Source organism: Bidens hawaiensis, unplaced genomic scaffold (genome assembly GCF_021521415.1).
Source record: "Bidens hawaiensis isolate Kalapana, Puna unplaced genomic scaffold, B.hawaiensis_p1.1 tig00044152_1, whole genome shotgun sequence".
Classification (NCBI taxonomy): Eukaryota; Viridiplantae; Streptophyta; class Magnoliopsida; order Asterales; family Asteraceae; genus Bidens; species Bidens hawaiensis.
Genome location: NW_027497836.1, coordinates 1 through 72089, shown reverse-complemented (window position 1 = coordinate 72089; position 72089 = coordinate 1). Strand labels below are relative to the sequence as shown.

General features: G+C 36.4%; 2 protein-coding genes and 1 pseudogene across 2 annotated transcripts; all 3 read right to left on the bottom strand.

Annotated features, from left to right (window-relative positions):
- Nucleotides 1–8361: 8361 nt before the first annotated feature.
- Nucleotides 8362–9289, bottom strand: LOC143594744 (phospholipase A1-IIdelta pseudogene; annotated as a pseudogene).
- Nucleotides 9290–14235: 4946 nt separating this feature from the next.
- On the bottom strand, nt 14236–24098 carry LOC143594743 (uncharacterized). Its single transcript, XM_077073984.1, has 8 exons — nt 23828–24098; nt 22609–23255; nt 20122–21146; nt 18836–18930; nt 18218–18740; nt 17590–17671; nt 14733–14780; nt 14236–14643 (listed from the first exon to the last, which is right to left on the bottom strand). The coding sequence occupies exons 1-8, from the start codon at nt 24096–24098 to the stop codon at nt 14440–14442; spliced, it is 2895 nt and encodes a 964-aa protein (XP_076930099.1). The 3' UTR covers nt 14236–14439.
- A 35017-nt stretch (nt 24099–59115) lies between these two features.
- LOC143594742 (uncharacterized) lies at nt 59116–60480 on the bottom strand. Its single transcript, XM_077073983.1, has 4 exons — nt 60001–60480; nt 59673–59870; nt 59404–59535; nt 59116–59214 (listed from the first exon to the last, which is right to left on the bottom strand). Exons 1-4 carry the CDS (start codon nt 60478–60480, stop codon nt 59116–59118), a joined length of 909 nt encoding a protein of 302 aa, XP_076930098.1.
- Nucleotides 60481–72089: the final 11609 nt, after the last annotated feature.

Here is a 72089-nt window from a genome sequence, read left to right as displayed (position 1 = left end):
ATCAAGATGACTCGTTTATCCTACGAGACGTTCTAACGGGGTTCGGGTCACCTAAAGCCTCAACCTCATCAAACTAAATCACAACAGCCCCCAAGGTCTCACATTCACCAAAACGACCCCTAGACACTCCCGGGAATAAAGAATTCCCAAATTACCCCCGGAAGCACTAGGTGATACCAATACGCGCGTTTAAGAGTCGTTTAGGCCATTAACATCCAACTCAGCTCCGTGTGGACCCAACATGATGAAATCACAGCCAAAAAGTCCACACAACACTACACGAGTCAAATGGGTCGGTAATTCGCAAGTACAACGCACCAACTACTCAATAAACGCAATTGCGCGTTGTACCGACCCGTTGGAGTAACCGACAACCAATTCAGCCCCATAACTTATAAAAAATGATTTTTCAACAGCCCGTACATCAAACCAAGTGTCCCCGAGCTGAATTGGTCGTTAATCACTTCAACCCTCGCGTTAAACGCATCAAACTACAATTCTAGTCAACCGAACACAATCTTTCAAACTATAACTAGTTGACCAATCTAACGAACCCCAATGAATATGGTTTTTAAGTATGATATACTACACATAACTAGGAGGATTTTAGTGCAAAAACCTCACTCAAAACAGTCCCCGAAATGCTCAATTGGACAGCCACCAGGTTAGCCTACAACAAGCCATTAATCGATCAATACGCGTGTTATAACGACCAATTATGGTGTAAAAGACTTGGGGAATCGTAGTACTAAACTTTAATTGATGTTTTACGCTCACGAATTGGATGGAAAAAGGAAAATCACGGGGGGGGGGGGGGGGGGCTGTTTGTTGCGCCGATCGGACAGGGTGAAAGGGGGGGGGGTTAGGGTTTTTTGTTTATGTTATAATATAAAAAGTTTCACCCTAGCCCCTCCAATTTGAAAGTATTTGGCATTTTGGAAGTAAGGTTAAATGCTTTTACGTACCGGGATGACGAGAAGGCTTCCGAGAAATGTCGGTTAAATCCCGAGAATTATACATACTTTACAACTTTAAATCTTTAAGCCGTAAATTAACGGGCGTTACATTAATCCTTGTAAAAGGAACACTTTTTGTATTCACACCCTTTCTTTAACCGTCTTAGTTTCCTAGCTTACCGGTTTTTCCTTCTTACTCTCAACTTGCAGTTACCGAGTGGTGTTCATGAGTGTTAGCTGTTCAAGGTAACTTGTTCATGAAGCCCTCGATGATATGCCTCTTGTCCTGACTTAACAAGTCTCGTCTCGTCTTTTTAGTGACATTGTATTATACTATTCTAACACTACCGTTTACTTAGCTTATACGCTCATGAATCACATGGTTGTCGTTCACAAAGATTCATTCATATCATAATTCAATCCATAAACATCACATTCAAACGTGAGTCTAAATTTTAAATTTAAACAGTAAGCACGAAATCTTTAAAGTCATACATAACATAAAACTTAAACAAAATAACTCGTTCCACTTGAATGCTCCTCCCTTTAGCTTCTTTCATTGACAGGTAACTCTAAGTCTACGCCTTCTTTCCCGTTTCTCCCCCTCCTGCTTTGGGCTACTTGCATTTATAAGCCTTGTGACCAGCGTCCCCACAATTGAAACACTTGTTGTCCTTCTTATATTCCCAATAGAAGTGCCCTATTTTCGCGCATCTGTAACATGCGTTCGACCCCAACCTACACTCTCCCGAGTGTTTCTTTCCGCAGTTGTTACAAACAGCAAGCTCATTCGTTTTTGTGTTTTTCTTGGGTGGCTCATCACTTTCAGTATATGTCTTCTTGGAGATTGGCTTCTTTCCTTTCTTCTCAACCTCATCCTCATATCTCAGCTAATTCCATAGCTGAATCAAATGTCGCGGGTTTACTAGCCTTAACCAATGTTCGGACATTTTGTGGTAGTTCTCTTATGTAGCACTTGATTCTATTTGCTTCAGTATTAACCATGTCGGGAACCAACCTGGACATACAATTGAACTCAGTGGTGTACTCGCGGTGGGTTTTCTTTCCTTCCTTAAGGTTTAGGAATTTCAGCTCTGCCCTTTCAACCTCCACGTCAGCACAAAAACGCTTCATCACCATCTCTTTCAAATTTTTCCACCTCATATCCTTAATCTCATTTGGTGTCTTTCTCTGCTCAACATTTTCCCACCAGAACATAGCTTCTTCTCCAAACAACTGAGTCGTTAAATCTTTAGCTTGGTCGGGACGGCACTCGCTAATTCAGATAACCTTGTCCATTGTGGTTATCCATTGGAGTGTAGCGATTGTGTCACCCACACCAGTCAGCTTCAGTGGGTCACAACCTTTGAATGACCTGTAACTGCACCCACCTCGGCCTCTCTTCTCATCATTGACTTTCACAAAACGAACCTCACTCGACACTTCCTTCTCAGTCTCACCATCCTTCTCACCAACCTTTTCACACCGGACTTCGCTCGTGTCTGTCCTTTCAGCTTCATTATCCTCCTCTGTATCTTCCCCGGTCTGTTTGGTAGCTTTGGTGTTATCTTCGCTTGACTTCCTAGTACTCTTACTGTTACTCTCCGCATATTTTCGAGATGTATGTCTTTTACTACATTAGCTACAGCTTGGGCAATGGCAGCTTGAATAGCAAGGTCAAGTTAATAACCCTCATTGTTACTCTGGTCTTGCCCAGACACATCATCTTCCTCTCTTGTGTTAGTCACCATTTCAACGGAAGGTAACGGGTTAACACGTGGCCTACCACGGTGTCCCGTGTGACTTCCCTGTTCAATAACTCTCCTTGCGCTAGCCATTCGTATTTTATAAGAAAACGCAAACGTCATCATTCTAGGAACCATTTAGTACAAGGACAGTAAGGCAGCAGTTAATAACAGTGGCCAGTTGTGATTAACTAATCACGTTACTTTTAGTGTCCTATACACTTCCCTTCGTGATTCCACTTGTGCTAGGTTCTACTTTTAAATGGTTAGTCAATCAATCAAACATTCCATGTAGTCACATATAATTCCCATACTTCTATCTCTAGCAATCAGATATAAATTACTTATTAAAAACAGGTCCTAAGGGTGTGGAAATCCGTATATTTAATTTGATATTTTTATAATTTAGTCAATGTCTTAAAAATATAAATAAGCAATACCACGTACATTCTGCACTTTTATGCTCTTAGTAAACATAAGCGACTTCGTATTAAGGTTGGTGGGTAATGGTGTAAAACATGTTTAAGAAAAAATTATATGTATTTAAACATTTCTTTTACTAATGTTAATACACTATAAATTAATTAATCAAGAGGTCCTAACTTCCAAGGATGTTGAAATACCTATATTTAATTTCGAATGTTATGTAACTTTAATTATACAACGAGGTGTTGTTATGTCCGTGCGTTACGGTAAGTCAAACAACTTAACCCAATAACCCAAAGCAAGAGAAATTAGTTAGCATATATATATATATATATTAGTAGAAGTGCTGTCATTCGTTTTTTGGAGCTAAACTATATACATTATTTAGTCATCGTTCCTTCATCAAATAAAACTGTAGTTGCGGAGCTGGTATCGTCAGTAATTGTTGCTACAAATTTAGGGTAGTTAAAACTACTCACAAATCATTGAAAATTACCCCTTAGTTTACCCTCTTCTTTCAGTAACCAGAAGCCAATAACCAAACATAAGTTTATATCTCTTCTTCCATCTCAATAGAATTCCAATAGACACCATATGGACACAGACCATGGCAGCACCATCCACACGACGCACGGCGACACCGCCTGGAGAAGCCAACCACTCAGCGCACGGCGACACCGTCTGGACGACGACACCATCTGGAACACCACAGCGCACGGCGACGCCAACCGTAGGTTTTGTAGTCTTCTAGGTTTTCTTCTATTATCTCAATTAGAAACTTGGTCTCTATGTGATTGTTATGTAACTATATATGTGATTGGTTGTTGGGCTTGGTTCCTACCCATTTTGGTGTGAACGAAGAAGTGTAACAATGAGAGGAGGGTTAGGTTTTAGTTTTAGACCATGGATTAATTTGGGTTGTTGTCCAGGTCAACAAGGATGGCCAAACCCTGCTTCCAAAACCAAGGGTTTTAGTTTTAAGTTTTAGTTTTAGACATGGATTAATTTGGGTTGTTGTCCAGGTCAACAAGGATGGCCAAACCCCAAGGGTTTTAGTTTTAAGTTTTAGTTTTAGACATGGATTAATTTGGGTTGTTGTCCAGGTCAACAAGGATGGCCAAACCCTGCTTCCAAAACCAAGGGTTTTAGTTTTAGACATGGATTAATTTGGGTTGTTGTCCAGGTCAACAAGGATGGCCAAACCCTGCTTCCAAACCCAAGGGTTTTAGTTTTAAGTTTTAGTTTTAGACATGGATTAATTTGGGTTGTTTTCCAGGTCAACAACGATGGCCAAACCCTGGTTCCAAAACCAAACCAGATACCTTGGGCCCGGTATAGTTAAACTTATTTCTTTTGAGTTTTAAGGTAGAAACCGGTTCTTGGTTCCGGTTTTACCACTACCTTTTTTAAATGGAATCGAAGCATGTTTCTTTAGCATCCGTATACATTTATTTATACATATGATGTTTCTAAAAAAGACTTAGAAACATGAAAAAGAAGAAAAAGAAAAAAAGAACGCTTTATTAAGGTTGAAAAGGGTATCATATTTTTCAATCATAATAATTACTTTACGTGTGATATTGTTTTTTGTTTTTTCATTCATATGATCAATTAAACTATTTTTTACATTTGGTTGTTTCATGATGGAAGATGAAAATATGGATGTTATGGAAATTTGCTCACCAACTTGGGAGAATATGGATCAACCACCGTCACTCAAGAATGTTATTGTTCAAGAATTTTCTAAGTATAAGATAAAATTAAGATACGGAGGCTACTTTCGGTTAGCCAAGAACTTATCTACAAAACGTTATTGTTTTGGCTCTCAAAAGTGCATATACATTGACACTAGCGTATACAACTTTGATGATTTGATTGAAGAGGTTGTCACTCATTATCCTTCGGATAGGGAGCTCATTTTCTCACTTTGGTTCAGTGGGAAAACCACCAATGACCAATCATTTATTAAGGTTGATTCTCAAGAAAATTTTCAAGTGATGCTTAGTACGTATGAGATTGAGAAAGAATTAAGCGTTATGTGACGACTAATAATGTTGACACAAGTTCGATACAACAAAGGTAAACATTTGTTTTGATAAAATTTGAAGTATCTTCTTCAAGTAGTTTTTTTTATGAGGATTATATACATTTTACAGGGATAGAGGTGATGTTCATGATGAAGAATCAGAGTATCAATTAAGTGATGAAAACTATCATAGCTATTATAGTTCAGATGATGAAGTCGATGAGTAGAATTCCCAAATGGATATGGAATATTTTGACAATGACAACTCTACCAATCACCTTCCCCCATCCCCGGCTATAAATAATTGAATCATCTTAATGGGGTATTCATTCACTCCCATTGAATTAGAGCAATTACTTGTACTCCGTACTCTTTCATTCACAATACAGTACTTATTCTCACGCCGGAGGGTGGTTACGGGAAGACCCCATATCTTGTCCTTCCCGTAGCGAGTCTCACAGTGTCTGTTTTATTGGAACTTAGTTGGAATCTGATCTCGTCTGAAGTTTAGTATATTCGTACTTGTGGAAACATGGATCTGAACTATCCAGTTTGGATCCGTGCTTCTTCATTGGCGCCATCCGTTTTTAAGGCTAGATTTCATGGTTTTTGGTGTTTTTTTTAATTTTTTACGATGAGTAAGAACCAACAGCTTCCGACTGTCACTCCAATGAGAGTCGCACGGATTGAAGGTTCCGGTGGCCCTGTCTTGGAAGATGTTAGCCAGGTCATTACGGAATCCCGTCGAAACGCTCGTACACTAGTTTTGGAAGACAGAATCGGAGACTTCCCCAGATTCGAGGGTGATAAAACACGAGTTTGTCACCAGTATAGATATGGAAAAGGCAGTTTGACCCCGGAAGAGTGGTACCAAAAAGAACAATAGAAATTGAAGGATGAATACAACAGATTGGTTAGAAATGATCAGCTCTAAGCGAGAACTTTAGTTGATGATGATTCGCCACCTCCTTCACCTCCACCGGTCATATGACGAAGCCAGCTCACTCCAGAAATGGAGATTCCGGAACAGTCAGGCGACCACCAGCATGGTGGAAGTCATGACAGAGATCGTCTATTCTAGCGGAGCTTATCCTGCAAGACCGTGTATGATCAGAGTCACGCTTCCCAAAAACAAAGAGATCTCACGTATCATGATGAAGGATACGTAAGTGATGACAGTCACACGTATGGTAAAGAAGGGACCAGCAGAATGCGGACGGTAGTGAAGCATACTGAGTACTCCAGTGATGCTGAGGAAGATTTCAGAAAACCTTACCGCCCGGCCGCGTTTGTAGAAAAATCAAAGTTCATCCCGCGAATTGCCACTGCTCCTTTCCCAATGAACGTGAAAATTCCGAGCAACCTTGGTAAATACACGGATGACTGATCCAAATGAACACCTGTTGAATTTTACCGGGGTGGGTGGAGTCAATGGCTGAACCTTGCCATATTGGTGTCAAATGTTCGCTCTGACCTTAATGGAGCAGCACGCGAGTGATTTGAGAAACTTCCGGATCGGCAAATTAAAAGCTGGGATGACTTAGTTGCAAAATTTTCACAATATTTTAGCCAACAACGCAAACATATGCGCGATCCTTCAGAAATTTTGAACGTAGTCCGCAGCGACAATGAGTCTATTGAAAATTTTATCACTCGCTTTAACAATGAAAGCCTGAATATTAGAGGAATTAGCGAGTATATATTAAGGGGCGCATTCAGGAAAACGTTAGAAGCAATGATCTTCCGTTGCTTAAGTGAGCGGGATGGAATGCCCAAAACTTGGGATGCAATTATGACCGCGTCCAAGGTATTGCAGCTACTAAAAAGCTTCTAGGACGAGAGACTCCGAAACAACCCGCTAAATTAGACTTTAAGAGCGCCCGTCCTAAGAAAGAAGAAAGAGGCTCGATATGGTCGAGGATTCAGCCACCCGAGGAGTCTTCCAAACAGTTCGATGCCAGATCATTGATCGGCAAAAACAAAAAGATCGTGGACATGGAAAGCAGGGCCAAAAATGGATTCCTTTGAGAAAAACTCCAACCGAAATCCTCACATTAGAAAATGTCGAGTTCAAAATGCGACAGGCAATGACTCGGAGAGTTCATTTGAACCCGAACAAACATTGTTTGTTTCATGAGGATATGACACAATATTGATGATTGCGTAAGTTTGAGAAATGAAATAGAGGCTGCAATTAAATCAGGGAAGTTCGAACACCTGCTGAAAAATGTTCGTCAGGGCGCACGGAAGCAATCTTCTCAAGTTTAGTATATCCGTACTTGTGGAAACGTATATCCGAACTATCCAGTTTGGATCCGTGCTTCTTCAGTTGCCGTTAGGTAGCATCTATCAACAAAGAATAAGAGGATAACAATTTAGCAACGTGAACATAGTGTCCATTAAATCTTGGTTTAAGTTCTCTTATGATGGATTAAAATAATAAACTATACTGCTATGAGCTAAGACATTCGTTATCTATAACTTTTCTAAAAAATGCATTGCTAAATTTTAAGGATATTTTCTTGCTTTACGGTTTATTTAATTAGTGCTAAAAACTGAACCCTTTAGAAAATAAAAGTGTATTGTTTTTTTTTAAAATTGTTGTATATTGTTTCTTGAAAACACTAATGTACAACAAATGTGTATTAACAGCGTTTGATAGGTATGTTGTTTATTGTGTATCGATTATTTATTAAATTTGTATTTTTCTTGAATTATCCATGTAGTACACGAGATTCAAATTAGTATATACTATATTACCTGATGCGATAATAGCTTGCATAGTGTAAGGTAAAATATTATTGGGAATTTGTGTGGAAATCATTTGTTTTACTGCTATCTTTGAATTAAACATCAAAAATGTGTGAGCATGAAAACTATTTTTGTCTAATATCTTTAACTAGCAGAGTAACTTAAAGACATACCTGGGCAAAGGGCAAACACTAAGAATTACATAATAAAATTATGTGTAATATGAATACTTGAACACACCACAAAGTTTATAGGCACTAGAAGCTATACTAGTAAGTCATGGTCATGAGGATCTATTGGTGATAAAACCCAATCACCATGGTCATTAAGTACCATTACTTTGTTCTTTTCAGCCCACCAGTACACTGGTATTTGGAACTCTTTTCTCAGCATATCAGTTGACATGTTCACCCACCCTAAACTCCTTTTCACTAAGCCCCAATCAAACTCCTTTTCACTAAGCCGTTACATTTATGTTTGGTGTAACACCATTCCTAGCAAGGTCGAATGCGGATAAAGCAGCTAGACACGCACCTAGACTGTGTCCTGTGCATGTTATGCTTACTTTTTCCTTTCTGTACTTTACCAGTAATTCTTTGATTCGTTCCAAGAGCTGTGTTTGGGCACTTGATGGATTGAACTCAGAGTTCGGGTCTTTTGTGTTGTACATTGTAAGCCATCCTCCCATGACTTGTGCTTTATCTGTACCTGTTGCAAAATTAACAAATTAACTATTGATTTAATTATGCCTTGAAAATGAAGCGTAAATCCAAATAAAGTTTTGCGCTTAAAATATGTTCATAGTTATAAACATGAATCCACATTTTGTTATGTTCTTACCATCCAACCAGGTGAAATTTTATTGACAACACAGTTTTTTGGATCATACCTGTTGGGTTACTACTAGGGAGTAGTGGCTCAGCTGTTACAGGTTGTGCACCCGCTATATTGTCTATCCACTCGTACGCCCTGTTTGTCCCACGCCACACCACGCATATTTCACGACAACCGATGAACCTAGTGTACTCATCACTTGAAACGGCAACATAACCCATCCAGTTTGTATCGAACTTGCTACCTTCACGAGACATGCTAGGGTAGAGTAAAGGAAGAATAAAGTCGACATGAGCGGCAGCGTAGATGAAGGAAGTAACTTGGTATTTAGAATCAGCCCAAGGGAGCATGACTCCTTTGAAAAATGAGCACTTGCCGTAGTGGCTGTAACCTTCGTATCAAGAGCCCTCATCCTTAGTTAATGCGTGTTCTGCAGCCGATGAAAGGTCACCATAGCCGAGAAGGAGGTTGCGTAGGTCGAGGTCCAAGGGGTCAAGAAGGCCAGTCCAATTGTTGCTTCCATGAAGCTCATTGTATCTTTGTGCATCCATGAACCTTATTTGATTTATTTAATTAAAAGGGATGACGGCTACTGTATTCTACATCAAAGAGAAAAAAAACTGATGTGTTCATTATTTGCATTATATTTCTTGTTGAAAGACAGCATTGTATGTATTCTGACTATCATACATACTAGTGGTTGTAGTTATGGTTTAGTCATCTACTTTTCCTGTTTGGAACATGCATCGTGTATTTTATAGACCAAAATTTTTAATTTTAGTTTTTTAATTAAACAAATAATGAATTTTAAAAAAAAGGTATTATTGATTTTTTTTTTCTGATAGTGGTGAAATTGTAATTTGGCCGCTTGTAATTGACGTGTGAAGCTTGGAATTTAGTAGCATTGAAATTTGATTATTTTGGTTGTTAATCTACCTATATATTAAACCAACACAATTTTTTCACATGTCATTCAATTAGATCATTCGTATAAATAGGCGGGAACTTTGATTATTTTGGTTGTTAATCTACTTATATATTAAAGCAACATAATAACTATATATTAAAGTAACATGATTTTTTTCACATAGGGCTTTGGTTGTTAATCTAATTTAACTATATATTAAAATAACACAATTTTTTCACATGTCATTCAATTAAATCCTTCACATACTGCCAAGTGTACAAATTTCTATTTTTACAATTTCCCCTTCATAAATGATAAAATGAAAAATATGTTGTTGTTGAGATTTGAACTCACTACCTTGTTTTTAAAATGTTTATGACTTATCAACTCAACTAGGATGAATTGATGTTAGTCTAGCTTCTCTTTTTCTTAATTGATATAGATTCAACCTTCCATTTTATTTCTTTTAAAATGCAAATACAAATTATTCTTCCTAATCTATGTATTTTAGAAAATTATTTATATCTTATGAATCATAAGATAAGTTAAAATGTATATTATTAAATTTAACTTTTTTATTTTATTGTTTAACCACCCGTGTATCATACGAGCTCTATCCTGGTTTGCAATAATTTAGTCACTTTTTTTCAAAATTGTACTAAGTTTGAGCCCTCGCTATGGGTGTTTGTTTTATTTTTTTAATATAGTTTTGTTTTAATTTAATATGTATATATTAGTTTGATAAGTTTATTATATTTTTTTTAACGTTTGGGCTCTTTCAATTGAGACGTTGAGATTTTTTTAGATTTTTAAAGAACGAACATAAATGAACACGAACATGTGTTGAGTTTTTTTTATACGAACAAACATGAAAATACATATTTGTCTTATGAAAAATGGGCGTTTGATGTAGGCGACGATGGTTGTTGATGCATGAGAGGGAGGTTGACAATGGTGGATGGTATCGGAAGTTAACTGATGATGGAAATGATAGATTGGTGACATGGAATATATAAAGAAGAAAATTTTTAAATAGGGTTTGTTATGAAAAAGTTTCACGAGTAAATGAGATATTATAACCCTTTTAAGGGTTATCCGGGTTTGGTGAGACTCTTGACCCGCGAAATATTGTTTGACGATTAATGTGTTAATCATAAATAAATGATATATCATAACCCGTTTAAGGGCTATCCGGGTTTGATAAGACCCATGAGCCATGAAATATTGTTTGATGATTAAGAGGTTATTTCATAAATAAATGAGATGTTATAACTTATTATAACATAAATAGATAAACAGTTTCAAAGCGGGTTAAATCAATGTGGTGGCTCGTGGGGTGTTGGGGGGGGGGGGGATCAGAGATCGTCAGTAGGCAACTATATATATGAGAGGATAGATTTTGGGTTTGGACGTTGCCGCTCTAAAGCTTGAATTGTTATTCGTTTCATAAAATTGTATTCTTGTTATAAAAATCAAACAGTTTCAAAGCGGGTTAAATCAATGTGGTGGCTCGTGGGGTGTTGGGGGGGGGGGGGGGATCAGAGATCGTCAGTAGGCAACTATATATATGAGAGGATAGATTTTGGGTTTGGACGTTGCCGCTCTAAAGCTTGAATTGTTATTCGTTTCATAAAATTGTATTCTTGTTATAAAAATCAAGTTTCTAGTAGTTAAAAAATATTTAAAATTAAATATATTTTTGCTGAATTTGAATCGAACTAAATTATCTCGAATTTGAATTTCTAACTCAAATCGGAAGCAAAATTTGAATCAAAGGTTATCATATCTAATTCGAACATGAATCAATTTTTGTTTTTTAGTTCAAGTATTATAACGAACGTAATGAAAACCGTCCAAATTTACATAGACTTATAGCGCTTCAACGCCCGGAACTGACAATGGGGTCGTCAGTAGGGGGCAGATCACTGCAACCTCCGCGTCTTGTTTTTTATGCCTTGCTTGCTAACAGGCAGGCACTGCAACCTAGCTTGTGCGTTCGGCGACTACTTCGCCACTTACTCGCACAGGTAGGGTCGCCGGTCGTTGCTCGGTGGCTCATACGTGATGCAGATTATGCTCAGTTTGGGCTACGGGCCGCGACTTCCTGATCTACCCATTCAGCTGTCGATTTACCCACGCGAGCTGGACCGTGCGCATGCACAAAGCATGCACATCGTCCGGAGGATTAACAGGCATTATCGCCTGGTCACTGGTGTGGGAGCTCCCACTTACGCTGCGGCCCCACTTGTCGAGCCTTTGCCATTCGAGGAGCCGGAGGTGCATATTTGATGTAGGCTGTCGCGGTCTACTCAAACAATTGATTTTAATATCTTAAATACCTATAACTAGTACGTGTAAGTAAGGTCATCTCCACAGGGACTCAAGGAAAGTGCAGGTTTATAATTTTTAACTGCTTAATTAATCTAGGCGGACAAACGATGTCAAGCGGTTTTTGAAAATATTAATTAGACTAAAACGGTTACTTTTTAAGGATTTGTAAACAATATTAATAAAAGGTATTCACTCTAGGTTTAGGTAATGTGATATTCAACTTAATCCCAGATTCACTTGTCTTGATTGCACAGTAATTACTAGACCTAGTAGTTTGATTGTGATGACAAACGATAACTTAACCGGATTGTTGACACAATTGAACTCAATCTACCCAATTACCAATTTATGTTTTAAGTGACAATAGTTGATTATTATTAGTTCAATGACAGAAGAACCTAACCCTAAGTGTTGATGAACAAAACCAAACAAGTGATGTATTAATCAATAATCGAAAACACAAATTGTTTAAACAACCAAGCAATATTTAAGCAAGACTAAATCATAAAACTCAATCAAGCTATTAATCTTTAAGTATAATGAATTTAGTCTTAAGAAAAATTACACAAAACCTAGAATGAACACAAACATTTAGCCAAGCATTGACATATTATTCAAATAACTTATCTTGATGAACATGAAAACCCGAGACGAACCGGAAGCTTCGGAATGGTCAAAAGTCGACCTAGGATGCCTCTTTAGCTTCTGGAATTAGTGATATCACGAATGGGGGTTTAGATGGGTTTATATAGTGATTAACCCTAATTTTTCTGGTTTTATGTCGGTTCGCGTCGCGCGAAGCATTTTTCACCCCTAGTTCGCGTTGCGCGAACCAAACTAACCTCATATTCAGATTTATCTCGTTGAGAAACCCGAAATTCATATATTATGGATTCAGTAACTCATTTTATAGGCCGAGATATGCCCGTTTTACTAAAAGACACTTTCCTGGTAATCTGTCTTGTTCAGTTTTCGCATCGGCTTCAGGTTTCTCATCCAAACCTTTCTCGAATCCTTCTTAACCATCCATATGTGTTTCCCATGCTTCCGTCTTCTCGAGACTTGCTTAATCTTCATTTGGATGGCTCTGAATTAGCTCGTTTAAGCTCCAAACACCTGTTATCATAAAAGAACTTAAAGTAATTAAGCTAACGTACAACAACGAGCATCTACAGATTCTGGAGTCCGGTACAAAAACATATGCAACATGCTAAGAAGGAAAGCTTTTTGAAGACATAGGGAAGCTTCAATTCCATTATTATTATTTTCTTTTTCTTTTTCTTTTTTTTTTTACGAATTTGGGTTTAAATTTGTCATATCAGGATCATGTAACTATTATTTATATTTATATTGATTAAATGCAAAAGATGTTGAATCCTGGCTTCAGAAATAGGCCAATTACTAAAGTTGTATTGAACCATGGTTTCTTAAAAGATGTTCTTTTTTAAGTCGCTTTTTAGTAATGCGAGTTATCAGGTTATAAACTAATATGGAAAAACATTTTGATTACCTCTAATGACATTTTAGACGAAAATGTTGTTACATTTGTGAGTGTAATCGACAAAAATCCGCATTGTTCATATTAAGAACAATTAAGTTGGTTAAATATTTATTTGATTTTTAAAATTTCACATTATATTTATTACTGTGTTTGAAAAATAATTTTTTCAATCCGTGTATCACACGAGTATATAAACTAGTATACCATTAACACATTTATAATTCAACAAAAAGTTAAGTCGGTTGATTAGGGTCAAATCGTATCCCCATACAGACGCCTTTTAACGCATACGGTCCCATTCACGCGAAACTAATTTGCTTCTATTTCTACTTTCAGTAAGCAGGCCTGGGCTTATTTCAGTCTGGGAAAAAGTAAACAGAAGCCGCTCCTGTCAAAGCCAGGTTTCGATCGTGGGACCTGTGGGTTACGGGCCCACGACGCTTCCGCTGTGTCACTCTGATTGTTGAGTTTCATTTCCTATCATATAATTGGCATCTCATAATGTAAATTTTAACTTTTATTTCACTCATAGTTATGATCAACTTATAATCCAATACCTAATTCAAACACCAGTTATAACTAATGCATATAAGATAAAACTGATTCAAAGTCAAACAAGATTATGAGTTCAGCAAACTGAACCATAGAAACAAGATGAACCGATTCATAATCCAATACCTAACTCAAACATAACCGTGCTTTCACTGATATTCTATTTACACGGATTTGATCCTCTAACCGGTTAGATACTCAGCAAAAATGAGACCAAAGCTAATATTTATGTTATCGTAAAGGAAACTGAAGCCTAAGACATATTACTACCTACATTTTCTGTGTATAAAAAGTCATATATACAACACACTAACATCCATTCGGTGGTTGTAAATGGTAACTACTATTTAACCCAAAACACAATCTTCAGAAGCAAGAATCCATCTTCAGAAATGAGGCTTTTTTGGAAATTATACCCATTCAAAACTCGTCTCTTTAGGCAACACAAGCGCGATTAAACAGTCTACTGTATCGGGAGTGACGGAGAGACTAGAACACATCTCCTGGGAGTGCGGGAGGATGAATAAAAGGCGTGACCAGATGGTTTTTGTAGCCGGAATCTTGATCACTCCTGCACACTCTCGCTGCTTCAAGTATGATATAAAATCCTGAAACTGAACAAAAGGATATTAACGGATATGTATGGTGCGACATCATTATGCTGACATGGAATGATTTTAATAATATAGAGAAGATAACTTACGCCTTTATGGTCACCAGCAGAAGCCGGGAGCAACTGACATACCTCTCTCTGCATCACATGAAACAATAATAGTTTAGGTTACGTGAAAGAGCGCAATAAGGTATAGAATTTCCAAAAAGACTGAAAAAATCCAATAATATTTGCTAAATATGACTACAAATAATCAAGACAGTAATTGTCCACAAGAATTTACACTGTTGGCATAGTAGTTAACATGCGTGTGTGCCAAGTACATGATGTTTCCTGTGCGAGTTCGAAACTCTTGGGCGTCATATTTTTTAAACCTGATTCTGATTGGAGTGGCTTCCGGTAAATTAGCAACTAAAATCATCTAATGTAACGAGGTGAATACTAATTAACTCTACAAAATAAAAGAATGATTGGGTGAATAAAGCCCAAAGAGTTCAAACAAGAATAGGAAAAAGCCCAAACAAAAAGAAAAAAGGAGCCCAATAAACGAAGAAAAGCCCAACAAAGAGCTTCTCGCGTTAGGTGAGCCATCATGACCTGTTATTTAGAAAATGGGTTGATTTGGGCAAAAACAAATGGTATATGGGTTCATCTGGGGCGTCTCAAACTAGTCAACGGATCAATTTGGGTCTATCTATTCCGATGAATAACATCTTTGGTACAAAATCACTTGCACATCACAAATCAATCTTGCAAATACTGTAGATGGTTGTTCTAAGCATATCCATTTCGTAATCATTAGAATGCATCCTCCTCAAAACCATATGAAACGAAGCACACATAACCAATACACTTATGTTCTCTTTTATCTACACAAGATATGTGGCTTTTCTTGATTATTTTGTCGCCTCAATGTGGTGCTCACTTTTTTCATAGAGGCATTGTCACCACAAATTTTGGTTTTAAAAGCGAGAAGCTCAGCCAAGGCTCAAAAAGCACCGATTTGCGTAAGCAAGACGCATGGTGTGTACGCTAGGCAAATTTATTAAGTAAAATAAACTTTTTAGCATCACCTACCCAAAATTTAGCTACATATAAACTTTATATATCAATTAACATATAAATACCTATGTGTACAACCTAAAAGGATGTGTGTACAACACTTTGATGCGCAAAAACTTGGCATGTACAAGAAGCGCACGCCTTGAGCCGCTCCTATGAAAAAATTGCGACTCAACTGCGCCTTTTGTACAACTCGCGCCTTATGCAGTAAAAAGTATAGACCCTCGTCACAAGCCGCTTTTGTGAAAAAGTTGCACCTTTACTACAGCTCACGTGCTATGTAGTGAAAAGTGTAGAACCTCGCTCGCTTGAAGTTGTGCATCGTTCCTTGGGCCTAAGAGCACATGAGCAAACCAAGCGTGCTTTTTTTAAACCAGATCACAAACCGAAGTTCCCTTTAAGGAATTTGATTAACTTGCCCCTCTAAATCTACAAAATTAATGCACGTATTCATTTGTAGAACTAGATCGTTTAAACATTAAAAGAATCCATTTGTTTCCGATGACCACCTTCCAAATGGTGATAACCGTACAAAGGCAATAGGGTCTAAAACAGAGGTGCAAAGCACAAAACCGCATCGCTTTCCGTACGTGAGATGCAATTTATTTATAAATTTGTTATTAATTCTAATAGGCTTCTAGCATCAGTTCCCAAAACTACATAAATAAGCACTATACGTACAACCTAATGCGTTTTGTGTACAATATCCTAATACACAAAGCCTTCCCTTGTACGAAAGGGGTGTCTCTAGAGTGCACCTTATGTCAATATTTTGCGTGGCCTTCGCACCTAAAGGGCACCTTCTATACGCCCCTCAATTTTTAAGTTGTTGCCTTGCGCCTAGGCACGCTTTTTAAACCAAAATTTTGATTTGCCGTCCAACACTCAAGCAACCACTATACATGCAGAAGCCCAAGAGCGCAGCCACCTTGACAAGATTTTCCAAGTGAACTCATGAGAAACAGGACTATGGTCCTACGCTCCTAGCCCATATGGCTATTTTAGCTGAATTTTCACTTACAAATACATCCCATGTATAATATATGGAATTATAAAAAGAGATACTAGTGCGGCCAAGGACGTAGGAACTTATGTGCGATATCTTGATTTTCATCGCATCTACTTTTCTTGTAACTATGTTTTGCTGCCACGTGTGATTATGCGTCCCCTACGAATTTTCCATGCTTCTTGACACCTCCCAAGCAAAATTTACTACCCAGTATTTAAACGCCACCAATAGAAATGATCCCATCCTTTTGGTTCCATTGTTTGCCAAACTAGTTGATTCACAAACCATTTAGGAATATAATCTGTAATCTAATCCAATAATACATAGCATTCACTAAATAAAACTAGGCTATTTCCATGCTTCTTTCATTGTACTAAAACTCGCATTATATGATCTATGAACACTACTGGTTACAAGAATGTAGCAAACATCATTCTACATGTACTACAAGCAAAAAGAAAAAAAAGTTAAAGGTAAAAATACCGAAACTAGTCAGACAAAAGTAATCACACAAAATAAACAAAATATTAACTTTGTTAAGTTTATCATTCTGATTCGCATACACCTTTCTATTTACTATACTTCAATAGAAAAGCGGCTTACATTCGATATTCCAAAAGATTTTTGTCGATGCATGAAAACATAATTATATATTATTTAGATTTTTCAGTAACGTTCATCCATATTCCAATAGTTGGCGGCCCCTTCTCTTGCTCCATACTAACCATCAAATATAGACCAAGATTTCACATGACATAATATGCTAATTATCTATTTTATTCAGAAAATATAGTTGGGATAGCAAACATAGCAAACACTGACTAAGAACAAGAATAGTGCATAAAATTAATGAAGTAATAGAAGATAGAAACTCACTTTATGCTGTGGGGTGCTAGAAAATGTTGACATCACATGCTTAAAATCAGTCCGCTTTGTTATGTCTAGTTTAATAGGCCATCTGCAAAAGCACACAACATATATCGATATATCGATAACTAGTGGGCGGTAGTAGCCTGTAAATGAACCGTACATTCAGTGAACCATGATGGAACAGTCTAGCAAAAAGTTTGTTTATGTACGGTTATTAATTAAGAATGAACATAAACAAAAAAAGTTTTGTTCATTTATTTACACAAACGAACAGTTTCATGAACGTTTGTGCATTTAAATTTGTTTAATGTAAAATATATTAATTTAAATAAAGTAGACCAATTACACTTCAGTGCTGTTTTAATAACTTTTTAGGCCCAACGCATTGTTCACTTTTACTTTAATTGGTTATGTTCATTCATCTATGATCTATGTACAGATACGTTCGTGAAGCACTCGTTTAGACCGTTAATAAACGAACACGAAAAAGAATACCCAGTTCGTTTAACTGTTTGGGTTCAATCGTTTGCTCGGTTAAAGTCAAACCAACACAAATACGCTTTGTTCTGGTTCGTTTACAGGCCTAAGCGCTAGTATGCTAAAAACGAGCTTAATACTAAAAAGAGATCAATACTCTGCAGGCTCTGAGAAATTCTCTCCATAATTGCAGGCATCCGAATGCAGCCTATGCGCGTTTATCGCAGAATAGTGAACTCCACTTTTACTCAATGTCCCCTGCCAGTTTCCACCACTTACTGATGATTCTGTAGGCAGTGGTGGTGGAGGTTGATACTCAGGAAAAGGAGGCGGACATGGCGGTAATGGTGGCGGTAATGAAGGCGGCAAGGGTGGCATGTTCATGTGAGGAGGTATTGGCGGTGCCATGTTAGCCTGAGGAGTAGGTATGGTAGCCATAGGTGGCGGGCCCGATGGCACATAAAACATGTGATCATGATGTGGCAATGGGTTCCCTTGTATTTGAGCCAATGGGGTCACAGAAGCAGGTATAAAAGGAGGACCTGCAACATTATTATGATGAATCATACCATGTGCATCCCATGAACTATTTGGAGGGTAATAAACGGGCCGATGGTATGAAGATAGGGGCATTGGTTGTGAGGGTGCATAATTATGTGTCCAGTTTTGTTCAGGGGCACCTATGAATTTATAAAAAAAAATAAACACGAAAATGAGATAATAAGTTTATTAAATAGATAATTTTATAAGTTGGGTTGCTGGTTATTAAGAAAACCTGGTTGAAATGGGTACCCAGCTCCTTGATTTGCCATATTCATTCTTGGAGATGTTAGCTCCATGGTGTTGGTGTTGTGAGGTCCATAATGACTGCTGAAATATATGGCCAAAACACTGTCAGAGATGCTTCATGAAAATAATAGTAAAACAAGAAATAGTCAAGATAATGATTTAAAGATTCTAATACATAAATATATTAGATAATATGTTTTGCAATCACTATAAACCCACACAAATTAAATTATTTGTTGATTCAAGTAACTGAATAACTGAATTTGTAGTAGCGTGCAACAAATTTATGGTCCTACAGACTACAAAATCATTAACAAATAGACAGAGAAAACTAAAGCTCCTATTACTAGTCTCCTGTTATTAGACCTGTAAATGAACCAAGCCTTCAGTGAACTGTTCAGCGAGAAGTTCGTTTATGTTTGTTTACTTAATAAACGAACGAACATGAACAAAAATTTTTGTTTATTTAGTTAAACGAACAACATGCATAGATGTCCCGTTCGTTCATTTATATTAACAAACGTTCGTTCATGTTTGTTCATTTACATTTGTTAAATATTTTCATTTTAGTTTTTTAGGCTTATTACATTTTAGTCTAGTTTTAGTAAGTTTTTAGGCCCACTATATTGTTGTTCATATTAAATGAACAAACATGCACGCAAGTCCCGTTCGTTCATTTATATTAATGAGCGTCCATTTATGTTTGTTCCTTTACATCTGTTAGTATATTCATTTTAATTTTTCAGACCTATTACTATTTAGTATACTTCTAATAACTTTTTAGGGATATAAGGATATTGGTGTTCATAATTAATTTAATCGGTTTAGCTCACTTATGCTCGTTCATCTATGTTTGTTTGTTTACGTTCATGAACAGTATTGTTAATGAACAAACATAATTGAATAAGAACAAATTCATTTTCTTAACAAAAAAAAAAAAAACTGTCCGTTTAAATGTTCGTGTTCGAATGTTTGTTTGGTCTAAGTTTATAAACAAGAAAAACTTGTTCATTTAATGGTTCGTGTTCGATCATTTGTTTGGTCCAAGTTAAAGAACGAACACAAACATGCTTCATTCGTGTCATTCACTTCGTTTACAAGCCTAACTAGGGCATTAGTTTAATCATCTTGTGAAAAAATTAATAATAAAAAAACAAAAAAGACCAGCATAATGAAATCAGCAAATAGAAAATCAAAAACTTTTTTACATTCTTTTACGATAACAAGTTAATCTTCTTTTTTATAACTTCAAGAAAAAAAATAATCTCATACCTGAATCCAACAGCATGAGGTGAACTAGCAACACCATTTCCATTAATATTATTTCTCATATCACCCGATGACGAATAAAAATCGCGTTTTTCCTTACGATATTGTCTGATAACCGCCATTACAGTAGCAGCTTCTTCAGGAGTCCCAAATTCCATCAATAGCGCACCTTCATTCACAAGATCAGTAACTCCAAGCGGGCCGTTAAAAACATGTTTCCTTAACTCAAACATTATCTCATCCTTATCAGATTGACTATAAATGCTTCCAACATAAACATAACAACACGAACCAACCGCCACACCATTAATATCACCACGTGTACCTAACCCAATATCCAAAAACTTAATAATAAGACACGCACCCCATATCGATCGCCCCCTCATAAGTTCCCGAGCCTTTACTGCATCCATAACGTTTCTATACTCGATAACTGCAAACCCTTTAAACGGAACATATAACAGTTTATTAATCGGACCAAACCGCTCGAACTGATACCTTATGAGCGGCTCAGACGCCTCTGGACCCACAGAGCCAAGCCAAAGATGACTCGAAGCGGAATAAACATCCATTGCAGCTCGATCCCCGTCACCGTACCAGCTTGGAAAATATTGTTTAGGTGATTCGAAATTACTTTTTTGCCCTCCACTAGGTGCATCATTTTCATGTCTTGAAGCATGGTTCTCTGTATTGGGTGTCGATGAGCTAGCATGAACAGTAGTGGGGGTTGATGAGCTGGCACGAGATGACTCTTTATGATCCATCGGATCCAGATCCATAGATTTTGTGCCTCCACTGTTATTAGAGCTTGTGGTTTCTCGTATATCAGTTTCAGATGCTATGGGGCCCAAATCGTCTACATTGTTGTCTACTTGTTTATCCTGTGCATTCACCTGTTCTGTAAATGACTTAAATACCCTCTCAAAGGTTGAGGTGATTGCAGATACAACATTAGGAGAAGCTGATTTGATAATACTTTTTACCCTTAAGAATATCCATTGTTTCATATGTGGGTCCTTATCAAGAATCTGTTGAAATGATTAAACAAGATAACTGATAAAAATTATGGGCATGAGATGTTAACGGCCAAATAAAATCGTTCTCTTTTATTAGGCCTGTAAACGAACAAGACGTTCAGTGAACAGTTCCTGAACCGTTAAGCGGTAAGTTCCTTTATGTTCATTTTTTTAATAAACGAAGCAAAAAAGTTTGTTTAGTTAAACAAACAAACACTAACACATGTCTCCTTCCTTCATTTATGTTCGTGAATGTTCATTTTAATAAACGAACAAACATGAACACACATCTCGTTTGTTCAGTTAAATTTGTTTTTGTTCGTTTATATTCAGCAAACAAATTGTCCATTTAGTTAAACAGACGAACATGAACACATATCTCATTCGTACATTTAAATTCATTTTCGTTCTAAGTTAATTTGTTAACGTTCGTTACTATATTAATTTACAATCTTTTGGCCCATTACAAATTGGTTTAGCTTTATTAACTTTCTAGGCGCAGCACATTTTTTCACATTACTTTTAACTGGTATGTCTGTTTATCTATATTCAGTTATGTACATTCATTTTTGCTCGGAAACCATTTGTTATCGTCATAGTTGTCAATAGCGAGAATAGCGTTCACTATAGCGCGCTATGAAGCGTACAGGTCTTTTCCCGCCATTTGATGTTTAGCGCCTTAATAGCGTGTATAGCCCTAATTAGGGGGGTTTTTTTTATATATATCAAAAGGCCTGGTTTTTAGACATTAAAATCGATTAAACAGCTCCAAAGTCAACCAGTTCTACCGTGAAAACTCTATTTTGTTAATGAAACCCCTGTTTTAATTAAAAAATAAATTCTAACACCTTATCGCTAAATATTAAATAGCGCCCGCTATTTCATCGCTACCGCTGCTTAACATATAGGTTGGTCGTCGCTATTGACCGCTATTCGCTATTGACAACTATGGTTATCGTTAACAACCAGACATGAACAGCTCATTTACTTAACGAACGAACACAAACAAGAAAACCCCCCAGGGTTCAACTGTCCGTGTTCAATCATTTAAGACTATTTTTAACCATATATTTAGTCAAGCAAACATGAACACATGTCTTGTTTGTTCTATGTTCGTTATAAGTTCATTTGTTAACGTTCATTTATATATTCATTTAAAATCTTTTGGCACATCACAGCTTAATTTAGTTTAATTAACTTTCTAGGCCAAACACATTTTTTCCACATTACTTTTAACTGGTATGTTCGTTCATCTATATTCAGCTATGTTCGTTCGTTTATGTTTGGAAACCATTCATTTATATTGTTAACGAGCGAACATGAACATGTTCATTTTCTTAGCGAACAAACACAAACAAGAAACCCCCAGTAACTGTCAGTGTTCAAGCGTTTGTGCGGATAAAAGTTAAACAAACAAACATGGATAATTAGATTCATTTATAAACCTATTTTTAAACATAAATTTTAATCTTACCAGACCCAATAAGCAGCTTTTAGCCTCCTCATCAAAAAGATTATTGTTTATCAAAACTAGCCCATTACACGTATCAAATCCAACTGTCAACTGATCAAGAAAATACCGTCCTCCATTAAAACCATCATCCGTTGAACTAGAACCACAGAGCTCAAAGCAAGCAGCAAGTGTATTTCTAGGGCACTTAAACAAAATCCAAAGAATGCAAATGACATGAATTTCAGATAACTTGACAGGATTCACCACATGATCATCATCGAAAAACTTCCTTCTGAGCTCAAAAACAGTCTTTGTACAATCATACATCTTTAAAACATCTTTATTCACAATCTTAAATATATCTTGTCCTTCTAAAGAAGAAACAAAGAACTTAAGCACATTCAAGAACACTCCTGAACATATGCCTTGAACAACAGAAGATGCCGGTGACTCTGATGAAGCAACCTGACAGATATTAGCCAGACCAAATAAACAGATTTTGGCAGTTACAAATAAAAAATTATCAGCGTTGTCGCCTGTTTCTGTAACTGCTATGCTCCCGTTATGTATATTGATACAAACTTTTGCTGCTGCTTCAAGAGCAGTTGGACAATATGATGCATATTTGGGGACGAATTCTGCTACAAGACGTTGAACACTCGTACATCCTGCACCACAAATTCTAATCATACTCAATTTCATATAAACTGCATCAGCGTTAGTAACGGTCCTGTTTGGTTATTCGGTCTTGGTTTTCGATAATAAATAAACGGCACTATGTCTCGGGATTTTAACAAGCCCAGCCCAAGCTCAACTAAGCTCGGCTCGTTTCGAGCTTTTTTGCGAAAGCTCGAGCTTTGGTTTTTTAAGCTCAATATCGACCCGTTAATTACTTATTAATTAATTTATATATGTTTTTAGTTATTTTTATATAATTTTAGAAAAATTTTAAACAAGCCTAAGTTTGGCTTGAGCATGTGTAACACCTTAAACGAGCCAAATCTCTGTTCAAACTCAGTTCTGCAGTGTGAGGTAAAACTTAAAACGCAAAGGCTTGTTAAGGGTCGACGAGCCTGACATACAAGGCTCAAGCTCAAGGTCGATAACTAAACAAGCTTTATATCGCGGGCAGCTAGTACTAATGGTTATTTGAGTTAAATTACACATAGCCCCAATTAAATTAAGAATCAGGTAATGTGGTGAATTGAATAATGGAAACCCTAATTAATATATGAAGTACCTTTAGAAGCGGTGATTAGGGCTAAATAAGGGTGTTCAAGTTGGGGCATTTGGTGAGAGATGCAATGCTTGAGCTGCTTGTAGGAGTCGTAACAGGTTTTGATATCTTCTTGGTTCCTCCGCTTTTGTTCCGGAGTTAGGGTTGTTGAAGGAGCAGGTGCAATGGTGGATATAGACTCCGATTGTGGTTGGGAGGGATCGTACGGTCGACGACGCTTCTTCGGAGGGTGTTCCGTTGAAGCCATGGCGGTGGTGGTGCCTGACGACGACATATGTATGCTTCTGAAAGGAAATGAAGCGAAATGCTTTGGGTTAGTGGAAGAAATAAATGGATTTGGTGTGATTTTTACAGCTTTTAACTCATTGTCATTTATTGATATTTCGTCTCGGTCGAATAAAATTTGTTGAAAATTTTAATTTTGGATTGCGTGAGATGTGCTGGCTCATTTTTGTATCCGAAACAAAATCGGTCATGGCTTGGCTTGTTGGATTAATTTTAGGCTCGTTTAACTTCAAAATCAAGTTCAAGCCTAGCTGAGCTACCTTATTTTATTTAGAGCTCGGGCTCCAGACCACCCTGGCTCGACTCATGAACAATCCTAGTGGGTATTTGGCGTTCTGAGGGTGTGGAATGGGCCAAAACATGGGGCACTGGCTAAGCTTGGATGAGAACATCGGGGGCGGGGGCGGGGGCGGGGGCGGGGGGGGGGGGGGGGCGAAGTCAAATGTATTTTAAAATATCAAAAACGAGGGGGGCGGCTCAATTGTTGGTCAGAAACGGGTAAGTTTACATTACGTGGAAAAATTTTGAGCGAAAAACGGGTAAGTTTACACTACTGCACAAAAAATCATGGAGGCCCAGGCCACCCCTGGCCATAAAAAAGCTTCGCCTCTGACGCGTAGGAACACCACCCCCGGGCATTTTAGGCGGAGTTTTGGCGTCCAACGTTTTGTACACAACGCGGTGGGTTGGCTCAGTTTTCAAAAGTCGTTGTCAACGGCTATAATCATAAAAAAATTAAAATGATGTATTACATTAAAACTAAAACTATATTTAAACTCAGGGTTGACTGTTGAATTATTCTACAAATGCTCACAAAAATGAGAATTGTGAGAAACCAAAATTAATTGACATGTGAGTGGGGACTAAAGTAATATGGGCATAAAAGTAATATATATTTTCTCTTTTCACATGTTAATTCATCCATCATTTTACAACGTCTATAACTTTTTCATATGATAATTTAAAAAAATCACCATAATAATGGGTGTTTTTTTATTTTTAATATAAGCATGACTTTGTAATATAAAAATTAAAACAAAAATTACGTTATTGTGTCTTTTTGCTTGTCATTGTGTCATTTTTCGTCATTGTATCTTTTTATTCGTCATTGTGTGTGTGTGTGTTTTAATACTAATAGCACCGTTATGTAATCCTAATATGTAAATATAATTATAAATAACAACAAATTATCAAATACATAAAGCATAACGATGAATTCATATTATACAATAACATAAAGCACAATAGTAAATACATATTCCACAATGACCTAAACGCAAAACACAATGAAAAATATATATTACACAATGACCTAAATGTAATACACAATGAACATAATACACAATGACAAAAACACAATGATGAGCAGAAAAACACAACGGCGAACAGAAAAATGAAGCGCAGAAAAACACAATGGCGAACAAAAAGACATAATAACGTAATTTTTGTTTTATCTTTAATATGAGTACCAATTAAAAAACACTATGACCAGAAACATATAACATCATGAATAAAAAACTCAATGGCCAACCAATAACACAATGTATAAAAACCCACTAATTATATATATATATATATATATATAACAATATGTTGCTCATAATAAAGATAAAAACGCTTGCTATTATGGTGATTTTTTTTAAATTGTTGTATGAAAAGGTTATGGAAGTTTTAAATGATAAGGAAATTGACACATGTCTTGTATGTGGAGAGAGAAAGTTAACAAATGTGGTTACTCCTTCAATTCCCCTTTTCATTATTTTTTCCTATTAAATTAATCGCAACTATTCAAATATAAGATCAATGTACTGTATTATTTCTCACACTTCTCATATTTATGGGCCTTTGTATTTTAACCTTATCCTTTAAACTCAATCCATCTCATCTCATTATTATATATATTACCCCTCACATATTTACTACTAGCTTTTGAACCCGTGTAATACACGGGATTTGTCAAATGATAAAAATAAATAAGGTTTGTTATTTCAATTAATGTGATTATCAAATACTTATGAATTAAGGTACTAAAGTTGTGTAGTTGGTCAAATTTTGGGTATGAAAATGACACATAACTCAATAATGAATAAAATTCACACTATGTTATAACCCAATTGACAAAATAATTTTGACCCATGACTCATGGATAGCTAGAATAATTGAGATAAGAGATTATGAATTAGGAGAAATGTAGGCTTGGCACCTAAGTGTTAACATTTCTTTTATTAGTATAGTAAAATAAGATTTGTTAAAATTGTTTTGACTCATTACCCATTGATAACTATAATGAATGAGATGAGAGATTAGAAAATTAGAAAGGAAGTTGTAACCCATTTGTTAAATTTGTTTTGACCCATGACCCATGGATATGTAGGATAAATAAGATGAGGAATTAGAGAATTATAAAGGAAATTATAACCTTTTCGCCAAAATTATTTTGACCCATGGCCCATGGATAGATAGGATGAATGAGATGAAAGATTAGAAAGGAAATTATAACTCATTTAACAAAATGGTTTTGCCTATAACCCATGGATATGTAGAATGAATGAGAAGAAAGATTAGACCAAGAATAAATATGGAATTGTCACATCGTCCTTATTATTTTCTTTTATTAGTAAAGTTAGAAGTTAGATTCATTTTACTTTTTTTAAATCAATGCTTTTTACATACATTGCGTTTTAATTTATTGCTTAGTTTTATTTTATTATTTGTAATTTATATATGTTTAATAACTTTTAAAAATACAGTATATATCGGTATATTATTAGATGGTTTTTATTCCTTTTATTTTAATTTTTATTTCAATTAATTATAATAGGGGATTTCTTTCCCCTCACATATATACTATTCATTTTACTTTTTTTTAGGTCAATGCTTTTTACATACATTGCGTTTTAATTTATAGCTTAGTTTATTTTATTATTTGTAATTTATATATGTTTTAACTTTTAAAAATACAATATAGATCGGTACATTATTAGATGGTTTTTATTCCCTTTATTTTACCTTTTATTTCAACTAATTATTATATTTAACAAACCATATTTCTAAACCTTAATTTTGGGCAAATATCGGCTATACATGTTTTATTTGTCAGTTAAAATTTTCTTAAACTTTGCTTTCGTATTTGTTATGGTTGGTCTTTAAAATAACTAAAACTTTTTTCATGACTTCAAATTGTCTCACCATCACATGTTTTTATATCCACGTTTTAATGTTTGATACCACACGTTTAAAATATAATATTTTTTGGCTTACTAATTGATGTTTAACAATTTGTGTTGGTACTTCCGATACTAATCGAATTTGCATCGGTTCGCAACTACAGTGTGCTGATTTTTTTTAAGTCAATGCTTTTTACATACATTGCGTTTTAATTTATTGCTTAGTTTTATTTTATTATTTGTAATTTATATATGTTTTAACTTTTAAAAATACAGTATAGATAGGTACACTATTAGATGGTTTTTATTTCCTTTATTTTACTTTTTATTTCAACTAATTATAATATTTAACAAACTATATTCCTAAACCTTAAACTTGGGCAAATATCGGCTGTATATGTTTTATATGTTGGTTAAAATTTTCTTAAACTTTGCTTTCGTATTTGTTATGGTTGGTCTTTAAAATAACCAAAACTTTTTTCATGACTTCAAATTGTCTCACCATCACATGTTTTTATATCCGTGTTTTAATGTTTGATACCACGCTTCTAAAATATAATTTTTTTTGGCTTACTAATTGATGTTTACCAATTTGTGTTGGTACTTCCGATACTAATCGAATTTGCATCGGTTCGCAACTATAGCGTGCTGATTTTTTTTGTTCCATATATGATAATTTGTTGTATTCAGGTATTGACAGGTTTATTTCCTTTGTTTAGTTTTGATGTCGTAACCCGATACAAGTTGATTTCGCATCGACTCACAGCGCGTTCGTGGTTTAACGTTTTTACGTATGTTTTTTTTGTTTGGTTTAATGGTCCCGTCGCGAAGCGTGGGGTCCCAAATCCTAGTTTTTTTTAAATAAGATAACAAATCTTTCTCATTCTCTTCAACATTTCTTCACAAAGTTTAACAAAAAAAAACCTATCCAACATGAATCCATTCAACCCCTCAGGATTTGGTTTTGGCATATTTGCATCCCAATAAACCGAATCAACTGATCCATGCCCAAACACCACCCAACCGATCCCAGCTACCTGGTTGGTGTTAATTTCAACCCGAGCATGATCATCTACATACACATGTTATGGATGCCAAACAACCGAGCTAGTGTTTATAACCCGGACATGATGGTCGATTCTCAACTTGAGCAAAACAAGACAGTGCTAGAGACACAAGCTGAGCGGGTGACACAACCGGGGTCGAGCCAACGTGGAAAAGCCAGACATGGGCGGTCATACAAGAAAAAGGACACGGACACCTGAGACTAAAAAGAGCATTATACCCTGGATATAACCCGAGTATGAGGCACTTGCATGGTCGTGCTTGCGATCTCGGAATATCCCGAATTTGATAAGTGTTTAATATTATTTTTCTATTACTAGTTTTACTTGTAATTAATTTTAAATTTTTAGTAAGATTTTTCCAACTTTTTTAACCCAATTGTCAAGATGTTTTTTGAAAAAAAGTTTAGGAATTTCTTTTTCAAATAATGGGCAAATGGGAAGATTTTTGGGAAAAAGATTCTAAATCATCAAAATAGACAGATATAAATTACAAATGCCGACTTTTTTACGGTGCTTTTACAACGAGTGAAAACCAGGAGGGGTAGAATGTCAATGATGCGGACATCATTGAAAAGGCGTTGATAGAGTTTTAAAGTACCAAAGGAGTCTTCCTTAACATGAACGTTGTGTTTCCGAGTTTACTTAACGAAGGAATGGAAAGGAAAAGAAACCATTTCTATTCCTTTCTTTTCTCTCCTCTTTCCTTTCTTATCTTCATTTTTTTACCTTTCTTTTCCATCCAAAATCTTAATCGCCGGACGCCCTTCGTCTCATCTACATTAATTGGTGACAAAGATGCCCCTCCAAACAAAATACTCTCCACTAGTCTACACATCAACCAACATTCAGAAGAAATTTCGTGTGTTAGACGAGAAAATTGTCACACCCCAACCCAACTGCGGAACATGCCGATGCGCGACAATATTTGTATCATAGCCCAAAGACACTAAAACAATATAAAGCTTCAATACCTAAATTTATTCATTCATAATTAAAGTACACCAATGATCAAATTAAAAGAAAATACAATAATTGTTCTATCTTTATTTATTATCCTAAAGTCCAAACTAAATTCTCCACTTCGAGTCACTTGATATAACAACATGCATTATACGTAAAATTAATTTGTCAACAAAACATGTTGAGCGAGTAATTCACAGTTTGGTATAATAATAATAATAATGAGAAATAAAATAATTCCTTGTGTTAGTGAACAACATCAATTAACATAAACAAATATATGTGTCTTTTCAACATGCCACTAGATTTGGACATATTTACTTGGATAAGTTAGCAACCAATAAGTGTGTCTTTTTGAACATGCCACTAGATTCGGGCATGTCTACTCGGACGACGTATGATCGTACTATGAGGATGAGATACTAACCAACCATAAAAGTAGTAAACAGATAAATTATATAGCAATCAACAATTAATCGAGCAATATCATAACCATGTAAATTTATGGAATTGTGTTTTGAACATAATTATATATTAGTAGTTAACTTAGTATGCATAGTGCCACCAAAATAATTATATGAAAAAGGAGTTGTGATTACTCACCTTAAAAAAATTAACGACGGCAACGAGAAGACGGGTAAAGCAACTAGCTAGTTCCACGAGAAGCTTCGATGATATGCCCTAATTTTTAAGGGCGTAACTAAAATAATTATTCTAACGATATAAACTAATAAAACATGGCATCATGGGTTTATAACAGATTTGGGAAAAGTGTTAAACATATATATATATATATATATATATATATACACACACACGCACGCACACTACTTTTATAAAGATTGAGTTAAAAGCATGAATGATATAAAGATTCACACAAGTTACTTACAGATTTTCTAAACAATAAATCGTTAATTTATTATTATATATGCATCATATAATTATATATATATATATATATATATATATATTTCTAAACAATAAAACGAAAAACTTATTTTGATGATCAGTTCGAGTGAATATTATTTTTAGTTTATTGGTAAATACATTAGCTTAAATTAAGAAGATATATCTACTTATAAACATAATGTTTAATATATATATATATATAGGAGATGGTTCAGGCGAGAAATCATCTTAGTGTGAGAAGTGATTAATAATCTTTGATTAAGATTGATCAATTACCTACATTGGTTATGACATTTTTGTAAATATTGGAAACTGGTTTTAATGGATTTTAATCAAAAAGGGCATTCTTGTAATTTTCTTGGTATGTTAAATTAAGAAACAGGGTTATGTCAATGATGATCCCTTCTAATCAGTTACCAAAACTCTCAAAAGAACATAACCAACATTCAGATATTGAACGTGGATTCGTACAATCGCCGTTGAGTTTGTTGAAGATTCATCAATTTTTATATAAAAGGCTCGTTTCATGATTAAGCCCTAATTTGTGTTCGAAGTTCGCGTATAGTTGGTGATGGCTGTGAAGGTTAGTTTTATGTTCTTTATCGATTCATCTAATTTCAATAGTTTAATTTAGGTCTCAATATCTACATCATGTCATTGATGGTTTAATTAGGTCTCGAAACCTAATTAGAGGTCTAAAAACCTAAATTATATTCTTGATCAATTCATTTAATTTTGATGGTTTAATTGAAGGTTAGTTTTACAATATAAACTAACTGCATCTTTTTTTTTTGTTAAAAATATGATTTGGGTGTTGTGTGTAATGCTCATACAGGTAAATAAAATTAATGTTTGTTACTACCGACGTTATAATTTTGTGTGTTGTGTGTAGGTGTAGCCTGCAGGTCAAAAATGTGAGCTCAAAGAATATATGAGTTTGTCAATTGATTAGAATTTTTTATATTTTTATTATAAGGTATGTTTGGCTTTTATTTATTTATTTTTATTTTGTACAGTATGATTGTGTACTGATAATATTTGGCATTGTAGGATTTGTGTGTTTGTGTATTGTTGTTGTATGACAATAAATGACATTTATGTATGGTTATCTTTTGTGTAATGTATGTAGGATGTGTATGTTATTGTATTATCTGTAGTGTAGGCTATGCAGGATGTTAAAAGAATATGGTAATGTATGTTATCTGCAGTGTAGGTTGTGTAGGATGCCAAAAGAAGATGACAATGCATGTAATATGCAGTGTAAGCTGTGTAGGATGCCAAAAGAAGATTTCAATGTATGTTATATGCGGTGTAGCAGTGTAGGATGCCAAAAGAATATGGTAATCTATGTTATGGGCAATGGATGATGCCAAAAGAAGATGGTAATATATGTTATGTGTAGTGTAAGATGTCAAAAGAATAGGTATGTATGTTATGTGTGTAATATTTCGGATCTTTCGTATTCTAACGTATTCAGGAATGTAATTTGGATCTTAGTTATTAATAAAATCATGCATTTTTAAGTACTTGAATGTGTATTTTCATTTCATACCCTATATGTTACTTAAGCTTGTCATTTATTGCTTAAAATCTCTAAGAAAAGGCCAAAAAGGACGTTTTGGGAACTCCAGGGACCAAAATTATCCAAAACAAAAGTTGCTGGACCACCCTCCACGCCGCGACATGCGAGGAGGACGGCCTAACCTGGTCGTGTTGCGCGACCGGGTCTGCAGATCATATCAGACTTGTTTGTTTGGTCAAACTTCGTGTTTAATGCTAAATCGCTTATTTTTCGATCGAATCTAGTGTTTTTAGCTCCAAGAAAGCCCTCCTAGACCTGGTACATGTCCATATGCGTTTGCTCCCTCCTCAAGAACGAATATTGGCTTTTATTTCGTTTGATTTGGTAATTAAACGAGATATTCTTGCTTAAACGGGTCTTTTGACCAAAATTAGTGTTATTCTACCTTTCTTATATAATCAAAGCCATAAAAACCTGCATCTCTCTTCTCCAAACCCATTATTGTAGTTCAGTCGTCGCCCTCAAAACTCACGAAATCCCTTATTTCTTTATTATTTTCTTCAAGATTGATCGAGTTCAAGGTTGACTTTGGTGTTCAAGACATCTTTGACCACGAACTTCTCATCATTCTCTTCATCTCTAGGGTAAGTTGTCCTCTTCAATATTGTAGATTTTCATCTGTATACCAAATGTCCTCAATCAATTTTGCAGGTTGAGGGAGTCTCGGAGGTCAATTTCTTTTTATCTCTAAACTCGCCTAAGTAATTAGGTGAGAGATCATTCCCCTCAATTTTTACTATTTTCAAATGATTTTGGGGGCGTATGCGTATTTATTCATATTTTATATACTATATATGCACATCTAGCAAACTTGAATATTGTGTGTTGATCGGTTAAATGCTAATTGCTTACTTACTTACTTACTTGTTTATGCTAAATGCAACCGTGATTCCTACGAAAGTGAGTTAGGTCTTTAACGCGTTCACTCATTTAAGAAAACAAATTATGAATTGATTTGACCAAGTTTGGCAATTGATTTTTAAAATTTAAGTAACCACATTGCAAAGTTCTTAAAAACTTAAGGCATACAATATTTGTTAGAAGCTTGCTTCTACACGTTCTAAGAATTTGTAGATTAATTTAAGTCTTTGGAGAAGACGAATATTCCAAACCAGCAAAGGAATTTAACCGCTTCATATTAGGTGCTCTCATTTCCATACTTTATTTTGTCATTTTAGTTTTGGTGTTAGAGGTGTAAATTTGGTTATGACCATTAAATCCTGGTTTTAAAATTGATAAACAAAAACTCAATTTTCATCCTTGTTCTCCTAAATGTTTTTTTAAAGATAAAATCCTTAATATTGAGGACAATGTTAACCTAAAGTGTGGGGATGGGGTAAAATTGAAAATTTTTATTGCCTTAGAGTAGCTTGAGTGTGCACAAAAAAACCAAAGTTGTAAATTGTTGATTACTATTATTAATGTCAAGTTAGAGGTCTTTGGTCATGGCCAATTTTTTAGCTTCTTGAAAGTTTACTCATCAAATGTTTTTCATAAAGGAAGATAAAAATGGGATCGTTTAGATGGGGATAACGAGTCAAGGGGACGAATATACATGTTTCATATCGGCAACCCATTTCCTTCCGTGCTTGTTAGATAGCCCTTTATTTAATACACATATTACATATAGATATATAAACATGTCATATGAGTGTTTGAGTGCAACCAATATTTTTACAATATCTAGAACTTGTTTGTTATATGCATGTTGATATTTTAATACCACCGCCTGCATGGAGAATTAGGACCATAGAAACCCACATATGTAGCCTTTACTAAAATAATACTCTCTACCCTACATTATCCATTAGGTGCCAATCTTGAGCTATTTTCCTTTTGTTTGATTAAACCCTAGTTTACCAGCCTTGTCAGCCTAAGCCTTTTATTTAAACTCTATGTGATGAAATCCAGTATGTTAGAATTGTAAGTCGGTCTCAGTTGGTCTTGTATATGCTAAAAAAAGATTAAAAAGACAGAAAAAGTTAAAAAATTAGAAAACTCAAAAAGAGTTGTCATTATTGGTTGTAAATAGCAGTCAACGTATATGTTTTTACTTGTTTGTTAAATGTGAATAAACTAGGTTTCATCCACCTTACTCACTATATAATTCTTATTCCACACCCGAGCCCTAGCCATAGCAAAACCCATTAGTCCTAATCTTTATACAACCAGTGGTTAATGGGTGGGATATGACCGACTTGCAAGCTTATTACTTTATGTCTCATATTTGGTCTTGAGGTCAGAGAGATACTAGCACACTTTTTGCTAGTCTAGATATAAAACCAAGAGGAGTGATATATTTATGAGCGATATGAGCATGTGTGCCTTAACTGGAAACATAGTACACTCGTTTGGGCGATCTTATGGTTTTAATGCATCACAAAAATTTATTTGTTGAGTTGTCAATCTTGGAAGTATATGCATTGGAAATTGGGTATGACCTTAGACCTTACTAATACTAATGATGATAATTGATAAACCATCGATTGAGATGGATGTGTTGCATGATAATTTGCTTGAGGACAAGCAAATCTCAAGTGTGGGGATGTGATTAGTGGCTAAAAGAATGTGTTTTTAATGTCTAATATCATGTGCTTAGCTATTTATATATATTAAACACGATTACTTTGAGATATTTTATGATTGCAGGTGTTTGGTGCTTAATGGAGCTAAATAGAGCTTAATGGAAGCTATTGGGATGATACTCGAGAGTTAGTACGAAGATGAATGAGGTCGGTAATCAAGATATACAGGGAAAATGAAGAAGACCAGATGTAACATTTCGGGTTTCCGTTTAATTCTTTGTAATCGTTACCCGACCCGGATCGTGTTCGGGTGAGATATTAATAAAAGATTTCTTTTGTTAATTATTTTCTTTTATATATATTTATTATTAGACTATCAACAATATGCAAAACTAACCCCTAAACTTACTCTAACCCACTTTGCATCACACATTAAAGCTCAAGGACCTAAGTGCAATATTATTATAAATCTCTTTTCCCTCATTTCTTTCTCTAATTCCCGTCGGCCTCCATACCCCCCCTCTGTATCTTAAGCCATAATTAACGAGTGTAATCACGAAATTGATATTGCCAAATCTTTTGTTGATCAAAAACGCGTCCAACCGACATATTAAACATGGCAATCGAATCAAAATGGACAGCTAATTAACCTAAAATAATCTGTGGCTACCTCTAGTCTCGTTACACTATAAATGCTCAACGAAATCACAATTAATCGTGCACACACCTTCCTTTCAACCCTACGACACAAAGCCTTAACTTAATTACAAGCATACTAAGCCGTAATACCTGTCTCAATCTTTGTTTGGCCGGAAACCCTAAATCGCCGTCTCCCTCAATTCGTTATTGCAACAGGTAATTGATGCACACTGATAAATCGTTTCTGCCTGCTAATCATTAACCCCAACTTAATTTAATCAAACAATAAACCAATAAACGGATTTGAATTCCTAGGGTTCGTAATTGAATATGGGTTCTGGGTGAATCTGTTTAAATAATTTGCAGGTTATAAACAAACACAAACTGAAGCACCAGCCTGATGGCTGGTGCGTTTCTGGCTAAGCTACTGAACCGGCCTAGGGCGCGGGTTCGACCCCCTGGACCCGGTTTTGGTTTATTTTTTTTATATATTGTTTTAATAATAATAATATTAATAATAATAATAAATAAACATTGTTTTTTAGCAAAACCGAACCTCGAAAGCATTATTTTGGCCATGGCTTCGCATCATAAGTATGTATACCCACATACACATAAACATACATATATATATACATGTGAAACAAATATTATTATATTCATATTTTTTTATTCATTTATTTATTCATATACTCATAAACATACAATACTATTAAACAAATATTATTTTAATTATTTATTTATTCATATCTACTTAATTATTTATTTATAGTACAAAACCAATCTAGTTATATATATGAATTCGTTTTTAAATTAATATATAATGTTACCAATGCTTAATATCGATTATGATAGTATTAAAATTCATTTATTTGAAGATATGGATAAAATATATTTACTTATATTAGTTACTAAATAATAATATTAACATTAATAGTTATAATAATAATAGTAATAAATACTAACCATAATAAATATAATGTTTTAAAACCCTAAAAGATGCCAAGTCTTTCAAACCGATTAATCAAATTAATGATATTCAAACTAATAATATCCCATCAAAAATCAAATCGTTATTGATTCTCCTCCGCATTTATTAACACTATCGTTAAACAATTAAGGCATCCTTGTTGACGTATCTTGAAGGCTTGAACGTGTTCATCCTCATTTTATTTTATTATTATCTCATCCTCACTAATCCACTCACTAAAAGGTAAGTAATTCACATCCCCCTTTTTACCGTTTTATATTTTGGGGGCGTTATGCGTTAAATCGTTTTCACTACAATTCCACTATTTGCATTGTATGATATTTTCTTAATTTGTTATACGTGTAAATGTGACTCTGTGTTTATTTTATGTATTGGTGGTTGGTATCTCATCCTCATCCTCATTAGTATGATCATGCCGTCGGAGTAGCTCGTTATCCATGGGATTCGAGAGAAAAGACAACTTTTATATTATTGTTATCTTGTTGTTATGCTAGTTGTAGTATTTCATATTATCACAAGGAATTGTCATTTTTATATTATATGTATTCAAAAACCGTGATTACTTGCTCAACTTTATGTTGACAAACTATGTATTTTCCCGCATGGCGTAGGTAGCTACATTGGATGAAGAATCAAGGGATTAAAGAGTAGTTGGACCTTAGGATGCATGATGAATAATTAAAGACTATTTATTTCTTTTTATTTAATTGTTATGTTTATGAGACAATGTTTGTGCCTTTGTGTACTTGAATAATATGAATTTAATAATTTAGATATTGACACATAGATTTATTTTAGTGTCTTTTGAGCTATGATACAATTATGTCGCGCCCCGGCATATTCCGCTGTAGGTTGGGGTGTGACACCAGACAGGCGACAACTTGCAGCCTAGTTCGTAAAAAGACGCGAATCTTAGGTTTTGCCTCCATATATAAATACAACTTTATGGTTATGAGGAAGAGACCCCCCCCCCCCCCATCCGTTTTTCATCATCAGAGAACATATTTTGAAGGTTCCAATCATTTCCTGTGCTTATTTCTTCATGCATTTATTGATTTTTCAACCATTGAAGATTTTACGATAATAATGAGCTGTTAATTCCCTTTGTAATCTCCCTCGCGTGTAAGATTCATGTGAGAAACTTCTTATTTCAGTTTTATTCATTGACTGAGAGTAAGTTTTATGTAATCTTTGGTTGAGTTAAACTTATCTTGTGAAATTGAAAGTTAAATAGTCTGGTTGTTATATGTCTTGCATTTTTAATATCACAACGCTCATGATTAGTACTTCATGATCATGTATTTTCTTGACAGGTCTTGATTAGGTTGGTGGTTTTGGTAATGGAACCCGTTAAGTTCAGCTTTGTTAATCATCACTTAAACTCAATTCACGCAAAGAGTCCCTGCTAAGGGTGTCCCAATGAACAAAGCTAGGTTATTATTTAATTACTGAATTTGAAGCCCAGGGTGGTTACTGTTTTCTCATTATTGTTTAACAATCAAAAGTCTATTAAAACCGCTTGACATTGTATGCCTGCCATAATATAATTACTTTATAAACAATAAACTTGATTAGTAGTTTTCAATTGATTCTCTATGGGTTCGACATTCTTCTTACCCTTGCTAGTTAAGGGAACATTAGTAAAATTTTATAAATGCTTTTGTATGACTTAACGATGGTCGTCAACTATTCACCCACTCCACCGCCTTTGGCCACCTACTGGGCTCCTCCTCCATGTCCGTACCACACCCAAGGATGTTCGGCCAGCCGATGGGCTATGCCACCTACTTTACCACCATAGGCTCGGCCACAACAATCTTCCTCGACCCAAGCGCATGTTACCGAAGTCAACCCACTTGAAACCAAGTGAACTCGGAGTTGCCTTTTAAGCATGACCATAGACCCTGTCAACAATAATGGCTCATGGACACTGGCGCTTCGGACCATCTCACGTACAACCAAGGTTTGATTTCCACACTGAGCGTTAATTCTATTAAATCTATTTTAGATGGAAATGGCAATCAAGTACCAGCTGTCTGGTCGGGTCATACCACCCTTCCCCACTCCTTGACACCTCACTAACTAATTGACACACTTCACTCCCCCTCAATTATTAAAAATCTAATTTTGGTATGAAAATTTAATATCGATATATAATTGGGAATCTGTTGATTTTGGTCATTTTGGTTTTTCTGTGAAGGAATACCCGACTGGGAAGATCATGTGCCATCACAACAGTAGCATTCATATCTACCCATTTATGGCTCCCACAACAATCTGCTTTAACATTTCATCAAATCCATGTGACACGAATTTGCCATGATTGAATTAGGACGGTTACATTAGTTTCTAGGTTTTGAGGTGCAACATCAAAATGGAGGATTATTCCTTACTCGACGATCTTATGCATCTGATATTTTAGATTGGCCAAACATGCTTGATTGCAATCCATCCCAAAACCTCACTGATACTAACTCTAAATTTGGCGTAAATACGAGAAACCTACTTCCGTATGGTACCTTAAATCGTAGCCTCGCGGGAGCACTAAAGTACTAAGCCTTCACCGGACTGGACATTGCTTACGATGTGCAACAGGTATGCTTATTCATGCATGCACCTCGTGAACATCATATGAATTTCCTTAAATGTCTCTTGCGATACGCTAAGGGAACCTTGGATTATGGACTCCACTTTTCTCCATCTAGATCCACAAACCTCGTTGCTTACTTTGATGTGGATTGGGGGGGGGGTCCTAGATTCTAGACGATCAACGTCAAGTTATTGTGTTTTTATTGGGGACAACTTAGTTTCTCGGTCATCTAAACAACAAGAATCTCAAGATCAAGCGCTGAAGCTAAATACAGAGGTGTAGTCAATACAACAGCTGAATTAACATGGTTATGAAATCTACTTCTCGAGCTACACGTTCCTATCAAACAAGCATAGGTTATCTATTGCGACAACATATCTGCCATGTACCTGTTAGGGCTCGGATTTGTGGTATCCTCAGCAAGCACTATGTTTAGGACAACCTCAGGACACGGTCCAGAGTGACAGGTATCTAAATTATGTTATATAACTAACACGTTGTCCGCTACTTTCCTTGTTTACCAGGTCAAAGGACTTATCGAGATTAGCTGAAGATTCGGACTTGCTGTTATTAGAACGTGGCCGATAAGGAAAACGTGATTAATTGAAGAGATTAATGGCTAATTGGATCTGGTCTCACATTTCCTAAATCGTTGGCAATAGTTGTTAGACTCGTTTTGTAAGGACCCGAAATCCCGTGAACCCTACAGTTGGTATTCATACAAAATACTTGTAAAAATATTTAAACTTGAAAATAATTCATTTCATCAAAATAACCAATTCAGAGTATAATTCAGCGGAAAACATCAATGATAAAATAAGTTCTCAAAACCCCGGGAAATTATGCCCAAAACCAATTTAAATGTATTTCATAAAGAGTAGTTGGACCTTAGGATTCATGATGAATAATTAAAGACTATTTATTTCTTTTTATTTAATTGTTATGTTTATGAGACAATGTTTGTGCCTTTGTGTACTTGAATAATATGAATTTAATAATTTAGATATTGACACGTGGATTTATTTTAGCTTCTTTTGAGCTATGATACAATTATGTCGCGCCCCGGCATATTCCGCCGTAGGTTGGGATGTGACAGATTGGTATCAGATCCGAAGGCTATAAGATAGGTGGTTAGACGTAACGACCTAGTAGCATGCTTAGGGTCCCTATACATGTTCCTATACGTGCACCCTATTTGTTTTAATTTTTTTTGTACATAGCTTAATTTATTTAAATTGTTGTCATATACAATTGTACACGAAAGTACACACATATTCCGAGGCTATGCCTCAAAATCATCTTTTATTTTAGGACGATTTTTAAATCAGGAAATTCCTTAAGAATTCCTACCTTTTAACTCCCCTCTCCTTGAGGATGATTCGTATGACGGATACGTAGTAACTGTAAGGGGGACACACCTGTACACCGATCCCTTGACACCAAGGCTTGCGAGCCTAAGGAAGTGCAATGCGTATACATCTCTATTAACCGTGAGACCTGGTTGCCTTCTTAGAGGGTGAGGTGTGAGTTTGAAACTTGTTAGGCCAAATTGTATCACACCAAACGTTCACGAATCTACTACCCTCATTGTATCAATCGTGGTCGTGTGACGATCACATCCTTAATTTATAACCGAATTCACGGTGATACGTGGCTAAACTCGGTTTTTCCGTATTGTGTTTTAGTTGAATAGTTGCGTGAGGTACACAAATACGGGGTGGTTCCCGAAGTACTTCAACCATCTATCTCAACACCCTTCACAACTCAATTTTAATAAATTTTATTTGGTTTTCGATATTTTCATTTCGTTGGAAGGAACCATGGTGGTTCATGAAGTCCTAACCAACAAATGAAACCCCATGTTTCAATTTTAGGTTGTGTTATAACTATTTATTTATTTACTTATGTATTTATTTTATTTATTATCCCTGATTACGTCAACACTTATAAAATCACGTCTCATAAATGACTCCATTCTCAACCTCAACCACAAGCTCAACCTCAAATTATTAAATAGAATTCACAAGTAACAACTTGTACAAATTCATACATTTACAACATTTACCTAAGTCGCATAAATTTTACACATTTGATCCTTGCAGTATGTCTTGCCGTCTCATCAACCGTACCCGCCGCAACTCTGGCCGTCACATGTCATCTCGCATTACGAAGGGAATTGTGGAAGCCCTCCCTATGGTCATCTCTCAACTCCAAGCCGTGAATGCCACAACTGTTCCCGCGAACCCTAATGTGTTCACTATCAAGCAATTCACCAACACTAACCCAACCGATTACTTTGGGACTGAGGATGCTACAACCCTTCTTTAATGGTTTGAGCACATGGAAAGCGTGTTCCTCCACTCTGCATGTCCGGATGACAAGAAGACCACGTATGCATCAATTGTTTTCAAATCTAGTGCCCTTACTTGGTGGACTAGCAAAAAGAAAGACCTTGGGGGTGAGGTTGCCATGGGATGACCTCAAGAAGCTGATGTTAGACCAATTCTGCCCGAAATATGAACTCCGGAAGTTGGAAGAAGAATTCTGGGATTTGAAGCAAGAGGGAGGTGATAATACCGCTTACAACAACCGATTCCACGAATTGAGCGTCCTTATCCCACATATGGTTATTCCTTTGGAGCGTGCCATTGATAAGTACATCTCGGGTTTGCCGATGCAAATCCAAGATTCCGTCCTTAGTCGTGACCCGAAGGAACTTCGTGATGCCATTGCTCTAGACGGTACCCTCACCGAAAACCACGTGAAGGCTGGGACCTTGACGCGGAAAGGCTCCAAGAAGCCCAATGATAAGCCCGCATCCAAACCTACTAAAGAGTCCAAGACCAAATCCTCAAAGCCCGAATCCTCCAAAAACAACCACAACTCCTCTCATTACCCAATAACAAACGAAAGCCCAATTCCCAAAACTATGTCATAGCCCAACCACAAGCCCAACAAGCCCCTCCAACCAATAAACCATAAACCGTCCCACACCCATATTGCAACACTTGCCAACGTCACCATCCGGACCGTCCAAACCCAATAGTTTGGACCCGAGGCCTAAAAACACACTCGCCTAACGGACCGTCCAAACCCAATAGTTTTGACCCGAGGCCTAGCCCATACTCATTTACTTTACCTCAGCCCCTAAAACTTTTCAATTAACCAAACCCACCCTACGATCATGGTCGGGGCTAACCATGATGCACAATTCACCCATTAGTATGCAAATCGAGTCGAATACGCGCGCAGTAAATCCTTAAACCAATTACCAAGCAAATCAGCCCCAAATGGACCAAATTCCCATCTTAACCTGCTCATGTATCATAATAATGTCACACGAGTCGATATGGTTGGCAGTTACTTTACACAACCCTCAAATTAACGTTTAAACTACAATTCGCGCACAATCGACTCGATCGACTAATCCCCAACCAAATCAGCCCCCGAGTACAAAAAAAATAATTTTCCCACAGCCCTTAAATCCCCCTAGGGCTATGAAAACTGATTCGGTTGGTAATTCAATCGGTTAACGCATCAAACTCAACAATTGACGATTCTACACTCGATAAACCCTAGTTTTCGAACTCAAATCAATTGATCGACCTAAACACCTTCAATGACCCTGAAATTTTAATATGATGTAAATGTCATACCTGGGAGTCGTTCGACACCAGAAGCCCCAATTTTTATCCACAGGAAGCGGGTCAATTGAACCCTAGCCAAAAACTGTCATACGAAACGAATAGGCAAAATTGAGTATCGAAACGACTAGGATTGGACAAAGGGAGTGTTGGGGATTGTAGTACATACCTTGAACCAGTTCTAGATGCCTTGGAATTGCTCAAAAGTCGAAGAACAAAAGGGGGGGGGGGCTGCCTATTTGCGCCGATCGGACCACAAGGAAAAAAGGGTTAGGGTTTTTTTTTTATGTTATAAAATAATAAGTTTCATTCTAGCCCCTCTAGTATAAAGCATATGGCATCTTGGAAGAAAAGTTAAATGATTAAATATACCGGGATGACGTAAAGGCTTCCGAGGAACGACGGTTAAATCCCGAGAATTATACATACTTCACAAGCTTCCAATCTTTGAACCGAGATTAACGGGTGTTACAAGTCCACCCCCTTACAATGGGATTCGTCCCCGAATCCCGATGCGACAGGAACAACCGCAGATAGAGTTTCATCATCTCGTCTTCGGACTCCCAAGTAGCCTCGGAGCCCCTACGGTGCCTGCACTGCACCTTCACCTGTCTAACCACCTTGCTCCTCAAACGCCTTTCCTGACGATCAATTATAGCAACCGGTTCTTCAATGTAGTTCAGCTTACTATCAAGCTCAATATCATCAAGAGGCACATGGGCCTCCTCATCAGCTAAACATTTCCTCAAGTGGGACACGTGGAAAGTAGGATGAATCCCCGCAAGCTCATCGGGTAACTCCAGTCTATACGCTACCTCATCAACACGGGACAATATACGGAACGGACCGATGAATCTCGAACTAAGCTTACCCCTCTTACGAAAACGAATAATACCCTTCCAAAGAGAAACTTTCAACATAACCCGATCCCCAGCCTCAAACACAATAGGCCTTCACCTTTTATCCGCATAAGACTTTTGACAATCTCGAGTGGCCTTCATAAATGCCTTAATCTTATCAGCTTCTCAGTCATAGCCTCAACCACCTCCAAACTACCCAACTGTTTCTGACCAATGGAACCCAACAAACTAGAGTCCTACACTTCCTACCATACAACATCTCAAACGGTGGCATCCCCAATCGTGGCGTGATAACTGTTATTGTACGAGAACTTGACTAACGGTAAGTGACGATCCCAACTACCACCAAAATCGATAACACAAGCCTGCAACATATCCTTAAGAGTCTGTATGGTCCTCTCGGACTGAACATCGGTCTGCGGGTGATAAGCAGCACTGATAAGGAGTTTGGTACCCATCTCCTCATGAAACTTCTTCCAAAACCTGGAGGTAAAACGCGTATCTCTATCTGAAACAATAGATACCGGCACCCTGTGCCTAGAAACGATCTCTCGAATAAATACATCAGCAAACTGTTCAGAATTAAAAGTTTCACGAATCGGCAAGAAATGAGCGCTCTTGGTCAGTCTATCAACGATTACCCAAATGGTGTCATAATTACCCCTAGGAGTACGAGGCAGTTTAGTCACAAAATCCATCGTAAGATGCTCCAATTTCCACTCAGGTATTTCCAATGGTTGAAGTTTCCCGAACGGCTTCTGGTGCTCCGCCTTAACTTGCAGACACGTCAAACACTTACTCACGTACTGAGCCACCTCAAACTTCATCTCAGGCCACCAATAATTCTTCTTCAGGTCTTGGTACATCTTGGTCGCGCCCGGGTGAATGGAATAGCGCGACTTGTGTGCCTCATCCAAAATTTTACCTCTGAATCCCCCATAGCTCGGTACCCATAGACGCCCACCTTTATACTTCACCCCATTACCGACGTCTTCCAACAATTTTTCTTGACCCCAAATACGCTCTGACATAATCCATTCCACCTACAAAGCTTCGTTCTGAACGTTGGCTATCTGTTTCAAAATATCGGGTTTAAGAATAAGCTGATAAGATTTTACATGAATGGGTTTCGGTCTCTCCTTCCGGCTCAACGCGTCGGCTACCACGTTAGCCTTATCGGGATGGTACATAATCTCCATATCATAATCCTTAATCAACTCCAACCATCGACGCTGCCACATATTCAGTTCCTTTTGTTCGAAGAAATACTTTAAGCTCTTATGATCAGTATAGATAACGCAAGGAACGCCTTACAAATAATGCCTCCACAACTTAAGCGCAAACACAACCGTCACTAGCTCAAAATCGTGAGTAGGATAATTCGCCTCATGAGGCTTCAACTGCCGTGAGGCATAAGCGATGATTCGACCTCACTGCATCAAAACACACCCAAGCCCCTGATAAGAGGCATCAGAATAAACCACTAGATCATCGGTGTATGTGTCAGCCTGTTCTTCAACTCGAGAAAAGCCTCCTCCTGCTTAGTACCCCAAACGAACCTAACACTCTTCTTAGTCAACTTGGTTAATGATGAAGCAATCTTCGAAAAGTCGGGAATGAAGCGGCGGTAATACCTTGTCAAGCCCAGAAAACTACGAATTTCGGATGGAGACTTAGGAGATTCCCATTCGTTTACGGCTTCCACCTTTGCAGGGTCAACCAAAATACCACTCGGGTTAATAACATGACCCAAGAATTGAACCTCACGTAACCAAAAGGAACACTTCGAAAATTTCGCATACAACATGTTCTTTCGCAGAGCTTCCAAAACTTCCATGAGATGACCGGCGTGATCGGATTCACTTTTGGAATACACAAGAATGTTGTCGATGAACAAAATAACCGAACGATCGAGCTTCGGCCTACACACCCGGTTCATAAGACCCATGAACGCAGCCGGTGCGTTGGTCAAACCGAAAGACATCACAAGGAATTCATAATGCCCATAACGAGTGCGGAAGGTAGTCTTAGGAATATCTTCCTCCCGAATCTTCAACTTATGATACCCGGACCTAAGGTTGATCTTCGAGAACCAACTAGCTCTTTGGAGCTGATCAAATAAATTGTCGATCCTTGGAAGAGGGTACCGGTTTTTAACAGTGAGCTTATTCAATTCACGGTAGTCAATGCACATCCGCATGCTTCCGTCCTTCTTCTTAACGAACAGGATCGGGGCACCCTAAGGTGAGATGCTCGGTCGAATGATGCCCTTGTCAAGAAAGTCTTCCAACTGAGCCATAAGTTCTTTCATCTCATTCGGTGCTAGACGGTAAAGGGCTCGAGCAATGGGTTTTGCGCCCGACACAAGGTCTATCTGGAACTCGACCTCGCGGTCCGGCGGCACATTTGACAAATCATCTGGAAATACATCTGGGAAATCCCGAACGATAGGAACATCACCGACGGTAGCCACCTCGGTTTTCATATATATAGCATAAGCTAGATACACCCCGCAACTCCGCTGCATCAATCTTCCCGCCTTAAGCATGGATATGATATGTGGTGTTGCACCATTCCGGTCACCGAAGACCGTAATTTCTGACCACAAATGATCTGAGCATCAACACTAGCGAGCCAATCCATCCCGAGCACCACATCGAAACAACCAAGCGGCATCAAATACAACCGCACCGGAAATTTATACCGAAACAACTCGATGGAACAACCCTGAATGGCCCTAGACACGGAAACGGATTTTCCTACGTCGACCTGAACCTCAAACACATCGACTACGCGCTCGGGTGATTTATTCAACGAGGAACAGAAGGCGGTAAACACAAAACTTCTACTGGCGCCCGAATCAAATAAGACTGACGCCTGCAATTCATCAAGTAAAAAGGTACCTGGGATAATATTATACTACTGCTTAGCTACACGATCATCATATACGATTCCAAAGGAATAAGAAATTATAATGGTGGAATAAAAGCTAAATAAGGAAAGTACCTAAAACAACATCCGGATCCTCCTTCGCCTCCCTCTTGGAGATGTTGAAGGCCCTCGCCCTGCCTTCGGCTTCTCTTCCATCTTCCCCATCGAGGAAGTCCCATGACCGGACCCCCCCCCCCCCCCGCCGCCTTACTGGTAGGAAAGTTTGATGCCAAGTGACTGGAACCCTTACAGCGGAAACAAGTCAACATTGTACACTCGAAATGGGGGTGTCCAACCTTATCACAACGAAAACAGGAGCCAGACCCACTATTACATTCCCCCTTGTGTGGTTTCCTGCACTTCTTTCAATTACCGAATGCCGCATCCCTCTTAAACTCAGAAGTCTCAGTCTTTACCTTTTTCTCAGACGAATTGAAATGGCTCCCCCCGAGCCGCTTAACTGAACGAATTTGTGTTCCATGTCTTCCTAGCCTCGGTCGGCGGTAACTTCTCCCTCTGACCATATAATGTACCTGCTAGGGTAACTACCGAGTGAAATGAGTTCATGTCGGTGGTCACCACACCCCTACGAATATCTGCCGGAAGCCCCTTCACATACTTTTTAATCCTCTTGGCTTCGGGAGTAACCAAATCGGGACATAAACGGGCCATCTGGTTAAACTTGGTGGTATACTCCCGATGCATCATACTACCCGCCTCCAAGGTCAAGAATTCTTGTTCAATCTTATCCAATTCATGCGGAGGACAAAACTGATCAAGAACCAACCTCTTCAACTCATCCCATGTCATCCTCCTAATCGAACGATCACCCATAGCCTGCGCCAGATTATCCAACCAACACAATGCCTTGGAACGAAACGAGACAGTAGCATATGTCACCATGTCATCACCCTTGCACTTACTAACTCCCAGAACGACCTCCATCTCCCACACCCACTGATGTGCTGCCAACGCATCCTTAGTACCATCAAAAGAAGGAGGGTCACACTTCTTAAAGTCACCATATGAGCAACCCCGAGTAGATACACTAACAGTCCGCACTTCGTCTTCATTCCCACTCGGCACATACACCTCCTCTTCCTCTTCGACTTGCACCTCCTTACTCTTCCTTCCCTTATCCGAACTCTTACCAACCAATGACTCCTTCATCGCCCTAACGGCCTCAGCAACGATCTCAGGAATGGCGCTATGGAGCACCTGGTAAACCTCATTCGTGATTGCCGCGCGCATAGCAGGATCTAAAGCGGGGTTATCCCCCTCCTCATGAATCGGGTTTTCTTCCTGCTGGGAAGTAGGGATTTCACTCTCGGCTTCGGCACGTGGCCTACGACCACGACCACGACCACAAACACTAGAACCACCTCTCTTAGCTGCACGAGTATTAACCATGACTTATCCCTACAAAGACAGAATTTTAACACGGTCAAGTACAAGTGGCATTTAGAACATGTAAGGTAAGGGTAAACAGCTAATGACGTTGATCAAGTGTAATTTGTAGTTTACTTTACCCGCCCGTCTTAATCACCCCTGCCCCTAACCACGTTAGCCTTCTGTCTAACATTTAAACAGTTAATCACATACTGGAAACTTTTAAATTCAAATAAATGACTAAATAATTTAAAGTTACCTCTTGGCGTGCAGCTACTCGCGGTGGGCATACTAGTCTCTTCTCTTACAGTTCGAGTCCAAGCATTCGAGGATGCTCGGATCCTTCGAACCATGGCTCTGATACTAACTTGTAAGGACCCAAAATCCCGGGAACCCTACAGTTGGTATTTATACAAAATACTTGTAAAAATATTTAAACTTGAGAATAATTCATTTCATCAAAATAAAAAAATCAATAGTATAATTCAGCAGAAAACATCAATGATAAAATAAGTTCCAAAAACCCCGGGAAATTATGCCCAAAACCAATTTAAATGTATTTTATAAACCTTTTCAAAATAAAATGTTCAATAAAAAATCTTGCTTCCACGTATGCCCTTCACCGTCCATGTAGCTTCGTGCACGTCCAAGCGATAAGGGATCCTCCTCCTAACCTGAAACTCACACTAACATGCACACAAAGTCAGCTTGAGCTGAGTGAGTTCAAGTTTTTAATAAATAACATCAATAATAAAAATCATAATAGGCATTCCAAAGGTTTTAAAATATAAAAGGAGTACACCAGTTAAGCCATCATCATTGGTAAATAATCATTCTTATATATATATATACATACATATATATAAACATCCTTATAAGTACATTCCTATATATATATATAATTACCTATATATATATATATATAACATCCAAGTAATAACATAAGGGTCGAGCAAACGTACAACCCAAACACGTAACATCTCATCAACGTATGCAAACACAAAGTAGGCATACGTAACATCCGTAGTCGATACGACTACAACAAAGCCAAATATTGGCCATACAATAATATATATACATACATACCATAACATCCCAAGGCCAACTATATACTAGCAAGCCTATACAAAAATATTTAAACGTTTCATCAAGCTATTCGCTTAGGTGTGCATGCTACCCCAAAAACTTAAAAAGAATTAAAAAGGGCATCATGAACTCACCTGAAATCACCCAAACACCAGCAATGAGTTAGGGAATCTCTAAGTGCATACTCACAAGTAAAAGCCTATAATTTGTACACAATGCGTTACTAAGCTAGCCCGTAATAACACACTCGCCTAACGGACTTTCCAAACCTAATAGTTTTGACCCGAGGCCTAGCCCATACTCATTTACTTTACCTCAGCCCCTAAAACCTTTCATATAACCAAACCCACCCTACGATCATGGTCGGGGCTAACCATGATGCATAATTCACCCGTTGGTATGCAAATCGAGTCAAATACGCGCGTAGTAAATCCTTAAACCAATTACCAAGCAAATCAGCCCCAAATGGACCAAATTCCCATCTTAACCTGCTCATGTATCATAATTATGTCACATGATTCGATATGGTTGGCGGTTCCTTTACACAACCTTCAAATTAACGTTTAAACGACAATTCGCGCACAACCGACTCGATCGACTAATCCCCAACCAAATCAGCCCCGAGTACAAAAAAAAATAATTTTCCCACAGCCCTTAAATCCCCCTAGGGCTATGAAAACTGATTCGGTTGGTAATTCAATCGGTTAACGCATCAAGCTCAACAATTGACGATTCTATACTTGATAAACCCTAGTTTTCGAACTCAAATCAATTGACCGACTTAAACACCTTCAATGAGCCCGAAATTTTAATATGATGTAAAAATGTTATACCTGGGAGTCATTCTACACCAGAAGCCCCAATTTTTATCCACGGGAAACGGGTCAATTGAACCCTAGCCGAAAACTGTCATACGAAACGAATAGGCAAAATTGAGTTTCGAAACGACTAGGATTGGAAAAAGGGAGTGTTGGGGATTGTAGTACATACATTGAACCACTTCTAGATGCCTTGGAATTACTCAAAACTCGAAGAACAAAAGTTGGGGGTGCCTATTTGCACCGATCGGACCACAAGGAAAAAGGGGTTAGGGTTTTTGTTATGTTATAAAATAAAAAAGCTTCATTCTATCCCCTCTAGTATAAAGCATATGGCATCTTGGAAGAAAAGTTAAACGATTAAACGTACCGGGATGACATAAAGGATTCCGGGAAACGTCGGTTAAATCCCGAGAATTATACATACTTTACAAGCTTCTAATCTTTGAACTGAGATTAACGGGTGTTACACGTTTCATTATAAATAGAACTACAAACTTCGATCAAAACACACACTAGACACACGAGACTTACTAATTCTCACATTCTCTGTAATCACGATCGAGTTTTAGCTCCACATTTGAACCATTTTTTGTTATTAATAAACCGGTGGTGACAGTTTTCACCGCCCGGGGTTTTTTTCTTATTATCCTTAGGATAATGAGTTTTTTCCTCGCAACAAATCTCTGTCTTCAAGCCTTTTTTACAAGCACCTAGTCCCATTTTTCTAATTTGGTTGTAAAATCACGTTTGTTAATTTTTGACCAAAACAATTTGGCGCCCACCGTGGGGCTATCACTGCTTCAATTCTTGAAATCCGTTTATTTCATTTTCAACCACTTTCATTCTCTTTACAATGGCCTCACGACCAAAATTCAGTTCAGTCTTTGTTCCGGTGGTCACCGCTGCTTCAAATGTCAACCCAGGACCTCCTCCAGTGCCGAAGAAGAACACTCAGCCGCGAGGAGAACTTCCACCATTCGCGGGATCCTCTACACGGATAGATCCGGTTATTTCTAACAATGACATTTTTGCTTTGATGAAAAAGGTCAAAACACACATGGAGCAGCAAGAAAAGACCAACTCAAGACTATTTAAGGAGATTGAAGGGATCAAAAAGAGGCTAGGGCAGGAGGATACTCCAATCATGCCCCGGATTCTTGATTTTGGTTCTCTAGGATCATCCATCCTTCAAAATCACGGATCCTTGGGGACACAATCAACAAGGACCTCCGTCTCAGCAGCAATCAGGATACGGAGGAACTTATCTTCTGGTATCCTCGGAATTACCTAGACCAACGAGGCCAGAATCCATCAACATGCAGCCTCGTTCAACCATGCCAGCTGGCGTATTCTCATCAGGATCCCCCATGATGTCCTCTAAAGTGCATGTCGGGGATGATATCCCTATGCAGACGTCACCTTATCCTGAGGATAACCTTGACGGAGGAACTGGTCGCCAAGGCTCAAGATACCAAAAGCCCAGCCACGATCTCGATAACAATTCTTTTAATGCAAATTTATACACTAATCGTGGATCTGTGCAGGATAAGGGAATATCCCCCGAGATAGCCAGGGAACTGCAGAAAATAAAGGATATGATTTCCAGTATCCCGGGGATAATACGTCCCATAGCTGAAGTACCCGCAGGTAGCCACAAGTTATCTAGGTTTACTTGGCCTATATGCGACGTAGAAATCCCCAAAAAGTTCCAAACTCCCAGCATGAAGCTGTATGATGGAACGACATATCCTGAAGAAAATGTAGCTCAGTATAGAGAACGGATGGAGATCAACCCCATCCCCATTGACATCAAAGAGGCTTGCCTATGCAAGGGATTCGGTTCAAAATTGACAGGGCCAGCCCTCAAATGGTTATTGAGTATTCCTTCCAACACTATTACCTCATTTTCCCATTTGATTAACTTGTTCAATAATCAATTTTCTTGTAATAGATCTTTTGAGAAAATGACAGGTGACTTATATAGAATTGTTCAATGTAATAATGAATCCTTAAGGGATTACATAACCAGATTTAGCAGGGAAGCTTTGGAAATCCCCAACCTTGACATGGCAGCTGCTGTTGAAGCCTTCAAAATGGGATTAAGGAAGGATTCTCCTTTCTATGATGATCTTGTCATGACTCCATGCAGGAATCTTGATGAAGTCAGAAACAGGGCGTTAAGATACATTCGACTAGAGGATGACAAGAAGGCTCATGGAAACTTGGTTATCTCGAAGTATGAGTCTACCAACAGGAAATCAGACTCTCCACAAAAGTTCTCCAGGCCAAAGCCATATTCCAGACAGGATAATTTCAGGATAAATGCCGTGGAAGAAGATGAAGAGGATGAAGAGTATCCTAAAATCTCTAAATATTGTTTTAATATTGATATTAGTGGTGTGATATGTGCCATGCAGGATTTAGGTGACAAGGCCAGATGGCCTAATAAAAATGAAAAGCCCAGATCCATCAAAGACAAGTCCAAATGGTGTGCATTCCATGAAGACTTTAGCCATCGCACTGAAGATTGCATAGCACTTCGGAAAGAAATAGGATACCTTCTCAGCAAAGGATACCTGAAGGAACTGTTTGGAAGAAACAAGAACAAGAGCCAGGATCCTGTCAAGATACTTGAAAGGGCACCTTCTCCTCCACCCGGAGCTAAGGTTGTATCCTTTATCTCAGGAGGATCCGACATCTGTGGAATCTCATATTCAGCAGCTAAGAAGCGTTCCAAAGAAACAAAAATGGACAACGGAGAAAGACCTCTCCGCACTTCCAATCTAACAACTCAAAGGATCATATCCTTCAACGAGGAGGATCGATGTGATCTTGTGGATCCCAACCATGATGGTTTGGTAATCACTTTATGTTTAGCTAACTATTTTGTGCGCAGGATACTCGTTGATGGAGGAAGTTCTGTGAACATTATCCAAATGGATGCCTTGAAGAAGATGGATATCCCAGAAACAGAGATTATCCCAAAATCCTCAGTTCTCGTAGGATTCAGTGGCAAGACCAAGAACACTTTGGGAGAAATCAAACATCCAATATATATTGAGGGAACTAACTCTCTACAAAATTTTTGTGTTATTGACTCATTATCTTATTGTAATGTGATATTAGGCAGGCCCTGGATCTACAGCATGAAGGCAGTACCCTCAACTTATCATCAATGTGTGAAACTCCCAAGTCCTTGGGGAGTCATCAAAATTGTAAGGGATCAGCAAGATGCCAAGGAATGCTATGCTTCATCAATGAAGTGGACTACAAAGCCTACTTAAGCATAGCAATTACAGAAACAACCAGGGAAGGTCCTGCAAGCAAAAGAGCAGGATGTAAAGGAAGTATCTTTGGATCCTCAGGGTAATGAGATCAAAGTATTATTAGGATCAAGTATTCCTGAAGATATTGAGATGGAATTGATATCCTTCCTAAAGAAAAGAGCTTCTACCTTCGCCTGGAAACATGAAGAAATGACAGGTATCTCTAAATCTATAATTACTCATAAACTTGGTATAGATAAATCTTTCAGGACGGTACATCAAAAGCGAAGGAAGTTTGCTCCTGAGAGAAACACTATCATATAAGAAGAAGTGCAGAAGCTGCTCAAAACTAAGATGATAAGAGAGGTCCAATATCCTCGATGGTTGGCCAATCTAGTTGTTGTCCAGAAGAAAGATGGAAAGCGGAGAAAGTGTGTGGATTTCATAGACCTGAATAAGGTCTGTCCAGAAGACCCATTTCCACTCCCACACATTGACTCAATGGTGAACTGCTACCCTTCATGGATGCATCCTCAAGATTTCAACAAATTCAAATGGAACCTTCAGATCAAGAAGATACAGCCTTCATGACTCCCGCAGGTATATACTATTATACTGCAATGCCTTTTGGACTAAAATATGCAGGTGCAAACATACCAGAGGCTAGTCAACATGATGTTCAAAGACCAACTGGGGGACACTATGGAAGTCTACATAGACGACATGGTGGTAAAGTCAAGAAAGGCTAAGGATCATCTCAAAGACTTGGCAACAACATTTGACATCCTGGACGAGTATAGCATGAAGCTGAACCCCGCCAAGTGTCATTTTGGTGTCAAAGCCGGAAAGTTTCTTGGATACATGGTCACCAAAAGAGGAATAGAAGCAAGCCCTGAGCAGATCAAAGCCATCCTGGATATCAAATCACAAACAAATGTCAAAGATGTCCAAAGGTTAACAGGTAGAATAGCAGCTCTCAACAGATTCATCTTAAGATCTTCAGAGAAGTGTAAAGACTTCTATGATATCCTGAGGAAGAATCAAAAATTTGAATGGGGAGAGAAGCAAGAAAGGGCATTGGTATCCCTGAAGGAATACTTATCCTCAGCACCACTCTTGATGAAGCCAGTTGACGGTGAACCATTATCCTTGTACTTAGCTGTTTCGGGGAATGCAATCAGTGCTGTACTCATCAAAGATCACGAAGGTCAACAACATCCAATATATTATGTAAGTAAAAGTCTACTAGATGCTGAATCCAGGTATTCTTATCTTCAAAAGTTAATTTTAGCGCTTATAATGGCCTATACCAAATTACGACATTATTTTGAAACTCATGTTATTCATGTAAAAACTAACTATCCTATTAAAGTTGTTTTGAGAAAACCAGAAATGTCAGGTAGGATGGCAAAATGGGTGTGAAACTTAGCGCATACGATACCTTGTATGAACCGAGGACAACCATCAAATCTCAGGCACTTGCAGACTTTCTGGCTGATTTTAGCCAGGATATACTTGAGAAAGTAGAAAAGAAAGTTCAACAATTGGAGATCAAGGAGAGTTGGACTTTGCATACTGATGGTGCTTCCAACATAAGAGGAACGGGTCTAGGTATCCTGCTAAAATCGCCACAGGGGACATTATACCTCTATCTATATCTTTTGAATTTCAGACTACTAATAATGAGGCTGAATATGAAGCCTTAATAGCTGGTTTACAACTAGCTAAGGACATGAAGGTCAGGTATCTTCAAGGTTATGTTGATTCTTTGTTATTAGCTAACCATTTTAATGGCTCTTATGTAGTGAATGTAGAAAACTTAGCAAAATATTTAGAAATAGTTAAGCAATTAGCTATGTATTTCGAAACATTTGATATAATACAGGTACCAAGAGAAGAAAACACTGAAGCAGATGCTTTGGCAAATTTAGCATCAGCTCTAAAGATACCCGATGACATCAAGATACCCATCATACATATCTTGACTCCAGCAACAAAGGAAAGCCACGAAGTCTTGGAGACTTTAAAGCCTAAGGATAATCTAGTATCCTGGACCCATCCCATAATGCGGTATCTTCAGGATAACGAGATACCAGAAGGAGAAAATCCAAGAGCTTTCCGAATGAAGGTAACCCAATATATTATCTTAAATGATGTTTTGTATAGAAAATCACTTGCAGGTCAATACTTGAGATGCTTGGAACATCATGAAGCACAAGAAGTTCTCAAAGACATACATGAAGGTGATTGTGGAAACCACACTCTGGGTAGAGCCTTAGTATCCAATATACTGAGGACAGGATACTTCTGGCCAACAATGAAGAAAGACACAATGAATTTCTCCAAGAAGTTTGATGCTTGCCAAAGACACAGCAACATCTTGCATCAATAAGCTGAACCATTATATCCTATCGTATCCCCGTGGCCATTTATGAAATGGGAATGGATATTGTGGGAAAGCTGCCCAACGCTGAAAGGTCTTTATGTTGGCCATGACAGACTACTTCTCCAAGTGGATCGAAGACGAGGCATTTGTCCAAGTTAAAGAAAAGGATGTGATCTCATTCATCAAACGCAATATCCTGACAAGATTTGGTATCCCGGCAGAGATTGTCTGTGACAATGGATCACAGTTCATCGGTAGTAGAACAACCAAGTTTTGTGAAAGTTGGAGAATCAAGATGGTAACTTCAACTCCAATACATCCTCAAGCTAATGGTCAAGCAGAGTCAAGTAACAAGATCATCATCAACAATTTGATGAAGAAATTGGGATCCAATAAGGGAAAATGGGCTGAAGAACTACCATTTGTTCTTTGGGATGATAGAACCACTTCAAAAAATGCAACGGGGCAAACACCTTTCTCTTTGGTGTTTGGGGCCGAAGCTGTTATCCCTATGGAGATGGTGATCCCCACAGCAAGAACCAGCATCCAGGATACTGAGTCCAACAACCAAAGCCTCTCTGAAGACCTTGACACTGTTGACGAACTTAGAGATCTCGCCAGGATCAGGATGGCAGCATACCAACAAAGAATAGCCAAGTCCTACAACAAGAACATCAGAATCCGAAGATTCCAAGTAGGAGATATGGTATTAAGAAAGGCGTTTCTGAATACCACTAACCTAGCAGATGGAAAGCTAGCTCCAAAGTGGGAAGGCCCTTACCTGATTGATTCAGAAGCAGGAAAAGGGGCCTACAGGTTAATTACTATGGAAGGTGTTCCTATACCAAGAGCCTGGAACGCTATCCTCAGCATATATTATCCTCAGGATATAGGAAATCGTGACGAAAGGGAAAGATACCTGTTGAGTCTTAGTCATAGCATCATGGAAATCAATGTCATGCACAGGAATGGAGTCACTGGTCTCTTGACTCTTCCGTTTCTTAGAACCTTTCGCTCGGATGCCTTCTGGTCTTGGTATGGAGCTGGGGACGGGTTTCTTCTTGATGGTGCTTCGGGTGGATACCATGCTGTCAATATCGTCAAGAGCAAAAACAGGAGCAGACTTGCCTACAAATATACAGGTTAGTACCTCTGATCCTTAAATTTCCTACTAATATCTCAGTATTTCTTACCAGACATAACGGAGATCGCGGATGGAGATGGTTCTTGAAGGCCTGACTAGAAATAAAATGTCCTCTCTTCATCGTCAATAAGAAAGAAAGAGGCAAGCTTGTCCTCAGTTTCTTTGGTGGGAGGGGAAATCTCGAAGAACTTCAAAGCTGCAGAAAACAAATATCAGTTACAAAGATATCAACATATATCTTCAAGATAAAGTATCCTACTTTTGGAAAGTCAGAAATAAGGAAGAGTGTCGAAGTGTGGGAGAGAATCCCTCCTAACAAAGAAGAATTGTCTCTTCCACTGGTCATTATTCTGGGTGTTTCTCAAAACGAGCGGGGTTCGGCCGGATTTGGTTTTAAGAAGGTATCTTGAAGATCCGTGGCTGCGAAGGTCATACACAGAAGCAAGTTTAGAAAGGGTGAAATCAAAAGCATGGTCGGCGATTAATCTCTCCAAAACAAACAAAGTCCTCCAAACCATCGGCATGGTTTGGACAGATTTAAGCCCAATTCTAAGAAAAAACTCGCTGGTAAAGGCTGTAAAGGGGTAGGTGAAACCGATCTTGAATGGCGAAAAAGGAAAACAAACCCAGGTCTTAGAGACAAGGTCAGATAAGATAGCCGGATCGAAGGGTCGGAAAACGGCTCCTGGAGGGAAGCAGCCTCGGGACTGTAAGCTCGCAATATCGTTGTCATTGAATGTGCATATCTCGTTCACAGGGTCGGCAAGAAGATTTTGGGAAACGAAATCTTCAATACCAGAATCACGGAGCTTCGGACTCATGATTTCCAGAAGATAAAGGAAAGAAAGTAAGAAGAGATTACCTGGATATAAGAACAAGTGAGTAAAAGTTTTATTTATCCAAGTAATTATAAGATCGGCCTAGGGTTTACTCAAAGGACAGACGGCTGACGCGTGCATCAAGAATCCACCACACATGCGAAGATTCAAAATTCAAAATTCAAAATTCAAAATTTAAAAATTTTACAGCTGTAAACCATATCTACAGCTGTTAAATTTGGGGACAATTGTTAGGGCTCGGATTTGTGGTATCCTCAACAAGCACTATGTTTAGGATAACCTCAGGACACGGTATCCTCCAGAGCGACAGGTATCCTAATTATGTTATATAACTAACACGTTGTCCGCTACTTTCCTTGTTTACCAGGTCAAAGGACTTATCGAGATTAGCTGGAGATTCGAACTTGCTGTTATTAGAACGTGGCCGATAAGGAAAATGTGATTAATTGAAGAGATTAATGGCTAATTGGATCTGGTCTCATATTTCCTAAATTATAGGCAATAGTTAGACTCGTTTCATTATAAATAGAGCTACAAACTTCGATCAAAACACACACTAGACACACGAGACTTACTAGTACTCGCATTCTCTGTAATCACGATCGAGTTTTAGCTCCACACTTGTAACAAATTTTTGTTATTAATAAACCGGTGGTGATAGTTTTCACCGCCCGGGGTTTTTTTCTTGTTATCCTCAGGATAACGAGTTTTTTACTCGCAACAAATCTCCGTGTTCAAGCCTTTTTTACAAGCACCTAGTCTCATTTTAATAATTTGGTTGTAAAATCACGTTTGTTAATTTTTGACCAAAACAGTACCTGTCACATAACCCGATTCAATACCAACGCACAAAACATGTTGAAATAGACATCCACTTCATTTGTGAAAAAGTGCGCCTTGGCGCCATGCGCGTCCTACATGTTCCTGCTGACTATCAATACACGTATATCTTTACAAAAGGCCTCCCGAAACCGTTGTTTTCTCGTTTTCGATTTAGTCTTTGCATTCGATCAGCTACTGCTTCGACTGTAGGGGCGTATTAGCAGAACATATTTAGTATATATTTGTATTTATTTATATTATTGTTTAGAGGATTATTTCCAACTGAATATTTTCACTAGATAGGGAATATATGGTTTCTTTGTATATCTCGTATCCTCTATATGTTCAGATGATGTGAATAATACAAATCACTTTTGACAATTAATACCATTGAATTATACCCTTAAGTGTCTTTGGGATTGGTTGTAGTAGGTCCACTTTAGTAGGACTATGACTATCATTTTCTTTCACATGCTTCAACATGTTTATTTTACCCCTAACACTATCATAAATGAACGAACAAAACTTATGTTCACGTTCGTTCGTGTAATTAAATGAATATAAATAGACTTCCAGCCAACAAGAGCGTTTGGTTCGACGTGGATTTAAAGGCACGTCATTCCACGCAAGAAAAACGCCTAGGGGCAACTTTTCTAATGTAACCTCTTTTCTTTCTTTCTTTCTCCGGTCAATAATCAATTTTCTTCTGGTAATTAACAGTTTTAAAACTTCATTTGTATTCTTCGTTTTTCAAGATCACAGTTCAACCAAAAGTCCCATTAATAATTTCTTAAAGCACCAATTTGCATAAAACATCAAAAATTTTCAGGAACATAATCCAAATATAAAGTTGAACATTCTAGACATAATCAAGAAATCAAGTTAAAAGTTCTAGACATATTCACCGCCAACTTCTGCAAGTTTGGTTACGTAAGTTAACCCTTGTTTACCTTTTGTTTATGATCGTGACTGCAACAATTTTTATTTAATATTTCTTTTTTGTAGTTTAATAAATGTGAATCTAGATTAAAAGAAAATGCAACAATTTAAAATACACATGAGATAAGAATTATTATTCAATGATTTAATTCCATATGTTTAGGGTTTTCTTTATTAAATTAAGCTGACTTCTAAATGATCTTTAAGCCCATGATATAGAAACAACTAAAATCAACATGCAAGAATGTCATCGTCTTATATGAATATTTTTATCTATGTTGTACGCATGTAGTGATGTATTCGAACTGGTAATTAGTTTTTTTTCTTCTTATTTTCTTAAAAACAGAAAGATGCAAAAAAAAATGTGTATTGATTTAGAAGTCATAATTCATCATTTTCATCCTTTTTTCTATATAGAAACTTAAATAATCTAAAATCCCCAAAACTGCTCAATTTCGTAGATTTGGTGTAATGTTTTGGTAGAGACCCATGTCCATTCCATTGTACGCTATAGGAGCATACATCCACGTATCGTCACAGCTCAACAGCTGAAAATAATTCACAAGATAAAAAATAATTAGCTGATGAAATTTGAAAAACGAAATAATATCGTTAGAAATTATATCCGACGAAAATTTAAGTTGTTATTTTTTTGGGATTTCGTGGGATCCGTCAGTAACTAGTTACTTAGGATTTTCCCGTAAGTTATACTCAGTTTTAAAGAAGTGTATATGTACCTGAATTTGGAGCTTCAAGAACTTCACATATTCAACAGCTTCTTCAAGCATTGTGCTAATGTCAACCTTTGTACCATTTGGTACAAGGTTCTGAAGGATTCTCAGTCTCTCATTTATCCTCTCTCTTCTTTTCTGTAAAATGAGATGTTTCCATGGTTATTAATCAATTAATAATCATGATTTTGTTGACACAAATCATTGATATGCATAAATGATGAGTTTATACAAAAGCCAAATTGTTGTCTCACGTTTCATAGGGTAAAACTTACCCTCGCGTAGAGGCTTTGGGGATCGGTTGCGGTGCCTCTACTCGCTCTTGTTTTACCGTTGGAGTTATTTTGTCCATCATCGTTGGAGCTGCAAGAGCTTGAACTTTGTCCATTAATTTCCCCATTGTTTTTCTTGTTGCTCTCTTCCATGTCATTTATATTATTGTTCTTCTTTGGCTGCACATTTTTCTTATTTTTCTGTAAATATCATACACAAAATAAGATTCTGTAAGATTTTATTTTCAGTAGGGATGATATATATGTTATGTCACAAACTTATAACATGTTCTTGAAAATAAACAATAGATTCCATAAACAATATACTTACATTGTCTCTTGAAACTCGAATTCTTTTCTTCGGATTCTTATCAATTTTCTCATTGTCAACATCATTATCCTCTGCATCGGGCAACTCCTGTGTTTCAAGCTTTCGTTTGAATGTGGTTTCCCTACTTGGAACAAGTGGATTCTCCTGTGCTACATCTTGTGTCAAGTAGTGACTTTCTTCAGAACCAAATTGGGACTTTGGTGACGAGTTGTCGATCTCGTTCATCATACAAAACAGGATCGATTGATCACACACATTATTTGATAATGGAGTAATGATATTAGCATGGTCAAATGGGAAACTAGCATCACTGCTACTAAGGCTATTTTCTTGAGAGTAAAAATGGTGGACATTAGGGTTGATGTCATCAACAAATGAATTGACATTGCTAGACTCATCACTAACAGGCAAAAAAGTGTCAGGAATTTTAAAGTTTAAACCAATCTGATTGGAACAACCTTCATGATCAATGCTGAACATTCTATCTAAGCCGTGCCATTCTTCATCAAAGAAGTTTGCCAAGGACTCCATCTTTTTTTTTCCTTCTCTTTAAAAAGAAGTTTTTTTAATTTTGGAATGATTTGGAGATTGAGGGAGAATGTAACCTATTTATACAACTTAAGAGCATTGACTAGATTAATAAATTCCTAATCATTGTGTTGAGATATTTAAAAAGAATTCAGTAGTCCACTGTAGGCCCAAGGTAACACAGGTAAACTACAACTCATAAGTGGGACCTATCCATTTGTGCATCTGGAATAAAAAATGAAATGATTAATTCACGTACATTTTGGCGTAGATGGACTAGTTAATCACAAGAAAAAGAAGGAGAGAAAAAAGAAGGTGATGGCATTGAGATGGTTTAAATATCAAAAAGAAGACAAACGACAATGTCAATGGAACTGTGTAAACCATCACATTGGAAGCAACGATAGACTCAAATTGACATAGGACGAGCGAATCATTAGACATAATTTGCTACACTTGCATTTATTTGAGGATACGATGAAGGATAATAGTTTTTGAAGCTGTCAAACAAAGGCTATTGACTTCTAAAAAATGTGTAGAGTTGTCTAAGCGTTTTCCTGATGCTTAACTTTTCCACATTTGCTTGTGTTATAGCCTTAGCTTTGCCCTAGAGAGGGCTTGGCGTGTAGACTTGTTAGGGAATTGTATAGGTGCTTTAGAATCTGTGCTATCTCATTTGTGTTTCTATGTTTTTTTATCTTCTAATATTATAATCCCTTCACGGCTTTACCATTATTTATATGTTATCTGTAGTTCACTCCCTAATAGTTTTAGCACCTTCTGGTTTGTTGTGGTTTTGATTCCCAGCCAATAATTTGGGTGAGGGAATTACCTATGTATATTCGTTGTTTGTATAGGCGTAACATTTCTTTGAAAGCGTATATTAAAATAACCCTTTCATTATTAATATTTATTCTCAAAGAATAGCTTTTGGCTAGTTAGTAAGTTGTTATTCATCGCCCAAAATATTTGCGTTAAGGGTTTAAAGGAGTGTGTTTGAGGTGAGTTCCAATCCGATGGGAACACCACCACACATCTAGGTACCAAACAAAATTGTTCCCACTTGGGGTGGCCAAGCCGAACAACCCGAACGTTAAGTAACGTTCACATATATAGCCGTTGTGCATTTCATTTTTGGTTCTAATTAACTTATTCAATCTTGGTACTGAAAGTCTACATACATTTGATTTTGAAATTTTAGTGGTTTTGGTACTGAAGTTTGCTCCTGATTCTGAAAATTATTGGGTTCTGAATAATACTTTTGGTTGTGAAACATTTCGGTTCTGAAAATATGATTTGATATCCAATATTATTTCTATGTAAATTATTGACAAAGTTATTATTATAAACAAGGTTGTGTGTGAATGGAAAATACATCGATCATTTGGTTATAAACATCGATTTGGTTATGAAAATTGATTTTTTATTATGAAAAAGGTAACTGGTAATAAGAAAACTCATGAGTTGAAAAGATGATGTTTATTTTTATTTTTACTTATTTGATTTAAAGGGATTTTTAAATGTGAGGGTAACTTAGTTCATCAACAACTTTATTTTAATATAACAGGTAAATATGTAATATATATGTTTTAAAAGAGGGATATATGAAATTAATTTTTTAATAGTAGGATAATACGTAATTAATGATGTTAACAAGGGAAAATATGTAAATGGCACGTTAAAGAATAAAGCATTTAATAAATAATTATCATCCTATTTTCTTTATATATGCCCAACTCAAATTAACATTATTTTAACCCAAAACACATGTATATCTCTCAAAATCTAATAGTGTTCACAATACAAAATAGCATCTAGAATACTCCTATTAGGGTGGATCGATAACGAAGAAGGGCAACGAATTAGATGAATGCCTTGAAAACAACCCAATCGTAAGCATTTTAAACGACAACTTTAACGTCTTTCCATCAAACGATAATAGAAAAATACAATATCCTTGAGTATTTTAATTTCATTTCTCTTTTCTCTTTCGCGTGATGTACATAAACTCATTTTATATAAACTTAATCATAATATTTTCAATGTTTTTCTCCGGACTTCTCCGCCTTTCATTGATTTTATATGTTTTTTATTTTTTATCGTAAGACATTGCACATTTACGTCTTTCGACACCGAACTGATATAAGAAATGTCACCCCCCCCCCTTCCCCATTCAAAGGCGGAAACGCCAGGGCATGCATAGATTGAAATCATGTGGATAATATTAAATGTAAAAACTCTTATTAAAATAAATCACACATTGTTCAAACAAGACAATATCCAAATAGCAAATAAGACATGGCTTTATTAATGACTTTTAAGTCTCACTCTTCCCCTACATGAATCATCAAGAATCTTCAACGCCTAATTTCCATTACCTAAAAACATGTAAGAGTGTAAACTAAAAATAGTTAATGAGAATATAAATTTTAAATAAGATGATAAAAAATGAATTTTTATCTTGAAAGACGTTTCATATGTGTTAAATTACTAGTATACATTTGTGATTACAACCAAACATTTGACACGTTTAGCGAGTCGTTTAATCCACGGTTAGACTAATATGTTTAATGTTTAATGATCGTCGGATTTTCTGAATACACATGCCTCTATCTGAGACCTGAGTAGCTGGGTCGGGCCAATAGATCTATTATCATAATACCATGGCTTTGCAAATTAGTGGCTGTCAATGCGAATATGTATACACTTGTAATGATCACACACAATGAATATTATGAAACAAAGCTTGAATCAAATGGCGTATATTAGTTTGCGTGTTTTCACCCCATGAATAAAAGCATTTAAAAAGGGGCTATGTACTTACCTTGCTTGTTGGATGAACAAGAACACGAGCACGAAATTATTAAACCGGTATCGAGACGCCATTGATTATGTTTGAGATTTAAATATATATATATAGTGACGCAAACTAGAATGTTTTAGACAAAATAAAACCGATCAAAGTTATGTTAGTTCGCGTGACATGTGACATGCTTTGGTTTAATAGGTTCCAACACTCTCATCGAACCCTCCATGAAAGTAACCAAGCCATGCGTCTGATTGGGTATAAGTGTATTAGTTTCCTTGGATTAAATAATAGTATTTTCCAAGGGTTCGAATCGCGACGTTGTCCCCTTCCAGTTACCATATGTCTGCCACATCGAACTTAACCTTTGAATAACATGATAATCATAATCTTTTAAAGCAAAAGGTAAAGTTTTTATTAAAAGTTTTATTATGATAACATTTTGAGTTTAAAAATCTCAATGACAATGTTGAAAAACTGGTTGTCTCACACAAATGTGAGCTGCACAAAAACTCGAATGTCTCACATTGCAAGTTTACAATTTACAAGCCTCCTGATTTTAAGCACCTAATTTAATACAATGTGGTATGTATTAGTGTAAAGCAAAAAGATTTAACGACAATCACAAGATTGAAAACTTTACACGGTGGCACAAAGTCTCACCTTGTTCAAGTAGAGATTTGGATTCATGTACTAAAGTCTCGATCAATCGGACAAGGTATCGTCTCGGCCACTCATGGTATTATACCAGCACTCTAATACATGAGAAATGAGAGACAGTGAGAGAATTTGAACGACTAAAACAGGCCTTGAGCTCTCCCTTTATAGCTAACTTTGGAGTTGGCCGCGTATCACGACGACTTAAAAAAGAGGTCATCGTGTAGCACGATGGCATCATAGCTTTGCTGAGTTAGCCTTAGCTATGAACATGGCATGCAACGTGTCACAGCTGCGTAGCCAGCATGTCACGTAGCGTGATTATGCAAGTGTGCGAAGTGCAAAGTGCGCCATTAAAGCGCCACATTGTGCCCATTGCAGTTCGCCCGGGCCCGTGCGCGTTGGGTGCTCCTCGCTAAGGCCATCAAGTGTGTCTTGCCATACAAGAATATTATCTTGTGAACCCTCCTCATTATAAGGAGCTCATAAGTTTATCCTTCTAGCAATGTGAAACAAGTTATTTTCTATTTCACCAATGTGGGACAAAACCCACTTTCCCATAGTTTATATTTTGGATTGTTATCCCCCCACCCCTTTCTTCTCTAATGAAATAAGTTTACTTCAAGCAATCCAATCAATCTTGGCTTCCCCTTCCGACTCTCCCCAAAATAATACGGGAAATAATAAGTTGATAAATCATTTAAAACCAATTTAATAACAGTTACCCTTTCCCCAACCAACAAATTCTTTCCTTTCCACAAAGATAATCTCCTACGCAATAGCTCCACAATCGAGTCCCAAGATCTTATCAGATTTATAATTTCCCCAACTTGTAACCCAAAATACTTGAAACAGTAAATCCCGGTTTGACACCATAGTAAAATAGCCATCCCCATTCTTTAATGCACATCCAATCTTACCCCATAAACCCAAATCTTAGATAAGTTTATCTTCAACCCAGTAGTGATACAAAAATACCTAAGAACACAACGTAAATTCAAGGCATTTTCCTCCTCTGACCCACAATTGAACCCCTAATACAACCCCTAGCCCACAATTCAGCCCCCAATACAATCCCGCAGAGCTGGCCCTTTTCATTATGCTTGATAAGCACTTATATGGCTAAAACAAAATAAAATGGAGACAATGGATCAATGTTAAACGCCCCTTTTAAATTTTAAATTTGTTTACTTTAATGTTGAACTAGGTTATTGACCGGTGCATGTCACGGACAAAAATATAGAAATTGTCAAGTAAATACATATATAATTTCAAACGACCAGTTACATTTTAATATATTTTTTGAGATAAAAACATGATTTTTAATTGCAATTCATATTTATACGCAAACAAAGTATTGAAATGCATAAACTTACAAAGAATGACTTTACATAGCATAATGTTTACGAATAAAATTTAAATATAAACTTTATAAAAAAATATTAACGAAGCAAACAAACTTCACTAACATTAGTTAGGAAAACAAGCAAATCAGAAAATAAGCATCTAAGAAAGATTTATGATAAGCATCTAAGAATGATTCAGGCTTCTTTTCTTCCTGGACCGAGAACACAGTTGATGACATAAACATTCATACATCAATCTAACAAACATAGTGACTAACTAACTACGAAAACTACTTTTACATTTCATGTGAAAAGTCTTGCACAATAAATCGAAGCACGTCCAAAGTGCATTTAAAAGCCATAACCAAATCAAAACCTTTTTAACATGACACGTTTTAACCATAATCAAATCGTTATGCTTTGAGAATGATCCATTTTAATCCGAACCAAATCGATATCTTCTAAAATTGACCTGTTGTGACCCGAACCAAATCGATACGATTTTAAAAAGACCCATCGAAACCCGAACAAAATCGATACTTTTTTATATTGACTTGTTGGCCAGAACTAAACTAGTACCTTTTTAAAATGACTCATTTTGACCTGAGCCAAAGCAAATCGAAACATTTCTAAAATGACGCATTTTTAATAAATGAAAATTGAAAATACACACTTAAAGACTAAGAAGAAAAATGAAGGGTAACGCATATAATGTTCTTAGCTTTTGAAATCCTTTCTACCAATGCGAATTCATTATTACTGGTTTTGAAGATCCAAAAAAAATATAATGCTTCAATAACTTCAACCCATTTGAAAGTTGAAACTCATGTGAACCTTTCTTAATTTGTGACCATACTCTTTCATTTTTCATTAGGTACTAAAATCAAACACCAAACAAACTAAATACAAATTGAAATGAAACTAAATTATAAAAAAAATAAAACAAAACCAAAACCGAAAACCTAAATAAAGCCAAATACCAATAAAAATAACACAAAAACCAAAATGAAACTGAAAAACTAAAACCGATAAATCTGGAACTGAACCACAAACTGTAAAAACCAAAACGAAAAACTGAATAAAGTTAAACCCACCTAAACCAAAACTAAATAAAATCTAACTGAAACAAAACTGAAACGAAACAAATTTATAAAAACTAAAACCGAACAAAAACTAAAAACCGAAATGTAAGCAAAATAAAAAATAACTACCATGAAACTTTGAAAAGAAAAACCCAAACTCATTAAGAAATACATGTAGTAATCGTATAGTGGATTAGAATATGTTAAATCTAATTAAGTTGAATGTAATTTAATATAATTTTGAATTATTTCATTAACAAAAAATTATGAGAATACATATTATTTATGAAAGAGTTATTGCTTTAATAGTATAGTAGAAGTTAAACTCACCTAAAACAAAATCGAAACGAAACGAAACCAAAACAAAACAAATTTATAAAAACTAAAACCAAACAAAAACCAACACCCGAAATGAAACCAACATAAAAAATAATTACCATGAAACTTTGAAAAGAAAAACCCAAATTTATTAAGGAATACGTGTATTAATATTAGGGAAAATTCTCAAAATAAGCATTTATAAAAACAAATTTCTAATTTTAGGTACCATTTGCAAAAAAATTCTAGAAATATATATTATAAACTAGTCATGGTGAGTAGTTTGCAGAAACCAATTAGAACTTGCCACGTGTTCTTAAACTAACCGTAACAATCACGTTCACTAATCATTTACTCGTCACGACTAAATAAGTTTCATGCCTCGTAATCAACGCCCACGAGAAATTCATAAGTCCTTTAGTCGCGACGAGTAGATTATAAGGTTAAACTAGTCGCGACGAGTTAACTACTAATAAACTACTCGTGTAGGGAATGTAAACCGGGTAAACTAGTCGTTGCGATTAAAGGACTTATGAATTACTCGTGAGTGTTAATTAGGAGGCATGAAACTTATTTAGTCGTGACGAGTAAATGATTAGTGAACGTGATCGTTACGGTTAGTTTAAGGGCACGTGGCAACTTTTAATTGGTTCTACAAACTACTCGTCACGACTAGTTCATAATACCTATTTCTGGATTTTTTTTTTTGCAAATGATACCTAAAACTAGAAATTTGTTTTAAGGAATTTTCCCATTAACAGTATAGTAGATTAGAATATGTTGAATGTAATAAGTTGAATGCAATTTAATATAATTTTGAATTATTTTATTAGCAAAAAATAGTATAGTAGATTAGAATATGTTGAATGTAATAAGTTGAATGCAATTTAATATAATTTTGAATTATTTTATTAGCAAAAAATTATAAGAATACATATTATTTATGAAAAGAGTTATTGGATTAATAGTATAGCAGATGACAAAAATTCTATTATTATATATTCATTAAATTTAACAATTTCAATACTTGAAAAGAAAGCTTTTTTTTGTTTGTTTACTTTTCAAAATAATCCAACACATTTTTAGTAAAATGTCTTTCATGATTTTTAGACATTGTTTCATGCTTGTGTTTCATAACATACACATAAGCATATCGACTGTAACCGTCAATAAAAGAAACGAAGTATCTTTCAAGATTTCTAGACATGGTCCTGAAAGAACCGCATACATCAGTATGTATGATTCCTAACAGATCCTTTGCTCATTCATTCTTACGAGTAAAGGAGTCTTTGGCGAGTTTTCTAGCTAAGCAGGATTCACAGTCATCAAAAGAGTCCGGTTTTGTGGATTCAAGAATCCCTTCGGATTGGAGTCTCTTAACTTGTACCTTGCTTATTTGGCCAACTCGGCAATGCCATAGAAATGTATCATTGATGCCAGATCCGATGCGTTCAAAAAGATTATATACATTATTGTTTATTTGAACATCAATTTCATAAATACCATTTCGAGGTTTAGCCTCAAAATTAAAGATATCATTCAAGTAAGCAGAAATAGCAATACCATTAAAAGCCTACTAAAATCCTTGTTCAAATAGTAAAGAAACTGAAATAATGTTTCTGGTCAAACAAGATGCAAACAAATAGTTATTCAAAGTAACTACAAGGCCAGATGGACAAGCAAAACGATATGTGCCAGTTGCAAGAACTGGGACTCTCTTCCCCTCACCAACGATGAGTTCCATGCTGCCTTGTTTCAGCTTCTTTCAGTTTTCAAGCTTCTACAAGACATTAACGATGTGGTAACCACATCTGGTATCAAATACCCATGTGTTGCTAGAGACAGTGAAAAGTTTAATAATGTAAATGGAAATACCTTTAGAGGAGCTTTCAGCATTGGTCCTCTGCCTTTTCAGCTCAGCAAGATAGTCGGGACAGTTGAGCTTCCAGTGTCCCATTTTGTTGCACTTGTAGCACTGACGCTCCTCAGGAGGCAGCGGTGGTACCTTTGCAACACCCTTGTTAGTGTTGGTGGCAGACCTAGAAGTAACAGTAACCTTCTTCTTGTCTTTACCGTTATGACCCCGGTTCTTGGGTTTAGGCTTCACGACACCAGCAGATCGAACCATAAGAACTTGATTAGTTTTAGCAGGAATATTCATTCATCCATTTTGAGCATTACATGAAGCTCTAGCACTGTCTTCACCAAGCCATTCATATTGAAATTCATTACGAACTGGTCGTAAGAGCTGAGAAGAGAGTTCAGGATGAAATCCGCTGCCATTTCATCTGACAAGGGATAATCAAGTTTCTTTAACTGTTCGATGTACCCTTTCATTTTGACGACATGCGCACTAACAGGTGATCCCTGTTCCATTCTGCAACTAATAAGCAGCTAAAAATGTGTAAACTATACTAAATATGTAAATTATATTAAATATGTAAATTAACATAAATTTCTAATCTTTAAAATATGTAAATTTTATCAAAAATGTGTAAACTATACTAAATATATAACTTAACATAAATTTTTAAACTTTAAAATATGTAAATTTTTATTAAAATATGTTAATTATGTTGAATATTTAAATTAACAAAATTTTTAAACTTTAAATTATGTTAGTTTTATTAATGTACGTAAATTAACATACTTTTATTAAAGGAATAATATAATTAAACTAATATTGCTAAAATAACCATTTGAATGCCTAGTGTATATTATGAACTTCCATTTTAACATAAAGAAATAATTTAATAATTTCTAGAAGTAATAAGTTTTAAAATTCTCTAAATTATATTATGCACTTTCATTTAAACAACAATTCGAATGTCAATAATGAACAAGTTTTCATTTTAACTAAACTTTTTTGAACAAACTAAATCAGAAATAAATAAAGAACATATTTAAACTTGAGAAAGTTTTATGACATTTGCCGCACATTTGAGAAAGTTTTGTAAAGTAACTACTTTTTTGCCAAATGAAAATATAAAAAATATATTTTGAGTAGAGTAAAATTTGATTTTATGGATGCATATCTTGAAGAACACCATGATGTCAAAAAACATATGATTGAGAAGAGAGAACATACCTTTCTTATGTCCATATTACCCTTACATGTTCTTCCATCCATTATTATATTGTATTTAAAAAGCCAAAACCCATCCTTTGAACTCAACCGTAATTGTTGTTGATCAATGGTCACAATGGAGTTTCTAGGGTTTCTTTAGCTAGGAAGGGTTTTACTAATTCACTCTATGTCCTCTCCCCCGATCCACCAATACAATCATCTCATTCTACATAGAAGGTGATCACTTTCTTCACTAAGCACGCTAAGTACTTAGCTTTGCAATTCTTTGTAATTTCACTATATCAAGATAGTGAGTCTTCACCCAACAACTAAAAATCTCTATATCAAGATAGTTCTTAATCCAATACAAAACAACACTACATCAAAATAGTGTGTTTCCCTCTTAAACAATCAACATACGAAAAATTCTTAACATTTTCAGCTTTCAATATAATGCAGTATTACAATAATTATAAAATTGCATTGTCAGCATTCAATAAAATATAAAGTCATTTTAGATAAAAAAAATTACACATCGTAATTGTTTCTCACGTGTTTTCATGTTTTAGAAAAATTCTTAACATTTTAATCGCGAATTTCAAAATAAATTAATTTTCAATATAACAAACTAGGTTATTGACCCGTGAATGACACGGGCAGAAATATAAAAATCGTCAAGTAAACACATATATAATTTCAAACGACGAGTTATTTTTTAATATATTTTTTGAGACAACAACATGAGTTTTAATTGCAATTCATATTCATACGCAAACAAAGTACTGATCGAAATACATAAACTTACAAAGAATGACTTTACATAGTAGAATGTTTACGAAGAAAGTTTTAAACTTTAAAACATAAACTTCATAAACTTTAAAAAATAATATTAATAGAAAAAAAACAAATTTCACTAGCATCATACTAGAATGCAAGCAAATCGGAATAAGCATCCAACAAAGATTCTCAATAAACATCCTAGAATGATTCGAACTTATTTTCTTCCTGAACTGGGAACGTAGTTGATGACATAAGCATTCATACACTGATCTAACTAACATGGTGACTACTGACTACGAAAACCGTTTTTACATTTCATGTGAAAAATCTTTCACCCTAATTAACTGAAGCACGTCCAAAGCACATTTAAGAATCATAACCAAATCGAAACCCTTTTAGAATGACATGTTTTGACTAGAATCAAATCGATACATTTTGAGAATTACCCATTTTAACCCAAACCAAATCCATATCTTCTAAATTGACCCGTTATGACCCAAACCAAATCGATACGATTTTAAAAATACCCGTTGAATCCCAAATGAAATCGATACCTTTTTATATTAACTCATTGACTAGAACTAGGCTGATACCCTTTTATAATGACCCATTTTCATAAATGAAAATTGAAATAACACACTTGAATACTAAGAAGAAAAATAAAGGATAACACATATAACGTTCTTAGTTTTTGAAATCCTTTCTATCAAATGCAAATTCATTATTATAGGTTATGAAGAATAAAAAAAAATAAAAAATTTCAATAACTTGAACCCACTTGAAAGTTGAAACTCACATGAACCTTTCACTTAATTTGTGAACCATCCACATTCTTTCATTTTTCAATAGATACTAAAACACCAAACAAACTAAATATAAATTGAAACGAAACTAAATTGAAAAAAAAAAACTAAAACAAAACCAAAACCGAAAACCTAAATAAAACCAAATACCAATAAAACTAAAACAAAACCAAAATAAAACTAAAAAACAAAACCGATTAATATGAAATCGAACCAAAAACAAAAACTGTAAAAACCAAAACGAAAAACTGAATAGAGTTAAATCCATCCATAATGAAACTAAAACAAACAAAGTCGAACTTAAACGAAACAAATTTATAAAACTAAAACCGAAAAGAGTAACTACCATGAAACTTTGAAAAAAAAAACTTGAGCTCATTAGGAACACATGTATTATAATAGTATAGTAGATTAGAATATGTTAAATGTAATTTAATTTAATTTTGAATTATTTTATTAGTAAGAAATAATGAGAATGCATGGTATTATAGAAAGAGTTATTGCTTTAATTATATAAGTCAGGTTATTCTATAAAGAGGGACAAAAATGAGAAGTATGAGAAGAATTTTTAGCCATATTCAAAACAACCTCTCAAAAAAATAAAAAAAATAATAAAAAACCATAACTCAAAGTTTAATAAAAAAACGAAAAAAGTAAAAACACAAAAATGTTTCCACCGTCTTTCTCATTCTAAAAAAAATA

Bases quoted from the DNA above. Each gene is read 5' to 3' on its own strand.
- LOC143594742 (XM_077073983.1), bottom strand. From the start codon at position 60,480: ATGTTCAGCATTGATCATGAAGGTTGTTCCAATCAGATTGGTTTAAAC. The intron at 59,871-60,000 runs GTAAGTATATTG...TGATATTTACAG, and splicing joins TTCGAGTTTCAAGAGACAAT to AAAAATAAGAAAAATGTGCA. The intron at 59,536-59,672 runs GTAAGTTTTACC...CTCATTTTACAG, and splicing joins CCCAAAGCCTCTACGCGAGG to AAAAGAAGAGAGAGGATAAA.
- LOC143594743 (XM_077073984.1), bottom strand. From the start codon at position 24,098: ATGTCGTCGTCAGGCACCACCACCGCCATGGCTTCAACGGAACACCCT. The intron at 23,256-23,827 runs GTACTTCATATA...TTTGTGGTGCAG, and splicing joins CCTAATCACCGCTTCTAAAG to GATGTACGAGTGTTCAACGT. The intron at 18,931-20,121 runs GTATGAGATTAT...CATATATTTCAG, and splicing joins CCTCATGCTGTTGGATTCAG to CAGTCATTATGGACCTCACA.